Source organism: Ursus americanus, chromosome 23 (genome assembly GCF_024610735.1).
Source record: "Ursus americanus isolate L20-20 chromosome 23, mUrsAme1.1.p, whole genome shotgun sequence".
NCBI lineage: Eukaryota > Metazoa > Chordata > Mammalia > Carnivora > Ursidae > Ursus > Ursus americanus.
In genome coordinates, this window is record NC_142149.1 from 6,560,019 (window position 1) to 6,628,897 (window position 68,879).

The 68,879-nt window shown below is 51.0% G+C and overlaps 4 protein-coding genes across 8 annotated transcripts; 3 read left to right on the top strand and 1 right to left on the bottom strand.

The window, feature by feature from the left end:
- Window positions 1–3,678: 3,678 nt before the first annotated feature.
- LOC123803223 (CMRF35-like molecule 7) lies at window positions 3,679–10,275 on the bottom strand. 2 transcript variants are annotated; one of them, XM_045814535.2, is made up of 4 exons: window positions 9,941–10,275; window positions 8,214–8,543; window positions 6,576–6,702; window positions 3,679–4,119 (listed from the first exon to the last, which is right to left on the bottom strand). In XM_045814535.2, exons 1-4 carry the CDS (start codon window positions 9,978–9,980, stop codon window positions 3,966–3,968), a joined length of 651 nt encoding a protein of 216 aa, XP_045670491.1. In that variant the 5' UTR covers window positions 9,981–10,275; the 3' UTR covers window positions 3,679–3,965. The 2 variants fall into 2 exon arrangements, with proteins under 2 accessions (XP_045670491.1, XP_087710266.1); XM_087854140.1 differs by having other exon boundaries at window positions 3,971–4,052.
- A 7,405-nt stretch (window positions 10,276–17,680) lies between these two features.
- On the top strand, window positions 17,681–25,798 carry LOC123803012 (protein CD300H). Its single transcript, XM_045814125.2, has 4 exons — window positions 17,681–18,039; window positions 22,260–22,617; window positions 23,669–23,925; window positions 25,010–25,798. Exons 1-4 carry the CDS (start codon window positions 18,000–18,002, stop codon window positions 25,099–25,101), a joined length of 747 nt encoding a protein of 248 aa, XP_045670081.2. The 5' UTR covers window positions 17,681–17,999; the 3' UTR covers window positions 25,102–25,798.
- A 3,474-nt stretch (window positions 25,799–29,272) lies between these two features.
- LOC123803216 (CMRF35-like molecule 6) lies at window positions 29,273–33,860 on the top strand. Of its 3 annotated transcripts, XM_045814517.2 has the most exons (5): window positions 29,273–29,743; window positions 30,257–30,592; window positions 32,299–32,422; window positions 32,986–33,023; window positions 33,523–33,860. In XM_045814517.2, exons 1-5 carry the CDS (start codon window positions 29,683–29,685, stop codon window positions 33,582–33,584), a joined length of 621 nt encoding a protein of 206 aa, XP_045670473.1. In that variant the 5' UTR covers window positions 29,273–29,682; the 3' UTR covers window positions 33,585–33,860. The 3 variants fall into 3 exon arrangements, with proteins under 3 accessions (XP_045670473.1, XP_045670472.1, XP_087710265.1); XM_045814516.2 differs by lacking the exon at window positions 32,986–33,023; XM_087854139.1 differs by lacking the exon at window positions 32,986–33,023 and having other exon boundaries at window positions 30,473–30,592.
- A 550-nt stretch (window positions 33,861–34,410) lies between these two features.
- Window positions 34,411–50,945, top strand: LOC123803091 (CMRF35-like molecule 7). Of its 2 annotated transcripts, XM_087854141.1 has the most exons (5): window positions 34,411–37,346; window positions 37,505–41,606; window positions 47,327–47,656; window positions 49,439–49,523; window positions 50,179–50,945. In XM_087854141.1, exons 2-5 carry the CDS (start codon window positions 41,567–41,569, stop codon window positions 50,321–50,323), a joined length of 600 nt encoding a protein of 199 aa, XP_087710267.1. In that variant the 5' UTR covers window positions 34,411–37,346; window positions 37,505–41,566; the 3' UTR covers window positions 50,324–50,945. The 2 variants fall into 2 exon arrangements, with proteins under 2 accessions (XP_087710267.1, XP_087710268.1); XM_087854142.1 differs by lacking the exons at window positions 49,439–49,523; window positions 50,179–50,945 and adding an exon at window positions 48,423–49,295 and having other exon boundaries at window positions 34,416–37,346.
- The last annotated feature ends 17,934 nt before the right edge of the window (window positions 50,946–68,879 follow it).

Here is a 68,879-nt window from a genome sequence, read left to right on the forward strand (position 1 = left end):
TCATCTTTTAGGGCACGGAGTCAACAGAAAGTTCAAATGCGTTGTTCAAAGTAAGTTGGCAATATAGGGGGTTGGTGTCCAGACAAATCGCCGAGGGTGTCCCAGGGAGAGGCCTCTGAGCATGCGTGTCAGGGTCCGAGCAGGGTGAGGAAGCCCTCCCCACCGAGGCTTAGCTCACCCAAGAGGGGTGAGAAGGGCATCCACGCGGGAGGCGGGTCACCGCCCACGTAGGGTGAGTGCTGATGCATGCCCCTGGAAAGGACTCGGTTGGTTTCCAATGCTTGTCCATGGCTCCCTTCCGGAAGCGTGTAGGAAACACAATGCAGGGCAGGAGAGGAGCTCATGATGTAGTTTATTCTTTCTCACACTTATTTTGAAGTATTCTAGCTTCTTTACCTTTCCATATAAATTTTAGAGTCAGCTTGTCTTGATCTACCAAAACAATCCTGCTGGGATCTTGATAGGAATTGTCCTAAACTTACAGATCGATATTGGGAAAATGGACATCTTTCCTATGTTGATTCTTCCGGTCCGTAAACGTGGTGCCTCTCACAATTTATTTAAATATTCCTTGGCTTCAGTCCCCAGACTTTTGTAAATCTTAGTATCTAGACGGGGCACTTGTTCTGCTAGATTTCTAGCCGGGTGTTTCTTCGTCTTGTCGAGCGGCTGTGACTAGTGACGTGTGCTGTGTGTTTCAATTCAGTTTCTACATGCTCGTTGCTAGAATAGAAATAGGACTGTGTGTGTGTAGGTGTGTGTGTGTGTGTGTGTGTGTGTGTGTGCGTTGATCTTTTATCCTGTGACTTGTTAAACTCATTTTTTAGTTCTAGCAGTTGGTTTTTGTTTTGTTTTGTTTTGGGTTTTTTTTTGGTGGAATCCTTGGGATTTTCTACACAATTATGTCATCTGCACAAAGGGACAATTTTATTTCTTCCTTTCTAATCTGTGTGCTTTAATGGTGTTCTGGAAGCCCTAGGGAGCTGCCGGAAGGTCTTAAACACTCTCCATGCAAGACCTTCTGTTTTCTGGCATTTCTGCTTTTAAAAGAGAAACCGGAAGTGAAATTGTTCATGTTTAAATGTAGGCAACAAACTCCATTTAAAAAAATATTGTAAAACAAAATATTGTGACCCAAACAAAACAATATTCATAAGTTCATGCAATTCATGGACGCAGTCTGTGATCTGTGAGTCAGACAGAGAAATTGCAGAACATCGTCGTGTCTGCCTAGTATTTGCAACCTGGGGCCATCTGGTGCCCAGCAGGCTTGGGAACTGACCTTTCAAGGACACATATGGACTTGCAGGGATGCCATTTGGGCCAGCCCCAGGCTGGCTCTGGGGCAGATCCAAGTCTATTCCTGGGCCTTACGACTGGGCCTGGGGGCCTCAGCCCTTCCGGGCTCCATGTTCTTTAATGTGATGAAAAGTGCTAGATTAATATTTTTCCAGGGGCACCTGGGTGGCTCTGTCGGTTGGGCATCTGACTCTTGGTTTTGGGTCAGGTTGTGATCTCAGGGTCCTGGGATCAAGCCCCGCATGGGGCTCCCCACTCAGTGGGGCTTCTGCTTCTGCTCTCCCTCGGGCTCTGCCCCTCGGCTGTGCAAGTGAGGGCTCTCTCTCTCTCTCAAACAAATAAATATGTAAATCTTAAAAAAAATATTCTTCCATGTGGCAGTTCTAACATGGGACTGCAAATTTCTTGACACTCCTTTTACTCAGAGTTGGGGCTCTGTCCCCACCCTTTGAGTCTGGGTGGGCTGTGGCTGCAGACAGTAGCCCAGAGCAGAGCTCCCCAAACTTTTTTCCATAATTATCCTCCTAAGGAGTCTCTTTAGACATTTTCTTTTCCTAGAAGTGCACCCCCCCGTGCTATGAAATCTTAATACCAAAGATACACTGTATATGTCCATGTTCTATTGATCTGTCAATTAATTGATCCATCTACCAATCGATCATCTATGTTTTGTATACGAAAAGAGTAGCGTTCTTTCACCCTCCAAGAACCAATGCTCATCCCTGTCGGAAGACCCGGATAGAGCCTGGTGACAGTGACCCTGTGTGACTTCCGAGGCCAGGCCAGGAGGAACCCCGCAGCTCCGTCCTCAGGCTCTAGAAACGCTGGCTCTGGGGGTCTCCCGCTCAGAACCCAGCGGCCACATGGAGAGGCTACCTGTAGGGTCTCGGGTCAACAGTCAGGACTGAGCTCCATGTTGGGTCACCCTGGCTCATGTTCCACATGTGGGCAAAGAAGCTTCCAGACCACAGCCGCACCCGGCCATGTGAGTCACCCCACCACCATTATGTCTTCCCAACTGCGGCCCCAGACATGATGGAGCAGAGACAGGCCATCCCCGAGTCAGCCCGTCGGCATTCCTGACCGCGGATCTGTGACAGGCCACAAGGAACATCTAAGCATGGATAACTGGACCGTTGGGCCTCTATCGTTCTAGGGTCAGGCAAGACGGAAAAGAGAAGCGTGGGCTTCTGCCGTGGGCACTGTGGGCTGTGGGGGCTGCGGCCAAAGGCCCCCTGTGACTCAGCCCTGTGGTGGGCTCAGCGGGCCGAGAGCGCCCATGCGGTAACACGCTGGCTGCTGGGCCTTGAGGTCTCGCCCTTTCCTGATGTGCGACCCAGAACCGTGTGGGCTGTAGGTGTCAGCATGGGGCGGAGGTGTTCCCCCCCAGGAGCTACCCGCTGAGGCAGAACGCCCGCCACCTCAACACACCCGCTTTGGCGGTGCCCCGACCACATTCAAAGGACAGCTTGAGCCAAAAAAGAAACCAGCGTCTTTTCTAAGGCGCTCAGGAGAGGGACAGAGCGCCAGCGAAAGGTGGCTGGTGAATTTGCTTCAGAGAGGAAATGCTCCAGGACACAGAGCAGGTCACACAGGTCTGCTCAGTCTCCGAGACACTACAGACGACGACCTTGCTAAAAAGGAGCTCGGAAAACAGATACGGTTCCCCAAAAATGGTTCCAAAAATATGGAAACGAAAAGAGCAGAGCCCAGGAAGAATGTAAGTGGAAGAGAAAACAAACAAACAAACCCCAAAGAAGAAAACCTTTACTGAGGAAAAATATGTATACCTTTGAAAATTAAAAATGAAAAAGGCTTGTGTTGTTAGATTTTGGTGTGTGAGGGGGAGGAAGTTGAACATGAAGGGCCCAGCATTCTGGCTTGCCCTTGCTCTGCTGGGGGTGGGGGAGGGTGGGAGAGTTGGCAGGCCAAAGGTCAGGTCAAACCCAGGAGTGGGTGAGGGTGGGTCTGAGCTGGCCGGGGGACAGACAGCATCACAGGCATGAAGGGGACAGATCTGAGCCCCTCATTTGTCCCATCTGGATGGAGAAGTCCAGACTGTCCCTGGAGCCCTGCACCTGAAGAACCAGGCGAGCTAAGGGACAAGTGGAGGGACAGAAATGAACTCTTCTTGTGACCACTGGTGAATCCCCTGTCCTTGGAGACCACTGATGTAGCCACAGGGTCACGTGGATATTGACATTGTTTCAAAGCCCCTCCCCACCAAACACTCATGACTTACACAGGGAAAAAGAGTAACTTCAGGCAGGTGCCAGACACACTCTAATTCCAGCGCTGGGTTTAGAGTCACTTCTGACCCTCTAGGATGGACGGATCTTACTCTCACATATAAAACAATGAAAGAGTGTCCCAGTGAAATAATCTCAAAAGAGCCCAGGAAAGCCATAGATTTACTAGGAAACGTGCGGAGCAAACAGATGGGATGCGGGTCGGGGTGGTCCAACCTGTCTTCAGTCTTACGTTCAGGCGATTCTTCCTCCAGGAGACAGGGACGCAGCGGGAGCTGGAACATCTGGCCCATCAGGGTCTCTGACCATGTGCAACACTCGGAAGTCTTCTAGTTTAATTCTGGCTCTGTAGTTACTGGTAGGTCCGGAATTTTAAAACCCATCCTTGGCCAGAGTCCTGAATGCTGTGATAGTCCGTTATCCTCGGCAGAGCCACTCCAGGGTCACAAGGAAAAGAGGCACCAGGAGGATCCACACAGGTGAGATTACAGGTGCCCCTGAGGACTGAGGGTGGAAAGAGGACAAATCCTTTCCTTTCTCTGCTGCTACCGTGGAGGCCAGGGCTCCTGACCTGTGCAGAGCAGAGAAGGAGCCAGGGTTCATTCCTGAGGTCAGGACGAGGGGAATCCCTACCTAACAGCGACCAGATCTCTCTTGGAGCTGTAACCCCTGCCCATTCCTGCTCAGAGGTCAGAGGGTGCAGGGGTGTTGATGGCGGGGGAGCTGGGCCTCTCCTGCTCAGGCTGACTCTATCCTCCCCCTGGGTCCCCCTGACTACAGCTCAGCCACACCACAGTGCACACAGGACCACAGCAGGGACACCTGCACAAAGGTCAAGAGCACGAAGTGAAGGCTGCTAGCAGGGCCCTGTGCAGGGAACAGGGTGGCAGGATGAGCTCCCTCTTCAGGGGCAGCCCCAGCCCCTTCCTCCCTGACCTCACTCCTGAGCCCAGAGCTGCAGGAGAGGCAAGCCTTGCTCCCTGCCAGGGAAGCCCCTCTGAGGGCACAGCCGTGCTGCTCAGGGCTAAACCTTTAGGGGTCTCGCTGCAGCTTAGCCTGGGCTCCAGCCCCTCTGCCCCCTGATTTCATCCTGCTTTTTGGCCGCTCTCCCACAATTCCTCTCTACCTCACCTGCAGGCCAGCCAAGCTCAAGGGTTTGCCTTTGTCTCTTTTTCTCATTCTACTTGTGTCCTTCCTTGTGTCAGTTCTGCCCAAATTTCCATCTCTGATCTATTATTACCTCTTTGAAGCAGAGGATGATTGCCCCACCCCTGTCCACCTGGCTGTTTACCTTCAGGGTTCTCCTGGGAGGGTCTCTTTCAGCTCTGACCCCCACGTGGTAGCACATATGCGGTGGACCCTCTCATACACCCTGTATAGTGGACACGGGGTCCAGGTGGACGATGGCCCTTGCTTACACGTGTCCCCCTGGTGGTCCGTCTCAGTATCCACGTGTCTGGACCCCTCACCGTCGGCGTCATGCCCTCCTGCACAAGCAGGGCCAGGACCCTGCAGGCCAGCCTTGCCCTGTGCTTCCACCTGCGTTGAGCATGATGGGTCATGTGGATATCACAGGTGGCTTTCTGGAAGGAAAGGGAGGGCATGCTGCTTGGCCCTTCCTCAAAATATCCTTAAACTACTGTGCTCTTTCCACAAGATCCACTGCCTGCGCGGCTGCTGTTCTGTCTCTTGCCCTGCAAGCTTCCTCCCATGCTCCTGGTCTCCTAAAAGTCCTGCATCCTCTACTCCCCACTCAGCAACACAACCCGTCTCCAAACAGTCACCAGCAAGACAGAAGCTTGTCATAGACCAAGTGCCCTGCCTCATTCAGAGGCATGACCGAACAAACTGTCTAGTGGGGCCCGGCTCCAAGGAATAGGTTCCTGGAGAAGGGAAGGAAGTTGGCCTGGAGCTGGAAGGGAGCTGGTGGAGGGTGTTTCTGGGGGGCGGGACCCAGGGAGGGAATGCACCTTCACCCTGGCCTCTGATGGGGCAACCTGGGGCAGTGTGTTTGCCCTTTGATAAAAGAGCTAATTGGTTGTCTTTGTATGATTCTTGAAGGGGGGGGCTTCAGGTTGATGTCCCAGCCTCTCCTCCATGTTGGGAATGTGAGAAAGCAGGATTCCCACCTTCCCACTCCTTCCCAGCATTTCCTTAGCACTCAGGGAGGGCAGGGCTGGATCCATGGACCACGTAATGGCATGTGACCTTCTGTGGGCAGAGTAACACTCCCCCTCAGAGATGTCCTAACCCCCAGGCCTGTGAATGTGTTAGGGTACATGGCAAGGGGGAGTTCATGATGCAGATGGAGTTAAGATTGCCAACCAGCTGACCTTGAGATGGGGAGATTAGCCTGGGTTATCTGGGTGGACTTTACGTCATCACCAGTGTGTTTACAAGTGAAAGGACAGGGAGAGCCAGTGTCCCAGTAATGTGGTGTGAGGAGGACTCGGCCACCGCTGCTGGCTGTGAGGATGGAAGGGGCCACAAGCCAGTGGGTGCAGGGTCTCTAGAATCTGGAAAAGACAAGGAAGGGCTTCTCCCTTAGAGCCTCCAGAAGGAACCAGCCCTGTCGGCACCTTGACTTTCGCCCAGGGAGACTCATTTCAGACTTCTGACCTCCAGAACCATAAGATCATAAAACTGTTTCTGTCTTAAGCCACCAGGTTGGTAGTGATTCGCGTCAGAAGCCACAGGAAAATGAATACAGAGCACTTCCCTTCTGGCAAACTCGAGGCTGGAACCACTGACCCCGCTTTTGGCTTCTTGTGGGTCGGGAGGCAGGTGAGCAGGAGACCAGAGCCTTCTGTCCTGTAGCCCAGCTGAAGCCCTTTGTTAGGGAGTGGGGAGTAGGGAGCTCTTGAAGTGCTCAGAGGTATAAAGGAGGGGGCCCAGTGCAGACCTTGCTGATGCTCTCCTGCACAAGAGACCTCAGAGGGGCCAAGGGGGGTCCCTGACTGAGTGTCCTGAGGGGAGTGGTCACAGGGCAGGAGCGGGAAATTTCTGTTGGGGTCCGGCTTTGCTCACCTGCTGATGGGGTTGATCAGAGTCACGGGTTGGTTGCTGGTGATGCCCCGGGTAAGTGGAAACGAGGAATCCCAGCTGGCTGGTGTGGGTCCTGGCACAGGCTTGGGAGAGCCTGCTAGAACTGGTGCTAAACACACAGAGCACAGCAGGGCTGTGAGAGTGACGCAGTGGCTCCCATGGCCTTCTCCACTCCCCACCCCCAGGCTGAAGAAGCTTCTGTCTCAGCACAGTCGCTCAGGCTCATTGGTCCGCCCTTGCATCTTTCTGGTTTCTCATCCCAAACATGCAATTACCATTTGCAGAGAAACACCAGTTCCCCGTCTGGGAGGCACGTGGGGTGGGGGCTCGGGAGCAACTACGTTCAGCTCAATCTCAGTGTCCTGTGTGGCACAGCTAAGCACGTCAGAGCCACCTTCCCACCCCTGGAACTTTCCATCACCAGGCCAGCTCTTCTCTGAGTCTCAGCCTTGCCCGAAGCAGGCTGCGTGCCACCTGCCCTGATGCGCTATGACCCATGGGCTGGCTGGGCCAGGGTCCCCCGTGTCCTGAAGTCGCCCAGAGCCCGCAGCCCCTGCTGTCCCTTTGGGGCCTTCCTGCCTCCCCGGGGCCTTCCTTACTGCACCAGGCCTGCCAGCGAAGCCTTGTCTGGTTGGAGGGTCCACACTCCAGATCTCTGGCCCCAGTTCCTCCTGCACTCTTGCACACATCCACCCACCCTTGTTGTCTTTCTCAGTTGATCTCTGGAACATTCTACACCAGCATACCTGTCCACTGCACACATTCGCACAGCAGATTTGCATATGCTGAGTGTGAAGAGCCTTTCCCTGCTTATTAAACGGGGTAGTGAGTAGTAGAGATGTTACTTCTCTAGTGTCTGTGTGTCTCTGTGTCTGTGTGTCTGTACGTTGGAGAGAAGACTGAGGGGTCCTGAGGGAGACTGTGGGGCGGGGGCCACACCTGACTCCTTTTCCAGGCCTGTCTCCAGGGAGGCCCTCGTGTCTCTGGAGCAGCTGCAGTGCAGCCCAGAGTCTCCTCCAAGGCTCAGAGGCAGCGAGAGAGGGGGTCCCTGCGCTCTGGTGGAGTCTGCCTTTCCTTCTCCCAGAAATGGGTTCAGAGTCCCTCCCCTGCTCCTTTGTGCTTATGAGTGTATGTGTGAGTGTGGGAGGGGAAGAAGGAGGGGCAGGGAGACAGTCTCTTGTCCTGTAGCTGAGACCATCAGTGTCACAGCTTTCTAGCACCCACTCTTCCCTACATGACTGACAAGGCCCCACTTAGTCTGGGGTGCACTGACGATGGACGTGACCGGGAATAGAGGAGCTGCCTTCCCTGGACAAGCCTGTCCTCGTGGAGTCTCTGCTTCTCTGCTCCCCCTGGGGACAGCAGATGGAGACATGCAGAGATGTGGAGGCTCACTCTTTCTTCTAGTCTTTCCCAGACCTTGGTGCCCCCCATACTCACTTGCACACGCACACACATGCACAGACACACACACACACACACACACACACAAACACACACACGTGTCGTCTCAGGCATGTTAAGAGACTCCTCTCCATCCTTTGGGAAGACAGAGGAACAGTCCTGACCCCTTTGTGGGTGGTACCAGGGCCCCGGAGCGCAGGAGGGAGTCGTGCCTACCTGGGTCGACAATCACAGATAATTTGTACACCGGGTCAACGCCAGTTCTCTCAATTCCACACCAGTAGGTGTCTGTGTCATCTTGACGGAGTTCCTCCAAGATCATGGTGAATGTGCGTTGGTTGCTATCGTCCTGGATGGACGCTCGGTCCTTCTTCACCAGTTCGTCTGTCCCAGCGGTTTTTACAAGGATTCTGCAGGAAATCCAGTTCTTCCCGCGGCACCACCACTTCTTGTAGGATTCCCATCCTGGGGTATACTCACAGTACGCTGTCAGTGTCCCCCCCTCCGTGCCTCTCACCAGCCCCTCCTGGCAGATGGAGAAGTGGCCTAGAAAACAGAAACCCAACATTCATGTCATCCTCCTTGAGCCCGGGGCTGGGCTGGTCACTGCTGGGGTGTCTGCCACTGCCCTGAAGACCAGCCAGGAGCCTCTGGCCTCTGTCGAATCGCCACATCTGGCCTGTCCCTTCATCCCCTGCAGGATGGCTTTAGCTGTGCCCTCTCTTGGATGTCCCTCTGGGGCTCCTAACTGCCCAATACGGGGGCCTCTGCTCACTCACCACCCACTGACCATGACCCCTCCTGCCCTCTGCCCACTCCTGTCCCCGGCAGCACAGAGCCCACACGGCAGCCCCGGGTGTATTTCTGTATCCCAGAGCTGGTGAGATAGCGGGGTCCCCTCCCCACTCACCCCCGGCACTCTAACCCCCACACACCTAAAAACCCTCACTTCACCTTCCAAGTGGACACATGGCGTTGGACTAAGCCCACACACTCACACTCACACACACACACACACACACACACACACACACACACACTCACACACACACACACACACACACACTCACACAGGTGATTGCTTGTTATTTCACTACACACCTTGCTCTTCTGCATCTCCATACCTTTACACAAACTGTTCCCTCTGTCTGGAATGTTCTCTTTTCTCTGCTTGAAGGAATCAAGCCTTTCTATTCATTCCTCAAGCCTCGGCTCAAACAGTGTCTCTTCTATGGTGTCTACCATTCTGCAGCCAACTGGGTCGCTCCTGGTGCCACCAGAGCACTTTCTCCCTGTCTCCATTGTTGTTCTTATGACACTGGAGGATGGTCTGGTCTTTGGCTCGTCCAGAGCAGAGACTCGGGCAGCCCAAGCTGTGGGGTTGAGCAACTTTCCAGAGAACGTGTCACACCCAGGTTCTGCTGTCTGTCTTCCTCCCTCTCCCCTGAGCTCTTCAGAAGAGAGGGTCCCGGCTCTAGCTACACGTCGAGACCCATCGTGCAGGTTTGTAAATGATCCAGATGTCTGAACCCCACCTTGACGGAGTGGGTCTCAGCTGGAGCCTGAGCTTCTGAGCTCCTTCCAAGTTCCTCTGGGATTCGTGCATGTACATACGTGTGTATATATCTGTGTATTATGCGCCTGTCTAGCCTCTACCCATGCATCCACCCATGCATCCACCCTTCAACTGTCTATCCATCTGTCTGCCAGGATCGACAAGTAGTGCACTAGAAAACAAGCACTATTTGTGTTATTTATTTTCATTTTCTTTCCCCAACACCTAATTTAGTAGTTGTCAAGTAACAAAAGTTAAAAAAAATGTTTTTTAATGAATAAGTGTCTGGATTGAGTGAAAGGCTCTGCCATTTCCCCGGGGACAGACCCTGTGTGTGTCCCACCCCAGCCCTGCAGGTGCTCCGTCCTGAAGCCCCCACCCCACTCACCTTGGACGATGAGAAGGAGCAGAACCGGGAGCGGCCACATGTCCTGCTGCCTGGGTTGTCTCCCTGGTGCTCAGCTGATGCCCACAGCCCTCCAGGGACTGGAACTGAGCTCAGAGGCAACCTGCCTTTGCTTTCTTTAAATTAATGTTTATTTACTTTCTCTCATCTACTTCCCTTAATTTTTTTTCTTTTGTTACTTCCTAACTTCAAAATTAGGAGAAAAGCAGGGTCATTTTGGGAGTGTATGGTCTTAGTGACGAGACGTGCCCTCTCCTTGCACTGGCGCCTCACCGAAGCATCCCCTGGGTCTGTCCCTGATGACCTTGTCTCAGGGGGCTCCCTGCCCCACTCTGTAGCACCACCCCCCGTCTGTGAGCACTTACTTCCTGCCACCCCCATCCTCCAGCCCAGTTCTGTACTTTCATTGGGTACTGGCGCCTTGGTAGAGCTGTTTACCATGTTAGCAACTCAAATGTGCTCAAAATGCAATTTCTTGTCATCTACACGCCTAAAGTCAATCTGTCCCGACACCTGGTCCATGGGCCCAGGGCCTCCTCTCCACGTGCCTCCACCAGACCAGCCTTCCTAAGACAAAGCCCATGGGGTCTTCTTCCTGACACCTGCCACTCTCAGAAGCCCTTGCTGGAATGGGGGGATAGGAGGTGGAGCCGCCAAGGGTTTTGCCAGCAGTGGGTAAGGTGGTCCAGCTCCAGGGAGTGAAGAGGAGCAAGAGTTCCTGTCCCCTTCAAGGTCCTTCTAGCTGGACTAAGAATCAAATTGACATGAGACGGATTAACAGGAGAAAATCAATTTAATAGCATATGTTTGGGAAACAAACACAGACATGGCAGTCAGGCATAATAGGGTACACATGTCATCCTGAATTAAAAGAAGGGGGTAGGGGTTTGGAACTCAAAGGGAAGGAAAGTAATTCACGGGAAGATGAGAATCAGTAAGTTTGGTAGTCAAATGTTTGCTCTCCATGTAGTTGGGTTACTCAGATAAGATTGAGCCCTGGGTTCTGCAAAGATCCTGCAATCGAGATTCCTCTATGTAGTTAAGGGAGGGGTAAAAGTTTCTCTGGAGCCCAGAGGGTCTCGAGGGAGGGCCTTTAGCTCAGAATAATCTTCGTGTCCAAGTGGCCCATCTTGGGGGGGCCTGTCTTCAGCCCCTAGACCTCTGTTTGTGTACACTTGTGAGGGCTGAGCCTTCTCCTACGATTGGGGGTCTCAGTGAATCCTGGGGTTTCTGCCTGAGGCAAAGAATTTATGAAGGGGTTGGGGGGCAGGATCATTAAACTCCCCTCAAACTTTTCCCTCCCACCCTTTCTCTCTCAAGTTTTACTGAGGTGTAACTGGAATAAAAGAAACCATATCCTTTTAAAGTACACAGGTGAAACTTTTTTTCAAATTTTACATGCGGTACAATTTTGTGCTGTGTTCAGTTCTGTGTTCAAGGCACACATCGTTTCAGGGAACCACCAGCGCACATACAAAGCAATGCTATCACCACCCCCACCCCCCCAGAATGGTCTTTAGCTATGACTTCCGTTTCTCTAATGGCAGGCAGTCCAGCTGGTGAGGTTAGGACCTCAAGGGCTAACGTGGCTTCTGTGGACTGTGGTTCCCACGTGCGCTGCCTCAGCTTTCTGGAGCCTTCCTTGCAGGTGCTCCTCGGATGTGCCCCACGTGCGCTCTCCAGTGGCCAGTCTGCGTCTGGGACGGTCTTCCCCAAGCTCTCAAAGTGGGTGCTCTCTCCAGGGACTGATCAGGTGCGCACAGTAGGGGCGGGATCCTGGGAGGTCTCGGGTCCGTCTCTTCAGGGGCTTCCTCTTCTCCATCCCCCAACACCATTCCCAGCTTTCAGAGCCTCCACCCCCTGCCTTCCTGGTCCTTTGGTTCGGAAACTTGGCAAGTTGATGCTTTTCCCTCCCCGTCTGCTGCGTACTTCCTGTGACTGGGTTTGCTTCCAGGGCCAAGCAGAGGGAGGACAAAGAGAGAGAAGAGGCAGTGGTAGTTCCCCCCCCAGGTTCTGGGACCCTAGCTCTTCCGGGCAGCAAGGACGCTCTTCCTTCTGTCGGCCCCCAGCGGCTGCAGGTGGAATTGCAGCTTCTGGCCTGAGGCTTGAGGGGATCTGGTGGGAGAGAAAGAAAACACAAACATCAAGAAAAATCCTGGAATCTGACCCCCTCTACCCTAGGGCTTGTTTTCTCTGCTCAGCCTGAGCTCTTAGGGTCCCCGCTGAGCGTGCGGTTTCAGGCTGTGAGCCGCAGGGTTCATGCTCAGGCAGGAAGACAGAGGAGGAAACATAAGCAGAAAACTCCCAGCTGCACTGCTCCTGTACTTGGTCTGCTTTCCTTCCCCAGTCTCCTGCTAGGGCTCATTTTGCAGGATGCTCGGGTAGCTGCTCCACATAATGTGTCTGGGTTCTTAGGTGCAGTCGGGGGAGAGGTCCGTGCAGCGTGATGACGTCATCTCACCCGAACTGGAAGCTCAGATACAGGGACGGATGTGTTGTTAGAAGTAAGATGGTAATGTGGGGGTTGGTGTCCAGACAAAGTGTGGAGGGTGTCCCAGTGAGGGGCCTCTGGGCATGGGTGTCAGTGTCCGAGTAGAGTGAGGAAGCCCTCTCCAAGGAGACTCAGCCCAGGCTGGGGTGGCGGAACCCAAGAAGGGTGAGAAGGGCATCCACACAGGAGGCGGATTGGTGTAGGACTTCAAAGCCCATGAAGGGTGAGGCTGGGGGCAGGGAGGCATGGGAGGTTGGCATGGGTGTCAAGGAGGGGTCTGCGCCTTCCAGGAGAGTCTCTTCCAGGGAACGAGATACTGGTTCTTTGCACCAGAACTTAGAGTTCACCCTTCACTTCTCATACAGAAATGGCACACTCAGGGCTCCCCCTGTGGTGCCGACCACCTTCTGGCAGGTGCTCAGAAACAGAGAGCCTGGAAGACACAGCCTGGTGTCCTTCTCCTTACCCACACAAAGGAAAGGGCTTTTGTCACTTCCCAGGAGTGTGAGCTCCCACTGTGACGATAAAGCAGGTCCCACTGAGTCATTCCACAGTAGCCCCTGCCCCTGCCATTTATCATTGTCTTTATAAATCACATGAAACGTTCCCTGCCAGCCACTGCAGGGGGAAGACACCCTCACATCTCCTCTGAGCATCTCCTGATTCTGGACAAATGAGGCACAAGACACCATACAGGTCATTTAAGCACTTCCCTTCACACACAAGGAAGCAGGCCAGACAGAAGCCGCTTGTCCAGTGCCGCAGAGCCCCGGGCATGTGAGCCAGAATTGGAAACATGGTCTTCGATCCCAAGTCTGGCGCTGTTTCTGCCCACCCAGGATGTGCAAGGTTGGTTCTGTCTAATGAACAGTTATGTGTTGGTCTGCCCGCTTTAGGTTGGTTCCTCTTCCAAGACCAGCACGCAAATGTCCAACATAACAAATACGGCACAGACACCATGCTGGGCTAAGCTTTTCATCCTAGCACTCTTGGATCTGTTGAAATCCAGTTGAGGGCCCCCCTAAATCTCCTCCACCATTACTCTAGACTCTTGGAAAAACTTCTCAACTGGTGGGTCCTTGGCATCTTCCCTGATTAGGGCTTTGCCATATGAATTTTGCTGGGGGGGTGGTGGGACTACACAGACATTCAGGCCATGGCAGGTGAGTATAGACATCTTATAGTCTAAACCAGACTCTGATCTTCCTCCAAACACAGCCTTCCACATTTCTGTTCACTGCAATCTCATACCCCCAGCTGCTCAGCCCTGAACTTAGGAGTGGCTCCTGATTCCTCTCTTGCCATATCTAATCTGTTAAGATATCCCGTTACTCTTTCTTCAAAATATCAATGTCCAGATTCTAACCAGGCTCCACTTGCCCACTGCTCCTGAGTGTGGGTCACCACGGACGGCTGGTCATTCACAGACTAACTGGCATCCCAGTTGTTGCTATGGCCCGTCCTCACCTAGACGGTCTACTCCCCACTCAATGGGAGGGACAACAGTGATAGGAAAACACGAGCAGGTTCCTGTCTCTTCCATGCTCAAAACCCTCCATGGCCCATACATCACTCTGCATTTCTCTCTGGCCTCTCTTTGGTCCTCACGGGCCTCCAGGTCTGCTCCCGATTCCTGGCTCCTGACCCCAGCCTCTGAGTGACCCGTCTTCCTGGCCACCGTCTCCTCCAGCCACAGGACAATAGCTCTTACGGAGCTTTGAAGGGACCTGCACCCCAGCTGTCACTGCTGCCAGCTGGCCCACCTCGGTGGGGAGCTGGGACTCACGCTTTTGCCTTTTCCAGACTGCTGGCCTCTGAGTGGCCCTCGCACCGTGATGGTCACCACTGCAGGGGGATCTCTGAGCATGACCTATTGGCATGAGAAGGAATTCAAGACACTTTAACCAATACTGATGTGGAGAACCATGTCATCAGCCAAGGAAGACTGTGAAGACTTTGGGGAAAGAGGCGGTGGCAATCACAGGCCACGTGTCCATCTTTGACCATCTTTGGGACCCGACCTTCACAGGTACCGTGGAGAACCTCCCTGAGGGTAATGCAGGAAGTGAATGTGTGAGATTAAAGCGAGTCCTCTCCTACTGTCAAAGTGACTGTTGATTTTCCCTGGCAAGTCCCTCCTTTGTGCCATCACCAGGGCTCATCTCGCTCTAGGGCCCACTGTGCATCCTGTTTAAAGTTAGTTCCTGGAAAGGGGAACCTTCTTACACTGTTGGTGGGAATACAAGCTGGTGCAGCCACTCTGGAAAACAGTATGGAGGTTCCCCAAAAAGTTGAAACTAGAGCTACCCTATGACCCAGCAATGGCACTACTAGGTCTCTACCCCAAAGATACAAATGTAGTGATCCAAAGGGGCACCTGCACCCCAACATTTATAGCAGCAATGTCCACAATAGCCAAACTATGGAAAGAGCCCAGATGTCCATCGACAGATGAATGGATAAAGAAGAAGTGGTCTATATACACAATGGAATATTACTCAGCCATCAAAACATATGAAATCTTGCTATTTGTAACCACATGGATGGAACTAGAAGGTATTGTGCTAAGTGAAATAAGTCAGTCAGAGAACGACAATTATCACATGATCTCACTCTTATGTGGGATTTAAGAAACAAAATAGGGGATCATAGAGGAAGAGGGGGAAAAATAAAACAAGATAAAATCAGAGAGGGAGACAAACCATAAGAGACTCTTAATCATAGGAAACAAACTGAGGGTTGCTGGAGGGGAGTGGGGGGGATGGGGTAACTGGGTGATGGACATTAAGAAGGAAATGTGATGTAATGAGCACTGGGTGTTACATAAGACTGATGAATCAGTGAACTCTCCCTCTGAAACTAATAATACACTATATGTTAATTAATCGAATTTAAATAACAAAAATTAAAAAATAGAAAAGGTAATTCTAAGAGAAATTTAAAAGTTATAATTAGAATTTAGTTGCCATTTTGGGTTTAATATACTTTGTCATGACTTCTATTATATAATATTATGTTTATTAGCTCTCTATTAATATCTTGGAAGATAACAATCTAAGAGATTGTTAACACAAAAAAAATTAAAAATAAATAAAATTGGTTCCAGTCCAATTGCCACGTCCTCTGCCTATGGCCAAGCGTCTTGTCTGTGGCTAAAGAAATGAACCTCGGTTGGCTAAGCAGACCCCACGACCTCTTCCTGCCTTGACCTGAGACCCACAGGAAGCCATGAAGCCTGAATGCCCTGGAGTGAACTTCCACCTAAGCTAATAGAAACCTCCAGTCGCAGGTTTGCAATTCCTGCCACTTGTCCCTATGAGGGCATTATGCTACTCCATCCCATTGACGTCAGGGCTGGCCAATGAAGGAGGTGCCTAAGAGACATGAACCCCTCTAAACTGAAGCTCTGGGAGCCACTGTGTGGTTTCCCTCTTCCTGTTGCAGACAGAGGCTGCTCCTTCAGGCTGGGTCCCCAAGTGAAGGTGGCCCACTGCAGACATGTAACATGAGTGAGAGAGCAGCATCACTTAGAAAAAGCTGACCGATACAGCCCTGGGCACAACAGCCCTCTGTTTACCTGGAATGAAGGTGGAGAGAGGGCCTTTCTGGGAAAGTCTGTGGCTATGAATTGTCCCCTTCGCAGACTCAGAGACTACCTTCCAAGGGAAGAGTGTTTAACGGTGCTTCCTGCACCTGCCTCGCCCCAACGGGGCTCCTCCAGGGAGACTAAGGAGCAGGTGACCCTTTCCTTGTTCCCAGGGCTGTGAGCAGCTCTTGGGGGCTCTGTCCTTACAGGGCTGGTGGTGTAAGATGGGCAGTGGGCTCAGAGTGGCCTCTCACTGGCAGATGGCCGTCACAGGAAGGACAGATCTATCCCTAAGAAGCCTTCCTGAGCCGCCTAGGCCAATTGCCGATGGAACCATCTCTGGGCTCAAAGAGGGACACACACCCATGCCACACACACACTCACCTGCCCCCAACTGTACGCAGCTGGGGCGAGCTGGGAAGGAGGGGGTGAGTTTGAATCCTAGCCTGAGAGCAATCATGTAACTCGCCTAGGGTCACGCAGCTAATAAACAGCAAGGTGGAACTTTCTGGGGCACGTCACAGATCATATTTGAGGGGGAATGATTTTCCTTTAAGGTCATGTTGAAAAGAAAATCCTAATCCTCAGGCGAAATGTCACAAGGACTAGTGAGAAGACGGTACAAAAATGAATATGAATCTTTGTAGCTCTTCCCGTACCCAACCCCTAAGGGTTAACAAGGGAGCGATGGAGCCCAAGTAAATGGAAGCTAATGAAATGGAAAATCCTTCTGCTTCTAGCAAACTTCCTCCTTCCTAGCTCTGCCAGTTTCTGTGTCATCGTTGAGCACGTTGTGCAGGAAATGACCTTCCGCCATAAGAGGGGAAGGTACACGCACACACACGCACACGCACACACACACTCATGCACACACACACAAAACATCAGAATATACGAGGTCTCCCAGTAGAGCAAAAAACAAGCAGGCAAGTTATTTACTGAAACATCCAGCTAAGAACGCTTGACGATGGGATCCCAGAATTTTAGGCTTTTCTATTTACGTGAATCTGAGTTCTTGGATAAGATATCTCAAATTTGTACCTGACTTTATAAGTCCTCTCAGGCTGTTTTGTGTCATTTGGCACATTTCTGGCCAAGTGCACCTGAGTTACTGAAACTTCAGTAGCCACGAGAATCTTGGGCCCATTTAACCACATAGGTTAAAGGTGAGGATTGAGGGTGGCTTGGTGCCAAAGTGCTGGGCCCTGGTCAAGAGCACGTGACCAAGACAGGAACCCATTCAAGGCATCTGGGGGCTGGTGAGGCCAGACTGAGGGCTGGGGGTTGAAAAAGGCAGAGCCCACACCGAGAGGGGACCCAGCCTCACACTCTGCTCCAGCAAGAGCCAGAGACAGGGCCGGCGCATGGGGGTGCCCCTTCGTAGGCATGCCGGGCCCCCACTCAGAAGGGCTTGATTTAATGCTCCTTTGTCACTATCTTGAAATTATTGGGTTCTGGGACAAAGGCATTTCCATTTTGCCCTGGGCCCTGCAAATAGAGGGTCTTGTCCAGAGAAGGCTTGGTCATGCCTTTTCTTCGCAGGACTGCTCATGCCAGCCACATTAGCCACAGGGCATTTGCTATTCATAGATGGGGGGCCGGGGAGGGTCGGGGGGTTGCTTGGAAAATCTAGGTGGAAGTCAGTGTGACCGCCTGGCTGAATGGCACCAGGGTGTGTCAGCTGCGGGTGAAGTTATGGTAAGGGTGTCATCTCAGAGGGAACAGAAACAAGAACTGTGCATTCAAGTGTGCTTCTGACGACGAACTTCAGCAAGCCGTCTACTGACCACATGATGCCCTGAGCCCCTCGCTTCCCCCATTTTCTGAGCAGTGTGAGAAAAGAACCAAGAAGCTGAAGAAGGAAGCAGAGAAATGCCAAGAAAAGCAGAAGAGGAGACAGGGTCAGCGGGCCCTGGGCGAGAAGGCTCCAGCTGCAGCTGGAGAGACACCAGAGGGACGGGACCATGTGGTTGCCATCAGCTCTGCTGCTCTTCTGTGTCCCAGGTGAGCGGGGCTGGGCAGGTCAGGGTGACAGTGGTGTGGGGCAAGGCTGGCAATGGGGAAGGGAAGAGTTGAGGATACAAGCAAAGAGGGGAAGAGGTGAGCACGGAGAAGCCTCGACCCGGGGAAGAGGAGGAGTTATTAATGGTAAGATGAGAGCACACATGGAGCGCTAAAGAAATTGGCCACTTGAATCATCACTCCCACCATTCTGGAAATCAGGAATTCTGTCTTCTGCATCAGCCCTGGGGAGGAGAGCAGAAAACTAATACTAATTGGACTAACCACTGCACGACCCGACTTTCCCTGTAATCGAATCCAATTCTTATTGCAATCCTATGAAAACTAGAGACCAAGACACAGAGAGATGCAAATTATTTACTCTAGATCAGCTCATCGAAGGCAGCTTTCTTTCCAAGGTCATCACCTTTTTTTTTTTTTTTTTTAAATAATACGTTGGTCACTTAGTACATAAGCCCCCTTGTGAATAGGCATTTATGTATCCCAGGTGCTGACATAGGCCCCCATGGGGGGCCCTGTGTCTCTGACAGGTCTGGCCTGGCCCGGGGGCGGGGGGGGGGCTGCACTCTGAACCCCCCCGCCTCCCCCAAAGGTGACATGGCTGGAGACTTGTGGACATCCAACTCTGAGAGTTCCCATCAACACAGTTTCTCTCTTTTTTGTTTTGGACACTGGAAGGAAAATAACTTTATTACAAGTGGGGGGAAAAGTCAAGACAACTCACCAGTTTGCTCTGGTCCTATGCAAACACAAATGGAGCAATTAGAATACAAAGTAATCTGAGGTCAGAGCCAACTTTCAGAGCCCAAGCAGGAAAAAATCTGTATTACATTAATTCCCATTTCCCCTCCCTTCTAGCTGTATTAATCAAGGTGCACCAAAACCCTTAAAAATATCACTCCCAAAATAGGACACTAAAATTCAGAACATAAAGATACTCTGCATGATAAAGCTGACTGACCGATCTTAGACTTTTAAACCTTAACCAACTTTAAATAACAATGCTTTAGTTAAGTGACTAAATTAAAAAATAAATTTAAAAAATAAAGCACGTTTAAAACACCAAGTTTTGGTGACCAGGATAGGTAAAGTAATTTTATTATAAATTTGAGGATCTAAAAAGTAATTTGTTACATTTACAAAGATAAATCTGGCCCGTATCAAGCATGTCTGTCATGCACAGTGACACGGGGCTTCTCGGGCAGGAGAAGACACACACAGCCCCACTGCCCTTCAGGGATGGGACCAGCCAGACGAAAAAAAAATTATACTGACTCAGAACTAGGTCACACTGATGAGATCAGTTTGGTTTACACTCTGGCATTGGGACGGCGAAGGTTCGGGATAGAAGTCTCATTGAAGGTTGCCTCCAGCAATGCAAGCATCTCTTTTCCTATTTTTTTTTTTTTAAGATTTTTTATTTATTTATGTGACAGAGAGACAGCCAGCGAGAGAGGGAACACAAGCAGGGAGAGTGGGAGAGGAAGAAGCAGGCTCCTAGCCGAGGAGCCCGATGTGGGACTCGATCCCGGAATGCCGGGATCACGCCCTGAGCCAAAGGCAGACGCTTAACGACTGCGCTACCCAGGCGCCCCTCTTTTCCTACTTTTTATCTCAATGATACGGAGGAGACTTTCTGTAATTAAGGAGAGTTGTGATTCAATTGGTCTGTAAACCTGAGTCTGAAAATGCATAGGAGCTGGTTGACGTAAGAAGACCGACGCCAGGCAAAGGGAAAACACAGAGGCCGGGGTTCTAGACCGTGACAGTCCAGCCACAGAGGTGCTGAGGGCAAGTCATGACAAGCCCAGCAGGGGGGCCATTCACACAAGGGCCAGAAGAGACCTCAAGCTAAGCCAGCGTCCTGCTTCTAAAGGAGATAAATGTGTCTAGCCAGTTACTTGCCCTTGCACTCAGAGGATGGAACCCGAGGTCTCTTTTACTTTGTAATGATGTTTTTAAGATTACTAAAGGCAGCATCTTTGAAGTCAGAGCTGTAGGAAGCATCGGGGGCTTGTGGGGTCCGGAGCAATCACGGTCCGGGTCAGGAGAGGAGCGAGCAGCACCCAGAGGCCGCTGAGACAGAGGGGAGAGCACCCTGGTGCTTCAGGGGATGAGTTTACTCCCAGGGGCCATTAGGCAACAATGCCAGTTGACAATTTTGGCTCTCGCCACTGGGGGAAGGGCGCTGCTGGTAATTAGTGGGGGAGGGGCCAGGGGTTTTGCTGAACTTTCTACCGTGCACCTGGGAGTCGGGACTTTCTTTTCCAGAGCCTGGTGGGCAGGAAGCTTGCTGTGGGGGTAGAGGGTGGGGTGGGGGGACACGGTGCTGAATCAGGTTCAGGATCTGGGTGTAACAGAGCGTTCCTGACAATGTTTTCTCATCCAGCCCTGAGGAAGCAGCCCCACATGTTCAAGGCTGGGGCTTAAGCAACTGAAAGAGGAAGCAGAGTGGGAACCTTGCCCTGAAGGGTCCACCCACCCCCACTCAGGTGCCCCTATAGCCTAACCCCAGTTGGGAGCAATTGTATAGAGAAGATTCAGTGTTGTTGCCCCCATGGCCCCCAGCCCCAAGTCTGTGTCTGGAGGACCTCAGGCTGGGGCATTTTGCGCCCTTGAGCACAGATCCTCAACCTCCCCACTGCTGACGATGGGCCTGGATCATTCTGTGTCGAGGGGCTGTCTTGTGCCCTGTAGGACGCTTAGCAGCATCCCTGGCCTCTCCCCACTGGATGCCAGTAGCAGCTGACCACCCCTCAAGCTGTGACAACCAGAAATGTCTTCAAACATTGCCGAATGTCTCCTGGGGGGGGGGGCACTGTCACCCCCAGTTGAGGGCCACTGCTTTGCAGACTGTGGGTGGTTAGACAGACAGCCTTGTGATGGCGAATATCGGTCAGTGGGCCACTTGAGCTTGCTTTCTGGGAAACGCAGTGAGAAAATGCAAGGTATTTAGAATGAAGAAGCAAAAAATTTAATTTCTCTTCTAATTTTAGAATAAAAAACAGGAAAGCCTCATATTCTGTGGATGACAATGTATTGCCTGGATAGGTGGATGGAGGGAGGGAAGAATGGATGGATGGGTGGACAGATGGATAGACGGACAGACAGAAGGATGACAGGTAGGTAGAGGACATGCACAATTCTTTTTCAGAAGTTTGGCATTAGGTATCCCTTTGCCCTGGGTTACCACCCTTCCTTGCTAAGAGCAGGTCAGACAATAGCCATGCCTTGGAGTGATGAGGACCGTTCAGGTGTCTGGGGCTGGCATGGCTCTTCAGGCAGGAAGCACAGAGTTTAGGAGGCTGCGTCCTGATTATTTAAAACTGGGGCCTCCAGGGCGACTGGAGGAGGGAGGACAATGTCAAAGCCTTGGAGGTGGCGCAAGAGCTAGAGATGAGGCCCAGGGCATGCCAAGGTTGGTGGGTGGCTGCCGAGGGGTGGGGGAAGGAGCAGCGTGGAGCAGGGAGTCCCTGAAGATGTTAGGTGATGGCAAGTGTTGCCAAAGGATTCTGTCCTGGGAGGAAAATCCAAGTGCGTTTATCCTTAAATCATAGCCAAAATGAACCCCTTCCTGATGGCCTCTTTATACCCCCTGGCCACTCCCATCTCCCGTGTGACATAGACCTTGAGCAAGAGGTTCCACCCGAACAAGAGGGGTTATAAGCTTGGGGTCTACAGATGATCATTTGGGAAGGGGACCTGCCAGAAAGAAGCTGATGGCTTCTTCTAGCTCTCAATACTGCTCTTCGTCTGGACTTCCTTGGTTCCCATTCTTGTTTCCTGTTTCCTATTCCATCTGCCTGTTCATCCACGCATCCGTCCATCCATTTATCTGGAGTATACTCAGTGGCGTCATCAGTTCTTGGTGATGGACGAGCACAACAGCTGTTTTCTCTCATGACTGATATATCTGGGAACCCAGAACCTGTCTGGGGCCACCCCAAATCTCCCGCTCCCCCCACATTCTAAGTTGGCTGAGCACACACAGGCTGGGCATGGCCTCTAGAGTCTCAGAATCCCACACCAAGCATCTCCTTGGGTCTCCCCCCTTGTGTCTGCCAACAGCCCATACCTCCCTGGTTCCTACCCCTCCCCCCTCCAGCCTCAGGGTGACATCTGGGCTTCCAGGGGACCTGACCCCTCAAGGCCCCTCCAGCCCAGGCTCTTCAGGTGAAGAAAACATTGATGGTGTCTTTCAGGCTCTTTGTCTCTGAGTGGCCCCAGCACTGTGATGGGCACCGTGGGGGGATCCCTGGGCGTGCAGTGTCGGTACGAGGAGAAATACAAGACTTTTACCAAATACTGGTGCCGGCAACCATGCCTGCCACTTTGGAACCAGCTTGTGGCCACCGGACGGTCTGAGGAAGAGATGAGGAGTGGCCGCGTGTCCATCGTGGACCATTCTGGAGACCTCGCTTTCACTGTGACCTTGGAGAACCTCACTGCAGCTGATGCAGGAAAGTACAGGTGTGGGATCGCAACAATAATGCACGAAGAAGGACTCCACGGATTCCTGCCTGACCTCTTTTTCCAGGTTCAAGTGTTTGTGTCCCCCAGGTAAGACCCTGCTTTTCTCCACTGCCATGGAAGACGGGATCTGAGTTCATCCCTGCAGAGCACTGGAGGAAATCTCAACTCAGGAGAAAAGAACCAGGCCAGGTGTTTGGGCCTCAGAGACTCAGGGCCAAGTGGGCTGGGTGGGTGTGAGTGCGTGGGAAATGTGGGTGCATGGGAGTGTGCACGAGTGTGAAAGAGCATGCCTGTGCATGCGTGTGTGAGAGACTATGTGTGCAAGCCCATGAGAATGAGGGAGGGTGTGAGTGTGACATCCTGCCGCTAGCCCAGGTCCTGATAAGAGCTGCGGGCCTCTGGAATTCTGAGGCTGGTGTGGATATGGAGGGCCCTGGGACATGTGTCTCTATCAGGACCAGGGGCTTGTGCTGCCCTCCTGTCCTCACAAAGTTGTGTGTCCCTGTTTTCTGACTTCCCTGACTTGATCTCTGCAGTCTTCTGGCAGGGTGGACAAGGAAGGGGGGCTGCACGGCTGGGGGTGGGACCTGAGGCCTATCTCCTGTGCCAACATTCAAACATTTCTGTTTCCAGTGAGATGAGGGACGCTGAAGTGCTTAATGGGGAAGGCGATGCTTCTCTGGTCCTGGATTATGATATGTCCCCCTGCAGAGCAGATTGGGATGGTGTTGAATGGGGATATGCCACACTCTGCCAGGCCTGGGTCTGGCTAGGGGGAGATGGTGGTCACAGAAGCTCTGTGCAGCCCCTTCCCTGGGTTCCCTCTGCTTTGTGAAGTCTCAGAGGGTTTCTGGGAGCCAGAACCTCCTGGGTCCTCACATCTCCCTTTCTCTCCATTCCTCACCACCACAACCTCAGGTGTCTGCTGCGTCCTTATGCTCAAGGTCAAGACTTGAGCTGAAGGACAAGATCTGGGGTCCTGAGCAAGGGGCTGTTTGGCCTGGTACCAACGAGCTTTGATGCTGATACTGACTTTTGAGGCCACAGGACCTGGGCACAAAGGCAGATGCAGGAAAGACAGAACCGGGGCCTCCTGTCCCGGAGGAAACTCCTGCCCATCACTGCGTCCCTCCCACAGGTCCCCGCGCGGCAGCGTCCACTTCCTGCTCCTCATTCTCCTCAAGGTGCCCCTGTTTCTGATGATGCTCAGTGCCGTCCTCTGGGTCAACAGGCCTCAGTGGGCAGTTTGTGGGACACAGAGTCGGCCTGCTGAAGACAACCTGCAGCCCTCCTTGCCCGTCCATACCCTGTCCAGAGACACCGGCACTCAGACTAGAGAAGGAAGAACTTCGGACCCCAACCTTCTATCTCTTCTGACCTTGTTGCCAAAAACTGGTAAATAAAAAAAAAAAAGCTTGAAAAAACGCAATAAAATATCTCACACACACGTGTGCGTATACCATAGACGTGCATAGGGCTTGGCTGGGAGAAGAGGGAAAACATTCCCCAGGACTCCTAACGTCCCGGCAGACAGCGCCAAGCACAGCCTGGTTGGCCAGGGGAGCCCAAGGCGAGGGAGGGCCTGCTCTTTGGTGACCTTGCCCTCCTGAGAACCCCCAGTGCAGCCTCTCAACTCAACATTCCTTCCTTTCTCCATCCACTCACCAAACAGTCACCAGGAGCCTGCGTAGCACCGGGCTTGTGTCTAGGTGCTGGGGATACAGCGGTCAACAAAACTCGGGCTTTCTATTCTGAAGGTGATTTCAGAAACTAAAGAAATAAAGAATATTGGTTTATAAGAAGTGTCATGAAGAAGAATGGATGAGAGTTCAGAGGATGGGGTGACAGTGGACAGGGAGAGCTTCATTATTATTATTATTATTATCATTATTATTATTATTTTTATTACTATGTTCAGTTAGCCACTGTATTGTGCATCTTAGTTTTTGATGTAGTGATCAATGATTCATTAGTTACGGATCACGCCCCGTGCTCATCACAACACGCGCCGTCCTCAATACCCATCACCCGGCTGCTCCATTCCCAGCCTCCCCTCTGAAAGCCTCAGTTTGTTTCCCGGAGTCCATAGTCTCTCATGGTTCGTCTCCCCCTCTGGTTCTGCCCCCCGCCCTTCATTTTCCCTTCCTTCTTCTAATGTCCTCCCTGCTATTCCTTATGTTCCACAAATAACTGAAACCATAGGATAATTGTCTGTCTCTGCTTGACTACTGAGCATTTATCCCAAAGATGTAGATGTAAAACTTTTTTACTTTAATTCAATTAATTAACATCTAATGTATTACTAGTTTCAGAGGGAGAGTTCACTGATTCATGAGTCTTATGTAACACCCAGGGCTCATTACACCCCGTGCCCTCCTTAATGTCCATCACCCAGTTACTCCATCCCCCACCCCACTCCCCTCCAGCAACCCTCAGTTTGTTTCCTATGATTAAGAGTCTCTTATGCTTTGTACAATAGGCATTTCTAGTTCCCAAGTCCTGGATGAGAAGGAAGGTAACAACCAGAGGACACCTCCTGCAGTTCTTCAAGCCACCAAAAGATGGCGATAGTGACCACTTGCAGAACTTCTGGGCAGACTCTCTTCAAGGGATTGAAAATAATTCTGCTCTAAGGGGATTGCTTCTCAGCTGCTGAGTCCCTCCTGGCTGATTCATTGCTCTGATCCTGGCCACCCCCGGGGTTAGAACTAGACCCACTGCACCCTGATGACCTTTCCTCCCCAGGCTGAGTTCCACAGCCTGCCTCACTCCCCAAGCCCCATCCTGTTCATCAGCCTGAGCTGGTGGCTTAGGAATCCCTGTGTCTCCCTTGGGGCCAACTAGAAGGGGACCCAACATTCACAGGTGCAGAGCTCAAGGAGCAACCAGGGGTCTGGATTCCCGAGGGTAGCTCAGATTGGATTAGTCGGGGCCCTACCACCTGTGCCCGGGAAGGGGCTAGAACCAGGCAGAAAGACAGGGCACGTGTGACTCCAGCCCAGGGCTTCAGCTTTATTGAAGCAGCACCCACACAGCTCTTCTGGATTCTTTCCCCCCTGGAAGAGGGAGAGAGAGCCGGTGCCCCCTACTGAGCGTGGGCAGCTGGCTTGGATCTTGGTGTGGTGACAAAGGACAATGCAATGCTTCCTCTAATTGCCCAGGAGTGAGGGAAGCAGCTCTCTCAAGACTCACTATGACCAGTGCCAGCAAGGTCTGAGGAAAGGAGGCGGAGGGAATGAGAAGCAAGGAGACAGAGGTGCCAGGACCAAGAGAGATGGGCAGGAACGGGCAGGAGGTTGGGGTGGGAGGGTCTATCCTGCAGCGCAGGGAGAGAGGGCTGCCTTTTGCTTCTGGCCTGGCATCCCATGAACAGCCTCAAAAGTCGTCTCTAACATTATCTCCTAACTGAATTATCTGTACAATCAGGGCTGCACTGACATACATGTTTATCCTACTATTTCTACGTGTGTTTTCTTCCTACCAAACCACAAATAAATTGACATTTTAATTCAGGCATCATTTTTATAACCTAATTAATTAAGCCTTATGATCATTTCCATATTGAAAACTTGATTCATGAGCTTTACACATTTCAAATACACTATATATATATTTTTTTCTTTTTTTTTTTTTGTCCCCGGAGTGCCCACACTGTCCCTTCAGCCACAAGCTCTCAGCATCTCTCGAGCCCTGGTGCACACGGCCCAAGGGCCTCTGCTCCTCATCCCCTTCTACTCAGAGCCTCAACAGATTGGCTGAGGCCCACCCACCCCAGGGAGAGCAACCGACCTCACTGAGTCCATGGATTCCAATGCTCATCTCATCCAGAAACATCCTCCCAGACACACCCACACATAGTCTTCCATCTGAGCAGCCCGTGGCCAGGTAACCCATGACATTCTCCGTCACCCCGCGGACTCTAACCTGACGTCAAGTTTCTGTTGTTATCGCTCTGCCCACCTGCTGGGTCTCCCAACGTCCCAGCTCAACCAGGAGCTGCAGAAACTGAAGTGTTTTCAGAAGAGGGGAAGGGAGAGAGAGAAGGGGGAGATGGTGGTGGGCTGAGAAGCCTGAGGGAACAGTGAGTCTCTGTCAAGTTTCTCAGTTTGGGTTGCAATGGCCACCAGCTGCCGAACAAACCCTGTCATTCTTCTTCCTGGGTCTGAGGATGGTGCTTTGCGCTTTTGCTGGCTCTTGGCCACTGTCTCCCTGCCAGAGTCATGGTCTGAGGGAAAGGCCCTTGAGCAGTTGTGCCAGAGGAATCTGGGTTCGAATCCTGCCATCATCGCTTCCAATATGCTTCTGGTCGGTTTGCTGACTGAGCTGTTGGCAGGAAGCTAGGGGATGGGGGGAGATTATGTAAAGACATGAAAGTAAACCTCCCCCCAAAATCAAGCAAAGTTTCAGAGGGATGCTTTCATGTTTTGGTTTTTGGTTTTTACATTCCTTTTTTTTTTTTTTTAAGATTTTATTTATTTATTTGACAGAGAGAGACAGCTAGCTAGAGAGGGAACACAGCAGGGGGAGTGGGAGAGGAAGATGCAGGCTCATAGCGGAGGAGCCTGATGTGGGGCTGGATCCCGTAACGCCGGGATCGCGCCCTGAGCCGAAGGGAGACGCTTAACGACTGCGCCACCCAGGCGCCCCTGGGTTTTACATTCTTTGATTGGAGAGTCGCACAAGAGCAGGACATCGCACAAATCCGAAATCCACAGCTTACTGACGTTTTAGGAAGGGATATCCTTCCTGGCCTCCACTCAGATCACATCTCCTCGTCCTTCGACAGGGGTCCTGTGCATTGCATCAGGTGGGTCTGTGGCCCACAGGTATGGCGGAAGCAGCGGTATACAACTTGCAAGGATAACTCATAAATGTATTGTGTCTTGCTCTTTCTGGGACACACACTCGGAGGAAGCTGGGCGCCTTATCATGAAGACACTAACGTAGTTGTATTGGGCGAGGAGCTAAGGTCCATGTGAGGGCTCCATCTTGGAAGCAGCTCCTCCAGGCCAGGGCAGCCGTCCGATGAGTACAGCCTGGTCAACATCCTGACCACAACCTCGTGCAAGGACACCCTGAGCCACAACCACCCACAGGAGCCACTCTCCGATTCGTGACTCTAGGGACGTGTGAGAGAATAAATACTTATTGTTTCCAGACACGAAGTTTTGGGGGAATCTGTTATGCCGCCATCGACATCGAGTCTGTTGGACCACCCTTTCCTAGGGCCTATGTCTGCAGCCAATTGAGTCCTTATTCATTCAGTCAGTCGCTCATTTGCTCACAAGGAAACATTTACCATCTGTCATTTGTCACATGGTGCTGTTGGGCGCTGGGTCATCTGTGATGAATGAAACAGACCGAGAACGCTGCTATGATATGAGGTCTAGCCTAGTGGGGGAGATGGATAGAAACCACCAACATATAACATACAAGGTTTGATGAACTACGGAGGAAGCAAACAGGGGTTGGTGATGGAGACAACTGGCTGCCCCACAGGAAGAGTGATCTGGGAGGCCTTTCTGCGGGAGTGACATCCAAGGTGAAATCTAAAGAAGAAGAAGGACCATGGCAGAGAGATGAGGTGGGCAAAGCATCCAGGGAGAGGGACAAGCAGATGCGAAGGCCTTGGGCAGGGACGGGCACTGTGGCTGGAGCACGGGGACATTGGGGTGGGGGAGTAAAATGGAACCGCAGAACCCAGCAGTATCTGCGTCCACTCAGGCCACGTAAGCCAAGCAAGGAGAGTGGGTTTTCTGAAGGGTGTGGGACAATGGGTGTACTTCAGGAGGAAGAGAGGATATGGGCAGACGGAGAGTGCTAGAAGAAGTATTAGTGGGGAGTGGCAGAGAGAGGAATCCTGAGTGACAGGGTCTGGTTGCAGTAACTCTCGGAATATTGTTGCCTTTCACCTGGATAAGATAGTGTGGAGGAGGGGCGGATCTGGGGACAGAGTGTTTAGGGGACTTGAGAGACCTGGGTGTGCATGACATGAGGAGCTGGCCTAACCCAGGCAGGACGTCGGACCCTGCACCCTGACCTGCCTCCCAACCATTTCCAGCATAAATTCACCCCAATCCCATCATGTCATGAGAACAAGCCACTCTGAGACAGCACAGACCCACCTCCCCACTTCCTGGCAAGGACCGTCCCCCATCTGCACCTTGAAGAGGCCCCGGTCACCCCTGTGAACCCAAAAGGGACACTGGCAGCCAGTGCTTTGTCAGACCACCCTCTTGTTACACAACCGCCCCTCCTGCCCCTGCATGGAGAGAAGCCCAGTCTCAGCTTCACATGTCCCCAGCGTCCCCTAAGCTCCTTCAATCTCTGGACACTCTTGTCCGTTGTCAGTACTCTGCCCTGCGAGTCACAGTAGAGTGGACTTTCCAGAGAAGAAAGAGTCAAATGTGAGGAGCTCAAGGGGTGGGTGATGCCTGCTTCACGTCCATATCTGGACAACAGGGAAACACACAGGAGGGAAGCCTCGGGGATTTGTCCCTGGTTGGGAACGCAGAACCCAAATGGGACCTTTGAACACATGAGGTCACAGTGCCAAGTTGTGGGGCCAGAGAAGAGCAGGGTCCCATGGGGACTGTGGGTGCCTGGAGCTGCAGGCTGGGGGGTCCTAACACCCCTTGGTCACCTCTGATGCCTGAGAGGATGGGCTACTGGGGGCTCCACCCCAGACATGGTCCATCCTGACCACAAGGAAGTGACATGTCATGCGGGTGAGGAAGTCCCTCAGAGCAGGAAATGTTCAAGTGTGGCCACACTCTGTGGGATGAGTGTGGACAGTGAGAGGAGCAGCTGTGGACTGTGGAAGGGACAGCAATCTGAATGCAATCTTGGACCAGGAGCTGTCCTGACATTGGGATTGAGAGGATCCGGGTCACCAGGACGAGGGCTCTGCCTCGGACCGGGCTGCTTCTCTTCCCAGCTTCCTGCACCCCGACCGGCTTGAGTCACCGTGGAAGAAGATCGTGAGACCAAACACAGAAGATCGTGAGACCAAACACAGATCGTGAGACGAGGAAGCAAAGAGGCCTCGGAAAGCAGAAGTGGGCCGTGGAGACCGGACCCTCTGTGAGGAGGCTTGAAATTGCCCCCCTCAGGAGCCTGGCTTTGCAGGGGGGTGACGTCTGTGCTGTAGACATGACCCCGGGGAACGGGAGGCCGTGGCTTCCCGTAGCTCTGCTCCTTCTGCAGGTCCCAGGTGAGCGGGGCTGAGCCTGGGCTGGGAAGTCTGCCCTGAGTGGGAGGGAGGGAGACAGGGGACGGGGTGTGGGGCGGCCCAGGGGATGGAGGGAGGACGTGGGAGGGAGGAGGGAGAGGAGAGAAGATTCTAGGGTCGGCCAGCACTGCCTCAGCAGTGACCAGGAGGATTCAGTGTATAAAGCAGGTGAGTCGTGTCCACTATAGTGGACAGAGCTGCCCGGACGATGGGGGGAGGAGGTCCTACACACCTGTACTGCAGTGTCACAGTCAGAAACGAGGTCTCAGCACATTACACACACACACACACACACACACCATGGACACCCTCTCCTTGTGCCACTCTGTGAGGAGGGAACTACATCTCCTCCCTCTGGTCTCAGGAAAAGCCTGTCTCCTGCCAAGTTCTCCTCCAGACCCCAAGGGCCCTTGAGGGACTCAAGAGTCGCTTGACTCCGGGTCCCCTAGACCCAGGCCCATCTGATGAGGATCCACACTTGGCTGTGTTTTCCAGGCTGTTCGTCTCTGAGTGGCCCCAACTCCACAATGGGCACTGTGGGGGGATCCCTGAGTGTGCAGTGTCGGTACAAGGAGAAATTCAGAGAGACTGCCAAATACTGGTGCAAAACCCCATGTTTGAGGGATATTGTGGTGACCAAAGAGGCAGACAGAGAAGTGAGGACCGGTCGTGTGTCCATCAGGGACCATCGTGCAGACCTCACCTTCACAGTGACCTTGGAGAACCTCACAGAGGATGATGCAGGAACGTACCGGTGTGGGATGGATACATCAGGGCTCCCGGGATATATGATCGATCTCACCTTCCGCGTTGTGGTGTCTGTGAGCCCAGGTGAGCTGTGCACACCCCTCCCCCAGCGCCAGCGCTAGGCCTGCCTAAGACTGGGCTGATCACCCGACCCTGTCAGGAAAGTGCTGGGGCCTAGGAGAGAAGAGTGGGATGAGGATGGGGTGGGTGAAGATGTGCCTGTATGTGTGTGTGTGTGTGTGTGTGTGTGTGTGTGTGTGTGTGTGTGTGTGTCTGTGTGTGTGTGTGCATGTATTGTGTCTGGTATCTGTCCGTGTGTGTGTCTAGGTGTGTGTGCATTTGTGTGTGCGGGGTGGTGTGGTCTGCACACTCACACAAGCCCGTGCACCCTCGGGCTGTCCTGGGAGCCTCTCCGTGCCCCGTCCTGACACACTCTCACAACTAAAGCTCTCCCAGGGTGGGCAGTGGGACTGGCCCTGCGTCTGGGGTCGGCTGCCTTCCTGTCCTAACAAGGGTCCTGTCCACGCTGAAGGGGAACCGAGTCTCTTCCCGGACCTCTCTCATCCTCCCAATGGAGAACGGGACCCCTAGGGCATTCGCTCCTCCCCCTGACTGGCCGCCATGACCCCGGGGCTCTAACAGGACATCACTGTGTCATGGATGGTTCCTGAGGTGCCAGTGTCACAGCTGTGTTCCTGGGGGTCTGCAGCAGACTCGACAGGGGCCCAAGAAGGAGCTCCAGACCCTGATGTGGGGCTTCTGTGAGCATTCGGGGACCACCCTGCCCCTCCAGCTTGACACACCCCAACCTTGTCTGGCACCTTGTTCCCACAGGAGGAGACCCAGAGAAACCCCTGAAAGCTCCCCTCAGACAAAGGAGAAGAACAATGAGAAAAATGAGTTCTCAGCTCTTATGGTTCCAAATTTACTTCCTTGTGCTGCTAAGAATTCTTTACTAGAACCCTGTTTTTGTTTCCTAACAACCACAGGGAGGTCATCCATCTAAGTGGGTAGATTTGTATCTTGGGTTCTTATCCTGATGTTGTCCCTGGTTCCTCTGAGGTTGTTCTTATGGGTCTTCGATTCTCTCACCCGGACATTTCCCTGCCAGGCTCTTTGTGGGATCCTAGGTAACAGTGAGGAGCCGAGCATCCTGGGACACCACCGGCTGTGTGAGGGAAAGACCTCTGTCCAGCTGGCTTCAGGACAGTCCACTATCTGTGGGGTCCCCCGGGTGTGTGTCTGTCTCTCTAGATCTTTCTGTCTGTCTTTCTGTCCTGTGGCCACCCAGGGCCATAGGTCTGGCTGACTGTTCGGGGACCGAGTGCTTTGAGGTCCAGGGTCCCATCATTCAGTGTAGACTCTGCCGAGTGCCCTGTTTCATGACCCTCACTGCAGACATCAGCCCTGCTAAGGGCCCTGCACCCACCCCCAGCTCTGGCTCCCTCTCTACAGAGTAAACCTCACCCCAACCTCTTTCAGGGGAAACAAGGTGTGGGGTGGCTGAGCCCGGAGCCCTGGGCCCTTTGCACACACTCTCACATGCCCTGGGGAGCAAGACGACTCTCCCTCTGAAAGCGCCCCCCCTGGCCAGGGTGCACGTGGAGAGGGCCCAAGGGGAGGGCCAGAGTTCCAGGCAGGCCGCGGTGTGGCTGAGGGGGGATGTGGAGCCAGGACATCTGTCGTGATGGCCCAAGTGACCAGGACTATGTGAGTCAGAGCCACAGAGCTGACGGAGGGTGGGAGAGCCCGAGGGAGGACAGCAGGCCTGACATGTGCTTCTCCCTCAGCCCGCACGGCAGCCCCCAGCTCTCTGAGGCCTACCAGCATCCCAGGTCTTCACACGACCCTGCCGGCCCCCACGTGGAGCACCGTGACCCTGCAGGAGACCCCCAATCCCAGCCAACATCCTGGGTAAGGGGCTATCAGGGGAGACCTTTGACACCTGGGTGATTGCTCGGCAACACGGAGGGCTGAGGCACGAGGGTGTGACTGTCTCAGCCTAGGTCCCTCACTTTTTTACCAATGCCACCCCTGATGGTGCAAGTCCTACCAAGGTCCAGGTACTGTCTAGGGATACGGCTCTGGGCCACCAAGACACCATCCTGCTGACACTTTGACCCAGTGAAGGAGTCAACCCGTTCATCAGTAGACGTAATGCCAGTTCGTGATGAATGCTTGGGGGCAATAGGACAGACGGGTCGGGGAGAGCCTGTGTGGGAGAGCGACAGGGCAATGGTATTGCTGCTTAATACACAATGGTCTGGAGGCCTGGCCTGTGAGAGGACGTTTCCCTGGAGACCTGTAGGATTTGGGGAGCCCACACTCGGGTATCTGCAGAGGTCCGGCTCTGGGGACAGGGAAGAGTACCTACAAGTGTTCTGCAAAGGGGGGCTCAGGACCCAGCCCAGGGCAGGTACTCTGGGGGCCCCTGCACACTCTATCCCCTGCTTCCCCCTCTGTCATCCCCCGCCCAGGCCCTCACTGGAGACCAGGCTTCTAAGGGAGAGGAGAGGTAACTGTGGTCATCCATTCCCTCCACCATTAACCCCTGAATGTCAAGGCTAAGGTTTGGAGGCCCCACAGAGGCGCCAGAAGCTCCCTGGGACTGAAGCAAACATTCATGGGAAATACTGTCTATGGGAGAGCAGACATCAGACAAGTAACCCCGGCAGTCATGTCTAGTCCACAGACAGGGTAACCCCCAGTGGGGAGGGCTTAGGTAGAACCCTTTTCCCGGCCCAGGTCCTGCCTGCTCCCCAGCATCTCCCTCAGGACACTCCAATGGCGGGACCCTTTCCATGTCCACATCCTGTCTCAAGGGCAATTGTTAGCCTGAAGGTCACAGGAGGGGTCTGTTGGGTGGGGCTGCCCCGCCCACGGACCCACCTGGGACTGATGTCTGTGTGGACTATTGTGGCCTCAGGACATGGGTGCAGGGACAGAAGGAAACGGGGGGTACCAGGGTGTCTCCCTGAAGATGTGGTCACTGCCTGTCACCGTGTCCCCCACAGGTCCCTGCTCAGCAACATCTACTTCCTGCTCCTGGTCTTCCTGGAGGTGCCCGTGCTTCTGAGCATGCTCAGTGCTGTCCTCTGGGTGAACAGGCCTCAGGGGCCTTGGGTGGAGGTCGATTCAGCCGGATAATGAAAACCAGCAAGACCAATTTTCCACTGATGACCCGCCCGGGAACACAGCCCATCTGATGGATGGGAATGGCCTTCTGACCAATACATCCAGCCATTGTCCATATTTCTATTAGAATACTCTAAACTTTTTTGGTAACTTTTCCTGCAATGTATTATAGACACAAAGATTGTTTCCAATAAATGCATACCCCTTAAGCCCGGAATACTCTTCAACCCTTGGGTGCCCACGTCATAGCTTGAGTAATAAACATCGTTCATATTTCTGAAGTCCCAGGCTCCCCTCTGAGGAAACCAACTATGAATTTCACATTCATGTTTTCCTTGTTTTCCTCATGGGTTTGCCATATATATGCATATATTTTTTCAAACGATATACTTATATGTTTTAGCAGTCCCCACGTTTACTTTTATTTTTTCTAGCTTTATTTAGATATAACTGACATATAATATTAAGTGAGCCGAAGGGGTAGGGTATGTTGATTTAATGCACATATATTGCGAACTGATTATTACTGTGGGGTTAGCTAACATCCCACCATGTCTCATCACTACTGTTTCTTTTTTGTGGTGAGAACATGTAATATCTTCTCTCTTAGCAACTTTCAAGTGTTTAATAGGACATTATTAACTGTAGTCGCCATGCTATGCATAGGTCTCCAGAATGTATTCTTCTTATAATCGGAAGTCTGTATCCTTTGACCAATCCAATTAAAACATGGGCAGAGAGGGGTGCCTGGGTGGCTCAGTTGGTTAAGCACCCACCTCTTGATTTCAGCTCATGAGCTCAAGCCCCATGTCAGGCTCAGCATCGAGCTCCACACTGAGCTCGTGGAGCCTGCTTAAGATTCTCTCCCTCTTCCCCTCCACTCATGCTCTCTCAGTCTCTCTCTCTCAAAAAAAAAAATGGGCAGTGAACTGAATAGACATTTTTCCAAAGAAGACATATTAATGGCCACAGGTACATAAAAAAGTGCTCCACATCCCTTTGTCAGGCAAAGGCAAATCAGAACCACGATGAAACATCATCTCACACCTGTCAGAATGGCCATCACCAAAACGACAAGAGAGAGGAAGCATTGGTGAGAATGTGGAGGAATGGAAACCCGTGTGCACTGTTAGGGGAACTCTAAACTGGTCGAAGGAGCTGGTGAGTGGGTGCTCAGAAAGCACTTGTAAGTAGAAGAGCAGGGCACAGACCTGTATCCCCGCAATTACTCTTCCCCCTTGAGCTGGCCTGGCTGCATGGGGACACCAGCAGGGACACCCTGCCCCATCTGTGCAGAACAAGGTGGGCTCCAACCCCTTTGCACATCCCACACTCCCATGAGCCCTTCTGCTCTGAGCTCTCCCCTATGATCACCTCTGGTCCACTTTGTGTGGCATTTGCCCCTTGCTCTCAGCCCAGACAGGGAACTCAACTAATTTCTCAATTTTGACACAAGATTATTCACGCAAGGATGGTCACATGGGGCAAACTTTCCTGAAGGATTGACATGAAGAAGAGAGTTTCCATCTCAGAGTCAGGGAAAGGAGAGATTGAGATTCAAACAGCCTTATGCTTTTAAAACCCATTGGCCCTGTTCCTGAGTCCTGCTCCCAGGTGACGGCTGTCCTAGCATCTCCACCTTCCTTCAGACCAGCTCTCGACAAAACACATAGACCCGATTAATAGTTCTACTCATCACAGTCTGTGTTGATGAAAACCTCCCATATGTTTTTTATTTTTAATTAATTTTTAAAGATTTATTTATTTATGAGAGAGAGAGCAGAGGGAGAGAGAGAGAATCTCAAGCGAACTCCCCACTAGTGCTGAGCCCAACGCGGGGCCCGATCCCAAGACCCTGAGATCATGACACGAGCCGAAACCAAGAGTAAGCCACTTAATTGACTGAGCCACTCAGGGACCCCCAACATATTTTTTAAAAAACGAGACCAATCACGTTATAGGAATTGTTATTTTGTTGTTGTTGTTACTGGGCTGTATGAGCTCTTTACATATTTGGGATATTTACCCCTTATCTGCTATATGAGTTGCCAATATTTCTGCCCATTCTGTGGGTTATCTTTTTATTTTATTGTTTCTATTGTGCACAAGTTTTTAATTTGATGCAGTCCTACTTATTAATTTTTGCTTTTGTTTCTTGTGCTTTTGGTGTCACGTCTAAAAAGTATTGCCAAGACCAATGTCAAGGAGCTTTTCCCCTGTTATCTCCTGTAAGTGTCACAGTTTTGGGTCTTAAATTTAAGTTTTAATCCATTTTAAGTTACTATTTGTGAGCTGTCCAGTTTCATTCTTCTGCAAACGGTTCTCCCGTTTTCCTATCACCATTTCTTGACGGGACTGTACTTTGCCCCATTGGCTATTCTTGGCTCCCTTGTCAAATATTATTAGTTGACTTTCTATGTGGGAGCTTATTCGTAGGCTTTCAATTCTGCTCTATATGTTTTGTCTTTTTAAAGTTTTTTTTATTGAAGTCATCTCTACACCCAACATGGGGCTCGAACTCATAACCCCAAGATCAAGAGTCACACGCTCTTCCAACTGAGCCAGCCAGGCACCCCTCAATTCTGATCTGTATGTTCTTATGCCAGTAACATACTGTTTCGATTACTCTTTGTAATATGATTTGCGTCACGATAGGACTGAGCCCTCTTCCTCCTCTCAGCCCTTTTGCATGGGCCCCCAACCGCAGGACTTCCAGGAAGACCTCTTCCCTCCACAGCCTGGCCTGGACACCAGGCCAGATACCGTTTGCTTCCCAAAGCTGTTCTTCAAGAATTGTAGCTACTGGGTTATTAATCAGCATGCTAATTAAATTATGTCAGGTTAAGGCTGGAATTTACCTTATTACTGATGAGGAAACCCAGGCCATCAGCCTTCCCTCTCTCAGCCTCTGCCCTGCCCTTATTTTATGCGACTCTTCATCTGGCATCTGAGGTTTTGCCCCGGACGCTAAAACAGATGTGGAGTGCTAGCCCGATCCCAGCATTGGGTCCTCAGAGCTTCACACACTTTTTCTCACTTAATTCGCGTAACAACTCTTCTGTTATTCCCATCAAAACCCAGTTTACAGATAGACAAACTGAGCCTCAGAAAAGTTCAGTGAGTTGTCCATGGTCACACAGCTTGTAAGTGGTGCTCGGGGTTAGAGCCCAGGTCCGTCTGATCCTGCAGCCTGCACTGTCATCTCCGGGTATGCCAAGCTTGCTCACGTGACACCTGCATGGGAAGGAGGTTCCCTGCCACTGGGACCCGTTGCTGTGGTAGAGAAACATTTCTGGAGTTGACACCCAGACTATTGTACCCCTTGGACCCAAAGCCCAGTAGGCCAGATGCCCCCTGCTCTGGCCCCGCTGCAGACACGTATCCTGCCCCTCCTTACTCCACACAGCCCAGGTTCCTCTTTCCTAAGCAGCGGTGACTCGTGTGCCCTGTGCACCAGCCCTTCCAAGAAATGACACTCAATTTGTTGACTAATTAAAAGCAGGAAACCCTCTATAAAAGGAAGTGAGTGGGTCAGAAACTCAAAGGCAGTCCAGATAAACAACGTGCAAGCTTGGGCTCAGGCCGAGCTGCGAGAGTGCAGCTGGGATCCGGGGGTGCTCTTCAGTGGTCGGCAGAGGGGCAAGGAGCCTGGGAGGCAGGACCATGCGGCTGTGGCTAGTTCTTCTCCTGCTCAGCCTCCCAGGTGAGTGCGGTGGGGGCTCCGGGGACTTGGTACCCCTGGGACAGGGCAGCGGACTGAGAGTTATCCCAGGCAGAGGGGAGGTGTCGTATCGGGGGAAATGAGAGGTGGTTTTGCGAATTTATTCAGCAAAAGCACACTGGGTTCTTACTTTGTGCCAGGCATTCAGCAGGCCCTGAAGACTTGAAGGGAAAAAAGAAACAAGACTGGCCATTAGAAATGGGACCCCAGACAGCTCAGTGGGTGAGCAACCGATGGCAAGGCTCGAGGGAGGAGTGCTCAGAGGCCCAAGCAGGTTTGGCTAAAGGAGCTACAGAAAGCCATGCAGACACCAACCATGTGATGAGCCTTGAAGAGAAGGATCAGCCCTTCAAGCAGAGAAGGGAGAAGAGCGTTCCAGGGAGAGAGGACTGCTTGACCAAGACACGGAGGCTTGAGAGGGGATGGTGCATTCGTGCACAGGGGTGATCAGTGTGCAGGGGGCTTTGGGGTGACTGGTGGGCCGTGAGGTTGGAAAGGCACTAGAAAAGATTAAGAAGGCCCTTCGACACCATGCCCAGGACCTGAGGCTTTCAAAGAGAAAATTGCTCAGGAACCGGGAGGGAGGTGGGAGGGGGTCATGTATCTTCTCTGTGGGAAGCCACTGCACACACTGAGAGCAGACATTAGGGTCAGCCCAAAAGTTTGCACGACGTGTGCCGCATGTGTGGGCCGCACACAGCCTTCTCTATGAGCCAGGAGACAAGCCTTCTAGGAGAACAGACTGGTCTGCAGGGGTTCCCAAAAAAGGGCATAGCCAGGGAGTTGGGAGCCTGGAGTTCTAGTCCTGACAGCAGTGCATGCCATGGGCAAGCCCCCTTCTTTTTCTAACACCTGGATTTCTAGTGTGAATGGAAGGTCTTTGATGCTCTTCCTAGCTGTAATGTTGGGGGACTCTGCTATTCGGATCAGATGTAAATAGACAAGGGCTGTGGTCTTCCTCGAAATATCAAGGCCATTTCTGATTTTATCAGTGACGGAAGCCCTGTGATGATAAGTACAGATGGGCAGGGAGGGCGGCGGTTTCTCTGTGACTACTACGTTCCTTAGGCAGGACACCGAATAGCCCAGAATTCCCAAATGACAGCAGTTCAGAATGTCTGCCTCTCCCCCTGGACTCCAGGTTTGCATTTGAGTTCAGAGACCCCCATGTGCTCACTCTCTTAATCCCAACGTCCAGCACACCCAGAGGCCAAGGGGAAGGGTCAACCGCCTGGCCTCCCACGCACGATGTGCTCCCACAGTGGGGTCAGACGCACACACCCACAGGCACTCATGCCCCATTCACATCTGTGTGCTTACACACTCCTACAGAGTTAGACACACACTCACGTGCCATGTCCCTCACATGCACACACCCACACAAACAGTCTTCTCCCCCAGATGGAGGCTGAGACCCACAGTGGCTGCTCTGTGGCTTTGGGCAGGGTGGCTTGGCTGCAGAAACAGGACAGGGTGTCCGTCCTTCTCCAATTTTGCAAGTTCACGAGGGAAAGGGGTGAAGTAATCAGTGATGCAAGAAAAGCCACCCCACTAACAGACTGCTTTTAGATGTTCTGGGGTTACTTCTGCGAAATGAAAAGGAGAGAAGGTGGATGGAGTGAAGTCAGAATGACCCAACTTCCAGTAGGACGTTCTTGTCGGGGCCTTTACACGGTCCTGCCGCAGCCCTGACGGGGAGGTAGGGCACCGGCACCGATGGTGCTCAGTGAGTGTTTACAAGTGGGGGAACGGGGCACAGACCTGCACCCCAGAAATTACTCTTCCCCCTTGAGCTGGCACGGCTGCATGGGGACACCAGCAGGGATGCCCTACCCCATCTGTGCGAAACAAGATGGATTCAAACCCCTTTGCACGTCCCACACCCCATGAGCTCCTCTGCTCTGAGCTCTCCCTTTGGCTGCCTTGTTATGAACCCAGAAGGGGGCTATCAACCCAGACAGGGAGCTCAACTGTTCTCTTGACTTTGACACAAGATTATTCACGCAAGGGTGGTGCACATGGGGCAAACTTTCCCGAAGGATTGACATGAAGGAGAGCGTTTCCATCTCAGAGTCAGGGAAAGGAGAGATTGAGATTCAAACAGCCTTATGCTTTTAAAACCCATTGGCCCTGTTCCTGAGTCCTGCTCCCAGGTGACGGCTGTCCTAGCATCTCCACCTTCCTTCAGACCAGCTCTCGACAAAACACATAGACCCGATTAATAGTTCTACTCATCACAGTCTGTGTTGATGAAAACCTCCCATATGTTTTTTATTTTTAATTAATTTTTAAAGATTTATTTATTTATGAGAGAGAGAGCAGAGGGAGAGAGAGAGAATCTCAAGCGAACTCCCCACTAGTGCTGAGCCCAACGCGGGGCCCGATCCCAAGACCCTGAGATCATGACACGAGCCGAAACCAAGAGTAAGCCATTTAATTGACTGAGCCACTCAGGGACCCCCAACATATTTTTTAAAAAACGAGACCAATCACGTTATAGGAATTGTTATTTTGTTGTTGTTGTTACTGGGCTGTATGAGCTCTTTACATATTTGGGATATTTACCCCTTATCTGCTATATGAGTTGCCAATATTTCTGCCCATTCTGTGGGTTATCTTTTTATTTTATTGTTTCTATTGTGCACAAGTTTTTAATTTGATGCAGTCCTACTTATTAATTTTTGCTTTTGTTTCTTGTGCTTTTGGTGTCACGTCTAAAAAGTATTGCCAAGACCAATGTCAAGGAGCTTTTCCCCTGTTATCTCCTGTAAGTGTCACAGTTTTGGGTCTTAAATTTAAGTTTTAATCCATTTTAAGTTACTATTTGTGAGCTGTCCAGTTTCATTCTTCTGCAAACGGTTCTCCCGTTTTCCTATCACCATTTCTTGACGGGACTGTACTTTGCCCCATTGGCTATTCTTGGCTCCCTTGTCAAATATTATTAGTTGACTTTCTATGTGGGAGCTTATTCGTAGGCTTTCAATTCTGCTCTATATGTTTTGTCTTTTTAAAGTTTTTTTTATTGAAGTCATCTCTACACCCAACATGGGGCTCGAACTCATAACCCCAAGATCAAGAGTCACACGCTCTTCCAACTGAGCCAGCCAGGCACCCCTCAATTCTGATCTGTATGTTCTTATGCCAGTAACATACTGTTTCGATTACTCTTTGTAATATGATTTGCGTCACGATAGGACTGAGCCCTCTTCCTCCTCTCAGCCCTTTTGCATGGGCCCCCAACCGCAGGACTTCCAGGAAGACCTCTTCCCTCCACAGCCTGGCCTGGACACCAGGCCAGATACCGTTTGCTTCCCAAAGCTGTTCTTCAAGAATTGTAGCTACTGGGTTATTAATCAGCATGCTAATTAAATTATGTCAGGTTAAGGCTGGAATTTACCTTATTACTGATGAGGAAACCCAGGCCATCAGCCTTCCCTCTCTCAGCCTCTGCCCTGCCCTTATTTTATGCGACTCTTCATCTGGCATCTGAGGTTTTGCCCCGGACGCTAAAACAGATGTGGAGTGCTAGCCCGATCCCAGCATTGGGTCCTCAGAGCTTCACACACTTTTTCTCACTTAATTCGCGTAACAACTCTTCTGTTATTCCCATCAAAACCCAGTTTACAGATAGACAAACTGAGCCTCAGAAAAGTTCAGTGAGTTGTCCATGGTCACACAGCTTGTAAGTGGTGCTCGGGGTTAGAGCCCAGGTCCGTCTGATCCTGCAGCCTGCACTGTCATCTCCGGGTATGCCAAGCTTGCTCACGTGACACCTGCATGGGAAGGAGGTTCCCTGCCACTGGGACCCGTTGCTGTGGTAGAGAAACATTTCTGGAGTTGACACCCAGACTATTGTACCCCTTGGACCCAAAGCCCAGTAGGCCAGATGCCCCCTGCTCTGGCCCCGCTGCAGACACGTATCCTGCCCCTCCTTACTCCACACAGCCCAGGTTCCTCTTTCCTAAGCAGCGGTGACTCGTGTGCCCTGTGCACCAGCCCTTCCAAGAAATGACACTCAATTTGTTGACTAATTAAAAGCAGGAAACCCTCTATAAAAGGAAGTGAGTGGGTCAGAAACTCAAAGGCAGTCCAGATAAACAACGTGCAAGCTTGGGCTCAGGCCGAGCTGCGAGAGTGCAGCTGGGATCCGGGGGTGCTCTTCAGTGGTCGGCAGAGGGGCAAGGAGCCTGGGAGGCAGGACCATGCGGCTGTGGCTAGTTCTTCTCCTGCTCAGCCTCCCAGGTGAGTGCGGTGGGGGCTCCGGGGACTTGGTACCCCTGGGACAGGGCAGCGGACTGAGAGTTATCCCAGGCAGAGGGGAGGTGTCGTATCGGGGGAAATGAGAGGTGGTTTTGCGAATTTATTCAGCAAAAGCACACTGGGTTCTTACTTTGTGCCAGGCATTCAGCAGGCCCTGAAGACTTGAAGGGAAAAAAGAAACAAGACTGGCCATTAGAAATGGGACCCCAGACAGCTCAGTGGGTGAGCAACCGATGGCAAGGCTCGAGGGAGGAGTGCTCAGAGGCCCAAGCAGGTTTGGCTAAAGGAGCTACAGAAAGCCATGCAGACACCAACCATGTGATGAGCCTTGAAGAGAAGGATCAGCCCTTCAAGCAGAGAAGGGAGAAGAGCGTTCCAGGGAGAGAGGACTGCTTGACCAAGACACGGAGGCTTGAGAGGGGATGGTGCATTCGTGCACAGGGGTGATCAGTGTGCAGGGGGCTTTGGGGTGACTGGTGGGCCGTGAGGTTGGAAAGGCACTAGAAAAGATTAAGAAGGCCCTTCGACACCATGCCCAGGACCTGAGGCTTTCAAAGAGAAAATTGCTCAGGAACCGGGAGGGAGGTGGGAGGGGGTCATGTATCTTCTCTGTGGGAAGCCACTGCACACACTGAGAGCAGACATTAGGGTCAGCCCAAAAGTTTGCACGACGTGTGCCGCATGTGTGGGCCGTACACAGCCTTCTCTATGGGCCAGGAGACAAGCCTTCTAGGAGAACAGACTGGTCTGCAGGGGTTCCCAAAAAAGGGCATAGCCAGGGAGTTGGGAGCCTGGAGTTCTAGTCCTGACAGCAGTGCATGCCATGGGCAAGCCCCCTTCTTTTTCTAACACCTGGATTTCTAGTGTGAATGGAAGGTCTTTGATGCTCTTCCTAGCTGTAATGTTGGGGGACTCTGCTATTCGGATCAGATGTAAATAGACAAGGGCTGTGGTCTTCCTCGAAATATCAAGGCCATTTCTGATTTTATCAGTGACGGAAGCCCTGTGATGATAAGTACAGATGGGCAGGGAGGGCGGCGGTTTCTCTGTGACTACTACGTTCCTTAGGCAGGACACCGAATAGCCCAGAATTCCCAAATGACAGCAGTTCAGAATGTCTGCCTCTCCCCCTGGACTCCAGGTTTGCATTTGAGTTCAGAGACCCCCATGTGCTCACTCTCTTAATCCCAACGTCCAGCACACCCGGAGGCCAAGGGGAAGGGTCAACCGCCTGGCCTCCCACGCACGATGTGCTCCCACAGTGGGGTCAGACGCACACACCCATAGGCACTCATGCCCCATTCACATCTGTGTGCTTACACACTCCTACAGAGTTAGACACACACTCACGTGCCGTGTCCCTCACATGCACACACCCACACAAACAGTCTTCTCCCCCAGATGGAGGCTGAGACCCACAGTGGCTGCTCTGTGGCTTTGGGCAGGGTGGCTTGGCTGCAGAAACAGGACAGGGTGTCCGTCCTTCTCCAATTTTGCAAGTTCACGAGGGAAAGGGGTGAAGTAATCAGTGATGCAAGAAAAGCCACCCCACTAACAGACTGCTTTTAGATGTTCTGGGGTTACTTCTGCGAAATGAAAAGGAGAGAAGGTGGATGGAGTGAAGTCAGAATGACCCAACTTCCAGTAGGACGTTCTTGTCGGGGCCTTTACACGGTCCTGCCGCAGCCCTGACGGGGAGGTAGGGCACCGGCACCGATGGTGCTCAGTGAGTGTTTACAAGTGGGGGAACGGGGCACAGACCTGCACCCCAGAAATTACTCTTCCCCCTTGAGCTGGCACGGCTGCATGGGGACACCAGCAGGGATGCCCTACCCCATCTGTGCGAAACAAGATGGATTCAAACCCCTTTGCACGTCCCACACCCCATGAGCTCCTCTGCTCTGAGCTCTCCCTTTGGCTGCCTTGTTATGAACCCAGAAGGGGGCTATCAACCCAGACAGGGAGCTCAACTGTTCTCTTGACTTTGACACAAGATTATTCACGCAAGGGTGGTGCACATGGGGCAAACTTTCCCGAAGGATTGACATGAAGGAGAGCGTTTCCATCTCAGAGTCAGGGAAAGGAGAGATTGAGATTCAAACAGCCTTATGCTTTTAAAACCCATTGGCCCTGTTCCTGAGTCCTGCTCCCAGCCGACTGCTGTCCTAACATCACCTTCCTTCAGACCAGCTCTCGACAAAACACATAGACCCGATTAATAGTTCTACTCATCACAGTCTGTGTTTGTGAGAACTTCCCACGTTTTTTTTTTTTTTAAACAAGCCCAATCACATTATGAATGCTTTACTGCCAGATTAAATTAGCACAGCTGGGATTGGTAAAACTTCTATTTCAAAGGAGCAACATCTCTAATCCTGTTTATGATTGTCGGCAAATACCACCCAACTGACCCCCAGCGTTGGGTCATAGCTGTGCTGTGTATTGTTGTCTTAACAAAGAAAACCACCCCTTCTGCCAACTCTTGTATTTGATTTTAACTGCCATCGGTTACTGTCTCTTAGCAATCTTTTTCCTAATTGAGTCCTTTCGATTATTAAAATTTTTTCTTTTTATCGGTTAATGGTATTGTAAACATTTACACATAATAGAAATGTAGATTTAGAAAGGGAAACTCCCCCCCCCCAAGCCCCAGGTTCAGCACTGACCACTGTTAAGAGCTTGCAACACCTATTGTCCAATTTTTTTCTATGCAGGCACCACAGAAAAACCACAGAAATGGAATCCAAACACTCAGGCAAATTTTAAAAACCCAGTAGTAACGTATCTGGGACGTCCTCCCTATTAGTACTAGTGGTTTGTCTTCTTTTAACGACATGTGGGAGGACGGTGATTGACTAGCCCACTCCCCCAGGAACGGTGTCGGAATTTGCTTCCAGAGTCTACTGTGTTTTACGTTATTAGCACTGTAATTAGCAGCCTTAAACTTCAGTGCCCCCTGGTGTGGAAATTAGAGTTCACGCCAGAATCAAAACGATTATGTCCCAGATCATGACAGCCAGCATCTTTGCAAAAACAACCGTAAACTTTATTGGTACCTTCCAGGATCCAGAGACCGTGCAAGACACGGGGACTGGGGATGGGGAAGAGAGAGAACATAAACCCAAAGTCTCTGGCATTCAGGAAAGAGTGTCCTAGTAAGGGAGACAGAGAGACTGGTAATGGTGACAAAATACCAGTGTAACACTCAGCTTCCTATAAGGGCATGGAGAAATGGGAGGGAGCAGTTCTGGTTGGAAAGGGAATAAGGTGATCAGTAGGCTGGCTGGGCTCAGAGAAGGGTCTCCAGGTAGAAGGTGGGACGTGAGCAGTGACTTAGCTCCTGGGAGGGCACATCGGGGTCAGAGGAAGAGAAAAGTGGGTGTGGGTTATAGGGTCCAAAGGAAGGCAGGGAGGAGCAGGACATGGTGCTGGACAGAGAACTTGGATCTAGAAGGAAAAAAAAAAAGTTGAATGCCCAACGAAAGCATTTTAAATCATTCTGAGGCAGTGGGGAGCGGCTGCAGCTGAGGACCAGGTGGGAACAATTTCAGCACGTAACTCCAGCAGTGACACAGAGACATTGGAGAAGGGACTGCAACAGGAGCTGGAGAAGCTTCTCTGACTGCCACGGCCCTGATCCAGGCACCGGATGAGCTCCTGACCTGGTGACAGGCTCTCACTGATGGGGCAACCCCCAAAAGAGTATCTGCGTTTGACACATACCCACGTCTTACAACAACCTGCAAAGTAGAGAGGAGCATAGCCATTTTGCAAATAGACCCAGGGAGGCGAGGTAGCTTCCCCAAGATTTCCCAAGTAGTGTGTGGTACATGCGCCTCCTTGTGTCCAAATTCGCTCTCTGCTGCGCCATGCTGTCATCACGAATCGTGACAGTAGGGAGGAAAGAAGGAAATCCTTTTGAGAAGCATTTTTGAGGTAGAGTGGACTAAATGGCCAACCAATCAGTTGTAGAGAAGGGAAGGACGGGATCAGTGGAGTTGCCAAGTTCGCTGTCAGCACGCTAGAGCGCTGTTGGTTTGGGGAGAGTAGAGTCAGTGCCGCTGATGGAATACTAAGTCTATTTCCAACGGCTACTGTAACAAATGGCCACAAGCTCAGTGGCTTGAAATGATAAAATTTATTATCTTACAGTTCTGAAAGTCAGAAGTCCAAAATGGTCTTTACTGGCCAAAAGCAAAGCGTTGGCAACGTTGCATTCCCTCTGGAGGTTCTAGGGAAGAATCCGCTTTCTCACCTTGTTCAGCTTCCAGAGGCTGCCCAACTCCTTGGCTCCTGGTCCCTGTATCGACCTTCAAAGCCAACAGCATAGCATCTTCCAATCTCCCTCTGACTCTGACACTAACTCTTTTTCGTCTTATACGAACCCTTCTGATGACATCAGACCCAACGAAATAATCCAGGATTATTACCCCACCTCGCACGTTCTTGGGATTACGACGTCAACATCTTTGGGAGGCATACACCTACTGAGCGCAAACGCAAACCTCAAGTGAACTAAGAGAACATCAGGGAGAAGGTACAGGGTGTGAGGTGGTGCACCTTCCGGCGCAACAGACCTGAGTCCCGTGGCCCCGTGGAGACGCCCCCCAGCCCCTGGCCGGACCCTGAGGCTCTGGGGCTAAGACAGTCAGGAGAGGCTTCCACTGGGTTTCTCTGCTTCTCCCTGCTTGTTCGCCTCCATGTGATCAAGGCACAAGAGGCCATTGCCAAGGACAAAGAGTGTCTGTCCAGCCACATGCATTCAGCTTGATGGAGTCGATCCCCAGAGCAGCACGATGCCCTTTCCACTTGTGCTTGTCCCTGACCCATCCCACTCCCCGCACACCTTTGCTAGTCTGCCACATGAGCCCTCCAAGGGAGAGGAGAAGTACTGAAGCAGGCCAAGTGCAGGGTGGATTTAGTCCTGTGACTCTGGACTTTGGGGTAGAGACGTACGGTGTGTATCTGGAAACGGTAGGCTGGAGCTAGGGAAAGAATGTGGGTCACAAACATGGATTTGGGGAATCATCAGCATGTTGACAATAACCAAAATCATAGGAAGGGAGAATCCCTGCATGGGGTTGAAATAAGGTGGGACAAAATGAGGCCTGGAGAGGGACCCCTGGGCTCCCCCCACGACGCTCTGGGGCCAGTTCACACTGGCTTGGAAGAACCGACTCTTCTCAGCTGTGTGTCCGGTGGCATTACACTGACTGCCTGAGATCGACCAGGGTGGCAGTATTTACACGACAGAAACTGGAAAATGCTACAAATGGAGATTTTCTTCCCCAGAGGGCTAGTTGTGAAGTATTTATCAACATACCACTTTTGCACCAAGATTTAAAGAGGGAGGAAGAGAAATCAGTGGAGGCCTCAGAGATGAGCAGTCTGAGAAGGAGGAGAGCGGATGAGGACCAAGTTTCGAAGCCAAGACAGACAGTGTCAGAAAGTCAGGAGGGTCACGACTGCGGGCAGGACCAGGGAAGCGAGGACCGAAGAGGCTGGACATTATCACTGCGGGAGGTAACGGGGAAGCTGGACAAAGGGGGCGGATCTTTGGGGTCAGCCAGGGGGTGGCTGCAAAGGCCCGGACACTGGCTCAGTCCCTGGACACCAACCCGGGGCCACTTGAGCCCATGGGGCTCCCAGGCCAGGCCTGGCTCCAGGTGGCAGAAGTTGTATCTTGGGGTTCTGTTTTCCAGGCTGTTTCTCCATCCAAGGCCCAGAGTCTGTGAGGGGCCTAGCGGGTGGCTCCGTGACCGTGTGGTGTCGTTATACACCAAGATGGGAGGCTTACGAGAAGTGGTGGTGTCGCGGAGCAGAGTGGAACTCATGCCAGATCCTCGTTCAAACCAATGGATCGGAGCAAGAAGTGAAGGGAGACCGTGTGTCCATCAGGGACAACCAGAGACACGGCTTACTCACGGTGACCATGGAGGAGGTCAGGCGAGATGACACAGACACTTACTGGTGTGGGATTAGCAGAAATGGACCTGACCTTGGGGCGTCTGTCAAAGTGACCATTGACCCAGGTAAGAACTTTCTCGTTTACACAATGAGGCCCTCATGCTCAAGACAGAAAGAGTGAGGGCTTCCGCTTCCCCCTTCCCAAGGGTAGATGGGAAATGGTTGAGTACCTGAGAACAGTGTCCCCATCACCGTCCCTGAGGTCACATGAGGTATTGGACTGATGCACATGGGGCTGGCAGGTCTTAGGGTGGGGGTGGGGACGTGGACCCCGCCTTCACTGCCCATGTCCCAGGCCAGCTTAACTGGGGACCCACAACCCTGGCAGCCCCACAGTCTCTCATCAGAGGCATGGATGGACCTTGGATGCTTTAGGTCCCAGGGCATGGCTCTGGGAAGTGATCACTGGTAGTCACACTCCAGACCCGTCACTACACAGAGAGGGGCAGGGGGGATTCCTGGGGAAGCTCTGAGGGACCCAGCACTGAACTCCAGGAACTTGGCCAACCCAGAGTAGCTCTGGGCATTCGACAGTGCCTCTCCTCTCTGGGCCCCCAGCCGCCCTGCCCTCTGCTTTCCGTGGCTGCAGAAGAATGAGCAAGGAGTTAGAGGGACCCCAGAAGGGGCTCGAATAACAGTGGATGCTGTAAGGAGAAAGGAAGGCCGACGTCAGGGCCCCTCTGGCTGTCCTGGGGTCTCCTCGGGCCTAGGACTCAACTCAAAAATAGGTCGTGGACACTCAGTGCCAAGCTGGTGTCAAGAATCCATGACCAAGCAGACGACCACAAACTGTCTTCATAGTTTCTCATAAAGGTGTTTAATTTTTCACAGCCATTGCTCACGGTTCAACCAGAGTGTGCCCTCTTACTCACCAGCCCTCCAGAGTCCTCCTTCTCCTCCTTACCTCCCCAATAATGGGGGCCCCGTTTCCAGAACCACGTGTCCGTGAGCCCAGCTCAGGCACTGCTTGAGGACTGGGGATGTCCTCCCCCCACACCCGGCTAAAGTCCCACCTAGAGGGGTAAGCAGAGAGAAGTAGAAAGACGGAGCTCTCTCCCCAGAAGCAACTGCCTTGCGTGCTTCTGGTTCCCTTTTATTTCTTCTTGCCACACCTGAGTCTATGGAAAGGCACTGAGAAGTGGTTCAGAAAACCCAGCGGAGGGCCCCTGGCTGGCTCAGTCAGTTAAGGGTCTGCCTCTTGGTTTCGGCTCCGGTCACGATCTCAGGGTCATAAGATCGAGCCCTGCGTGGGGCTCTGTGCTCAGCGGAGAGTCTGCTTGAAATTCTCTCTCTCCCTCTGCCCTTCTAGCCCCCTCTAAAATAAATAAACAAAATCTTAAAAACAAAAAAGGAAAGAAAGAAAGAAAGAAAGAAAGAAAGAAAGAAAGAAAGAGAAAGAAAGAAAGAAAGAAAGAAAGAAAGAAAGAAAGAAAGAAAGAAAGAAAGAGGGGCGCCTGGGTGGCACAACGGTTAAGCGTCTGCCTTCGGCTCAGGGCGTGATCCCGGCGTTACGGGATCGAGCCCCACGTCAGGCTCTTCTGCTGGGAGCCTGCTTCTTCCTCTCCCACTCTCCCTGCTTGTGTTCCCTCTCTCGCTGGCTGTCTCTCTCTCTGTCGAATAAATAAATAAAATCTTTAGAAAGAAAGAAAGAAAGAAAGAAAGAAAGAAAGAAAGAAAGAAAGAAAGAAAGAAAGGAAAAGAAAACTCAGCAGAAAGGGAGAAGCCTGGGGACTGTACCCAGAGACGCAGTTTCCCAGTCCAAGGGCAGGGGGACTCCTGGGGTACTGGGAGCTGCCCATGAGCCCTGTCTGTCCCCATAACCTGTGGCCGACTCTGCCTGTGTCTAGTGGACAGGGTTCTGAGCACCCCGGCGAGCCTGCTTTCTACAACTACCAGCGGCCGTGCCGGGGCGTCGTCCAACTCCTACACCAGGTAAGTGGCTGCCGTCCTCACCCTGCCCCGGCCTGGGGCCTCTCCGACTCTGCTTCTGCGCCCTCACAGGATGCCAGAGCTGTCCCAGCCAGGGTCAAGGCCCAAAGCTACCCCCCCCACTAACCCACTCCTGCCCATGTCACCCCTCACCTCCCCTCTCCCCATTCCGCCCTCCCCAGGAAGCCCATCTGCAGAATCTTTCTCTATATTCAGTTGTCAACAAAAAAGCCCCGATGACCCGGAGCGTGCCCAGGGGAGATAAGACAGAATCCCCACGGTGCGAGGCCCCGGGTGCCGGGGAGCAGGAGCGCGGCTCAGCTGCCAGAGCTGGCATTTTCGGCAGCGGCAAAGGCACACAGCCTGTCGTGGGTCACCCTAAGGGGCAGAGCCGAGACGCACTTTGGAGAAGGGGAGCCGCAGGACGTGCGCTGAGAAAGGAAGGTGGGCCCAGAGCAAAGCAAAACCAAGGAGGTGAAGTTCCTTCCGAAGGGCCGTCACGGTCGAGCCGGAGAGGTTCACGGTGGTCTTCGGAATGGGGCTGCCGGGCCCAGGGTCACAGGCCTTGCGGGGCTGACCAATGCTCCACCTTGTCCGGCCGCTGGGAGTGATGGAGCCTGGGGGCCTAGGGCTCTGACGTCTCCGTCCCCTCTTGCAGGGACCACTACATTCTCCTGGTGTTCCTGAAGGTGCCCGTCCTGCTCGTGTTGGTCGGTGCCGTCCTCTGCTTGAAGGGGTCTCAGCAGAGACCATCCATCTATATGAACTTGCCCTCTGTTCGCAGCAGACACACAGCCCCTTAGATGGACGAGCAGAACCTTCCGCCCCCGGACCCCATTTCCAGAGGAGACACAGGCTGTGGCAGAAACGCCTCCGGGTCCTCGGGAGGCAGTGACTGAGGCTGGGGTGCTGAGGGGCTGGCCGGGCACCCTCCCGACTCTGCACAGCTCAGGGACGCAACTTGGGGCCCCTTTTGAGGCGTCATGGCCTCCTGGACTTGTTCCCACTCCTTTGGGTAGCAAATGCCCACCTTGCCCAATGTGGGACCAAAGCTCATGGTCGGAGCTGTCGGGATGGGACCCAAACCGTGTCCTCTCTGCTGGAAGAAGTCGGGGCACAGAGCCAGCGACCAAAGCACAGAGAGAAGCAATAGGGGTGCAGACAGAGACAGAGATGGAGCCCTGCCCACGCCCTGGTCTCCTTCACGCCCGAGACCAGCTCGGCCCCCTCCATGTCCGAGCTTCTGATATATAAGGTTTTTTTCTGAGCCAGTCAAGTTGGGCCTCAGAAACTCCCTCAAGGTTGGGGAGGGCCGTCAGGAAAACTGAGGGAAATGGATTTTGCCTTTCCTACATGATGATATTTTAATAATCTTAATAATTTGTTTAAATAATCTTAATAATTAAAAATGTCTGTGATAAACGATTTTTTTTCATTTGTCCATTTGGGTGGACTCAGTCCCTTTGCGCCGTATGGGCCGTGGGTCCTCCCCCCGAAGGGAGCGTCACCTCACGTGAGAAGGAAGAGCCCCATTTGAGACGCGTCCACCCACATGCAACACACACCAACACGCCCGTTTGCGATGTTTGTTTTCCCCTGCAGCTTTACTGAGCTCTAACTGACAAATAAAACTATATATTTAAGGTGTAAATGTGATTTTTTAAAGGGGCACAAAGTGATGATTTAACATATTTTTGCCTCGTGAAATGAGGACCCAACCTAGTTCATTAACACACCCATCACGTTATATACTTCTCTCTCTCTCTCTTTCTCTCTCTCTTTTTTTTTTTTTTTTTTTTTGATGTGGGAAGAACACTTCAGATCTACCCTCTTAGCAAATTTCAAGCATACAACACAGTATTATTAACCATGGTCCTCACACTACACGAACTATACTCAACCCAGAACCAGGTGTTCTCTGAGCAACATCACCCCATTTCCCCCCACGCCCCAGCCCTTGGTTCTATGTGGAGTGTTTCCCTCTGAACGTCCTGGGAGGATGTGCCCACCCTGTCCTTTGTCCTCATAGGTAGGCGCTGGTTCTCAGCCTCAGGAGGCCGTGGGAAGGTGCCTCACCAGGAATCCCTGTCCCTAACATGGTAGCCGGAACCTCCCCTCCCCACCCGGAAGCAAGAGTGCCCTCTCCTTACCCTTCAGCCAATGAGAAATTTCTCCCACTTTCACTTGGTGTAGGGCTCTGGTCAGTGGTGGGCCTGAAAATTCCACTGTGCTCAGAGAGCATAAACTTTGAGCCAGACTAAGAGCCTTTGAGTCACCCTGTTTGGGGACCAAGGTCCATAGTCCGCCAGCTCCAAAGGTCCCTCTCTGAGAATACTTCCCTGGATCCAGCCTCCCCCGGATGCGACCAGACTCTGGGGACAAGCAGCTCTTGGGGGGCAAAGCCAGAGCCCGGCAGCTTCACCAGCTGGCCCCAATGGGTGCAAGGCCTCTGGCAATTGTTGCCTCGGTACCTGCTTTTCCCGCGGGGCCTTCCTGTTGATATTCAATGACCCCTACGTCTTTGGAGATTCTGTGGTTAGGTTGTTACTCTCGTGACATCATCAAAGAGAATGCACTGGAGTAGGCATCTGTGGTCTGTCCTGAACACCACCCCCACCACACACACGCACACACACACACACACACACACACGCACACATGCACACACTTCTGGAAACTGCCCCTTGGGTTCCCACGAAAATGGTGAAGCAAAACTTGCCTCTTACACCCGCTGTCTGGGGTAGACAGAAAGGCAGACATTGTTAAGTTAGCCTCTGGGGCAGGATAGCATTTGCCAGCAAATGTGTTTCCACTAGGAGCCTGGTGCCAGGGCCCCCGTGCCCGTAAGCAGCTCCAGACTGGGACAGGGCTCACGTGCACACTCGAGTACACGTATAACCAGGAGGTGGTGGAGGCAGAGAAATGGAGAGAGCAGGAGCCGATTGCTCTTTGAAGAAGAAAGCACAACTTCTTCTTCCCCGTGAGTTCCTCCTCGTGGGTCCTTACTTCCTTTTTCTTTTTTTATGGGTTTTTTTTTTTTTCCACTTCTGAGCAGCTTTGCAGACACAGAAGAAGTCCATCAAGAGCGGGGAGAAGCTGGTCAGGGTCAGGAGAAGCAGCAGCAACCCCACCTGGGAAGGACACCACAGCGGGAAGGACCCTTACCACCACCTGGGACGTGGGGTACGTTCTTCTTCATGCTAACTATGTCCCGAATGGTGTTTTCTTAATAAATGAAGTTAAAGGAAGAAGTTTCCAGCACCTTCCAGCTCACTAGTCTGCCTTGTGCCACCTGCCTCAGGCTTTCCAGATCCCCATGGCTGGTCTGCTTATGTCCCCCCTGCTCCGCACCCGGGCTGTGTGGGAGTCAAGTCTGCACCCAGAATGGGGATCCAGGAATAGCCCTGGCTATTCTTCTGGGCTCCCCCTAAACCCATGCTGGGAAGGCTAATAGGGAAGAGGCCTGGGGTCTCATCCTCTTACTGGAATGGCACCATGTGTTGCCCGTACCATCTCCATCACAGCTCCTAATTTGCTGGTCACCTTACTTCAAACCTTTTCTGAGCTTAGGCCCCTGCCATCTCCTGCCAGACCCGGTCGGGTTCATGAATCACCCTTGAGTCTGTGCGGCCCCACGATTGGGGCCAACTCAGCATGGCCAGGACGGGAGGCATCCTGAGGGTGGAGGCTAGCCTCAGTCCCCAAGAGATGGGACCACTGTCCAGGGGGATGCTGTGAGGATGCCTTTTGGGGAAGTAGGGACAAGGCTGCTGTTGGCATTGAAAGCATGGGTTTGGGGCCAGGTCAGATCCTTACCCCTCCCTTATTCACCCGCCCATGCATTTCCTTCAACAAATGTGACTGAAGCATCTGTTAAGTCCGGGCACTCTTTTCAGGGCACACGGATTATTGTATGAATGAGGGGAGCCCTTTGCTGGCTCCTTCTATACACTTGGCTTGAAATGCAAGAGCCTGATCTCGTATCAACCGCTCTCCTTTTATCACTGAAGAGAAAGGTAGCAGCTGAGGAGGAAAATGATGGGTGCTCCTGCGGCAGCCACCGTTGGACATGATTTAGAAAGCACAGCTTGGGGGGCGCCTGGGTGGCACAGCGGTTAAACGTCTGCCTTCGGCTCAGGGCGTGATCCCGGCGTTATGGGATCGAGCCCCACATCGGGCTCCTCCGCTATGAGCCTGCATCTTCCTCTCCCACTCCCTCTGCTTGTGTTCCCTCTCTCGCTGGCTGTCTCTATCTCTGTCGAATAAATAAATAAAATCTTTAAAAAAAAAAAAAAAAGCACAGCTTGGGATTAAAACAGTAACGAGATACTGCTGCACACCTATTAGAATGGCCAAAATCCAAGGGTGGGGGGATGGGGTAACTGGGTGATGGACATGAATGAGGGCACGTGATGTAATGAGCACTGGGTACCATATAAAATGGATGAATCACTGACCTCTACCTCTGAAACCAATAGCACATTATATGTCAATTAATTGAATTTAAAATTTTTTTTAAAGATTTTATTTATTTATGTGACAGAGACAGCCAGCGAGAGAGGGAACACAGCAGGGGGAGTGGGAGAGGAAGAAGCAGGCTCCCAGCAGAGGAGCCCGATGTGGGGCTTGATCCCAGAACGCTGGGATCACGCCCTGAGCCGAAGGCAGACGCTTGACCACTGCGCCACCCAGGCGCCCTGTAATTGAATTTAAATTTTAAAAAATTAAAAAAAAAAAGAATGGCCAAAATCCAAAACACGGACAACACTAAATGCTGACAAGGACGTGGAGCAGCAGGAATTCTCGTTCATTGCTGATGGGAATGCAGATGGTACAGACACTTTTAAGACAGTTTGGAAGTTTCTCACAAAACTCAGCATCCTCTAACCATGTGACCCAGGAATCCTTGGTATTTACTCAAAGCAACCGAAAACTTATGTCCACACAAAAGCCTGCACACAGATGTTTATAGCAGCTTTATTCCTAATTGCCAAAACTTGGAAGCAACCCAGACATCCTTCAGTAGGTGAATGAATAAATCAACTGTGTTCCATCCAGACAGCGGAATATTATTCAACACTAGAAATAAATGAGCTATCAGGCCATAGAAAGACACGGAGGAACCATAAAGTTCTATTAGTAAATGAAAGAAGCCGATCTGAAATGTCTCCATACTGTATGATTCCAACTATACGACATTCTAGAAAAGGCAAAACTATGGAGACAGGAAAGAGACCGGCGGAGCACCAGGATTTTTAGGGCAGTGTAGCTACTCTGTGGGATACCATCATCGTGGACACACTTTTGTCTAAACTCATAGAATGTACAAAACCAAGAGCGAGTCCTAATGTAAACTGTGTTCTTGTGTGATAACGACGTGCCTGTGCTGGCTCATCGATCACATGTAGCGAAGGTACCATTCTGGAGGGGAAGGCTGATGGTTGGGAGGCTGGGCTGGGGCAGGCGCAGGTGGGAACTCAGTATTTCTGCTCAACTTTGCTGTGAATCTAAGGCTGGTCTGAAAAATAAAGTCTATTAGGGTGGAAAAAAAAGACCTTGCACTGGATACTGAAAACTTTGGGAAAAGTAAGTCCCAAATTCTAAAGCAACTGTGGAGGGAGCCCCTCCTTCCTCTGGCTGACGCTGAGCCTCCTCTGGGGTGGGACCTAGCCTCACTTGCCCCCAGGCTCTTGGGTCTCCCTGCTCCCGTGGGGAGCTGTGAGGGGTGATACAGACCACACCTGAATCCCAAAGCTTCTGCCCCTGGGCCCTTCAGCACATCATCTAGGATACCAGAAAAATTATCCCCGGGAGTGCATGGGTGGCTCAGTTGGTTGAGCGTCTGGCTCTTAATATCAGCTCAGGTCATGATCTCAGGGTCGTGAGATTGAGCCCCACATTGGGCTCCGTGCTGAGCATGGAGCCTGCTTGGGATTCTCTCTCTCTCTCCCTCTGCCTCTTCCCCACTTGCTCACTCACACACTCTCTCTCTCCCTCTCTCTAAAAAAAAAAAAGGAAGAAAAGAAAAAGAATAATTACCGCCCTCTTCAGCCAGTCACCCAGTATGCCTGCACACAATGCTTGCAATAGACAGAAATTCTTGTAACAAGGAAGTGAGAAGCTGGGGGAGGCTGCATGTACAATCAACCCGAAGCTTACTAACAGGTTTTAAGTAGTTACCAAGAAATGTCAACCAAGATAAGAGAGAAGAAGATATCTTTAGTTCAGCCACAGTGAGGAACAGACATCTGAAGACAAGGAAGTTGTGAGGGAGATTTTATAGGGCGATGGTTCACATTACGGCCTCTGAAATCGGACAGACCTGAATTCACATCCCAGCTCTGCCGCTTCCTTGCCTGCCACCTGGGACCATTTGCTTTCACCAACTATCTGTTTCCTTAGCCGTAAAATGGGCACGACCGCAGATCCTGTCTCAGAGAGTGACCACAAGGATTCAAGAAGACCCTGCTGGCGACGCGTGCACTCAGAGCCCTCGGTCCACTCTCAGAAGTGCTTGGTGAGGAGGCACCTGGGTGGCTCTGTCGGTTAAAGGTCTGACATTGGCTCAGGTCATGATCTCAGGGTCCTGGGATCAAGCCCCACATCGGACTCCCCGTTCAGAGGGGAGTCTGCTTCTCCCTCTGCCTCTGCCCCTGCTCATGCTCTCTCTCTCTCAGATAAATAAATAAAATATTGAAGAAGAGGAAGAAGAAGAAGAAGAAGAAGAAGAAGAAGAAGAAGAAGAAGAAGAAGAAGAAGAAGAAGAAGAAGAAGGAGGAAGAGGAGGGGGAGGGGGAGGGGGAGGAGGGGAGAGGGAGAGGGGGAGGAGGAGGAAGCGCTTGGTGAAGTCAGGGAGAAGCCAGGAGCACACAGGCTCTTTGAGAGCTCTTCCCAGGCAGAGGAGAGAGGAGATTGGAAGTTCTGGGCAGCAGGACAGCTCCCTTAGGACACTAGCTTCTCATAGAGGACACAGTTAAACACTGAACTACCTTAAGGCAGGCCAGAAAAGACCTGGGAAGGGGCTCGAAAGGAATTCGTCTAGACTGGCAGGTAAAACAGAAAGTACATTAAAAAAAAAAATCCTTCTGTGCTAAGTTAGTCCCCAAGACAAAGTTAAATTTACGAGAATTAGCTATGTGACTTAACACCTTGGTTTCATGGGAAAAACCACTTCCTTTTAGAGAGGAATTAATGGTTTGGACGATTCAGGAGACACAGCTAGGTGAGGACAAAGCGGAGGTCAAAGAAGTTTCTAGATCCCTCAGGTGGAAGTGCTCAGTGGTGCCAGCCCAGGGCGGGCCACCTGAGTTCACACTCAGAACTGGGAACTGAGAGTTTCATGTCATCTGCCTCTGCGTGTAGCAACAAGAATGGAGTAAGAAAGCTGGCCTCTGGGGCAAATTCAGACTGCCCCACCATCAGCCCAGAGTGGTGGCTCCTGCAGATGAGAAAGCCCACTGAGCCACTGCTCGCCCTCCTCCTGGGAAGCTGAACCTGGGCCCCTCACCCAGCCCCAGGGCCATCCCCTGGTCCTAGCCCCTCATCCCAGCCAGAGTGGGGTGGGGGTGGGCCAGGAGCCACATGCAGTCACCAGTCCGCCCAGGTCCCATCCCCCGTCTGGCGCATTCGGACTCTCTCTTCATTAATGATCTCATTTCTCTGTTCTGTGCACTGGTATCGCCCTACCAAGTGGGCCCAAAGCACTGCAGGGAACCCTGTGGGGGCCCCTGGATGACACAGACACCGAGGAAACCACCCCCACACCTGTGCCCTGGCGAGCCGATCAATAAGTCCTGTCCACGCTATGGGAAACAACTCAGCAATAAAAAGAAACAACCTATGAGATGCCCCAGAGCAGGGATGGATCACAGAACAGCTGAGCTAAGGGAGAGAAGCCAGGCACAAGAGACAAAGTCTGCATGATTGCCTCCGGGTAATATCCTAGAAGAGGCAAAAGGACAGCAATAATAGAGACAAAAAACAGACTGGTTGCCTGGGGCCAGGGCAAAGGGGAAAGGCGTGGGGGTTGAGCATTGCATGGGGTTTCTGCTGCAGGGATGCACATTTTTTGGAGAGGAGTGCCTGGGTGGCTCAGTCATTTGAGCCTCCAGCTCTTGGTTTCGGCTCAGGTCATGATCTCAGGGTTGTGAAATTGACCCTAGCCTCTGACTCCACACTCAGTGCAGAGTCGGCTTGAGATTCTCTCCCTCTCCCTCTGCCCCTTCCCCAATCCCCTCACCCCCACTCAAGCGTGCTCTTTCTCTCTCTCTCTCAAATAAATCAATAAATCTTAAAAAAAAAAAAAAGGAAAGTGTTTTGGAGCAAAATAGACATGGTGATCGCACAACACTGTGTATTAAATGCCACTTTAAAATGGTTTACTTTATGTTGTGTGAATTTCACCTGAAATTCACATTTTAGGTGAATTTCACACAAAACACCTGAGGAAAGAAAATTTGTAACTTTTTAAAGCAGCTCAGTGGTTGCCAGAGACTGGAGGTGGGGGTGTGGAGTAACTGCAAAAGGGCACAAGGGAACTTTCCAGAATGATGGGAGGTTTCCATATTATGAGTATGGTGGTGGTTTCACAGCTGGATCCATTTACTAAAACTTGTCCAACTGTATACTTACAAGTAGTGATTTTCATTGTATTATAAATTATACCTCAATGAAGCTTCTTTTTTAAGTTCTCAAGTGTATAGCCTGGCAGGGAAGAAAAGTTATTGGACCCATCTCGCTCAGAGCCAGGAACACCCCCACCAAGGGTGACAACCAAAAAATTGTCTCCCAACATTGTCAAATGTTCCCTGGGGACAAAATCCTCCGGAGGAGAAGCACTGGAGTAGGCACATAGTAGGTCTTCCATTCTGGCTTCCGTGCCTCATAACCTTCCTTGCATGGGTACCATCTGCTCATCTCTATGCCTACATTCGGGGGAACCTGTCCAGATCATAATGTCCCCTCCGGTCACAAATCTGCTATACAGCACAATCATATGTTTTTAATTTCAATTATTATAGATTTTTTCTATTTTAATTATTGTATTTCTTTCCTTTCAGATGTTCTCTGCCGTTGTGTTTCAAACCTGCCTGGTCAATGTTGAGTAGTCTCTGCTCCCTTCATCATATTCGCAATGCCTTCTTAGGTTTCTTTAAGACCATTCAACAGACTTTATATTCTTCATCAGATCATTTCAGCAGCCGAAGTCTTCGGAGATTTAAATCTACAGTTCGGTTCTACTGACTCTTATGGTGACTTGTTTTCTTCTATGCTTGGTAATATTCTAGGTGGAGTTTGCACTTGGCTAAATTTACTGTAGCCAGATGTGAATTGAGGATGCTTCCCAGAGGGAAGCTTCTGTTTGCTTCTGCTGGACATCATTTTAATTTAAGTTTTCTTGCTTTGGGTTTCCCTACATGTGTGGGAAGGGTAAATTTGAATCTCAGACCCGCTTACAATTCTCAAAGGATGCTTTTTATATTATCATGATTGTTAATTACCTTTTCTCCCTGAAGCTGTGATATAGAGAGGCTACTATTGTTATTATTATTTCTATTACTATTTTAAGCATTTCACTTTGTTCACAAGCAGGTAATTCCAACCTATCTTTTCCTGAAGACATGGACCCTTTAAGGATTCTGGTCTTAAGTGGTCTTGCACGTACAGCTCCTCCTGTTCAGTGGGATGAGTCTATTGTCCCCCAAACTCCAAGTTCATTCCAAAACTCTGGCCCCCCATAAGAGCATTTAGCTGGAAGGAGCCACAGCTTCCTCTCTGGTTTCTCCGGTAACTATTCATTTTGGGGTTTTAGTTGCTTTGTTTGACCTTTGGGGATGCCCTTGGGGTTGGATGGTGCAAGTTGCTTCCTACTCTTTGCATCATGGCCTCAGCATTGTCTTCATCCCATGGCTGGTTCTTCCCCAGAGAGTATGAAGCAAACAGTGATCACACCCAGACTCAGGACTTCTGAGAAAGAAAATCAGGAGCCCTGACCATAGATCTCCCCTGACACCTCATTGGCTGGTTCAGACGAAGGTGACCACCTTCAACCAATCACTCATTGGCATGGGGAAGTGGGGATAGCCAGACAAGATGGCGGCTCCACCTCGTGGGAGCAGAAATTGGGTAAGAGGGGCGCCTGGGTGGTGCAGTCGTTAAGCGTCTGCCTTTGGCTCAGGGCGTGATCCCGGTGTTCTGGGATCAAGCTCCACATCGGGCTCCTCTGCTGGGAGCCTGCTTCTTCCTCTCGCACTCCCCCTGTTTGTGTTCCCTCTCTCGCTGGCTGTCTCTCTCTGTCAAATAAATAAATAAATAAAATCTTAAAAAAAAAATTGAGTAAGAGGCCACCCAGATGTCTGCTGCAGAAACCTTCCTAGAACCCACTCTACTCTGGCTCATCTCTTGTCTTCCTGTATCCCTGCACCTCAGTTTATGTGAATAGGACAAACTTCCTGATCCCACACCCACCTGTCAAGGCTCAGGCTGGGTTGCAGCTTTGGGAATGTGACCCTTTCCTCCTCTCCTGGGTTTGCCAGATCAATCCCCTCGGGGCAAGGACAACTCCCTTTTTGCAAACCGAAGGCTCCTGGAGGGTACAAGCTCCTCCCAGCTCCAGTCTTGCACTAGCCACCCTCCCTTTCCAGGTTCTAGGGTTAAACCCAGGCAATCGTGGCCCTGGTAACAACAACAGAAAGCATTAATGCTTTATTCGGCTGCCAATTTCTCTCCTAAATTTTTCCAGATTTCTCAGGGAACAACAGCCCTTCAAGTACGAATGGGCTTTGGCTCAGCTTTCCTCCCTGATCCCAGGGAAGGTGTGTCCTCAGGACATCCTCAGGGGACATCAGCCAAGGAAAGATGGGGCATTGGTGTGGACCTGGGAGCGGGAAGAATCAGAAATTCTACAACGTACAGACCAGAGTTTCCAGTTAAGAGTTCCCCGGATGTGGTGGTAGAGTCTAGACTGATCCTTTATTAGACACACCTAATGGAGCTTCAGAGACATCACTGCTCATCAGCTGGGGACCATTTTTCTGTACAGAGTCGCCAGAGACAACACAAGATGTTATCAATATACGACTCTCAAGGTTATGCAGGGAGTGGAGGAATTCGGATGTGTCTTCCGGTGTCTCATTTGGAGATGTGTGCCTGCGATTTGCTGCCCACACCAAACAGCCCTGGGGAAAACAAAACAAAACGCAGATTATATTACCAGGCTAATAGAGAACTGACAGCCTCTCCCCATGTTGGTGCCACAGACACTACCCCAGAATCCTATGCGTCTCCACCGCCCAGCATATGGCATCAATGTTCCAAAAATAAGATGAACGCCAATGAAACCAACATGGGAAGGGAAAAAGAATCCAACACGAATTGTACCCTAACAGTCAAACAGAAAAGATGGGCAGAAATGTCATCTTCAAAAAATTGTTTTTCAGGGCACAAAGAAAGAAAATGACAGCCTTGGAAAGGAAAGGCAGCTGGCCAGAGGCAAGACAGAGCTGTGACAGGGAGTCAGGAGTGGTAGTGCAAGAACTTTGCACGCCTTCTGCTTATTGTGTTATCAAGACAAAGCTCATGGTCAAGTTTCCGAAACTCAACCAGCTCTGGAAGTTTCTGTCATCATTACCTTTTCTAATATGAGAAATTGAGACACAGCTGAAGGTGTGGGAGGAGAAGGTAGATGAAAGGGGATCTGGGCTGGGAGCTGGGTAATGAGCACCCGGACCAATATGGCAGCCACAAGCCACAGGTGGCTACTGAGCATGCGAAGATGTGGCTGGTCTACACTGAGATATACCATAAGTGTCAAATATACACTAGCTGTTGAAGATGTATTATGAAAAAAAATGTTTAGTATCTCCAATATCATCGAGCGCTAATATTTTGAGGGTACTAGGTGAAATCAAATGTACTATTAAAATTAATTTCACCTTTTTATTTATTTTACTTTTATTTTATTTTATTTTATTTATTTTTTTAAATTTATTTATTCGACAGAGATAGAGACAGCCAGCGAGAGAGGGAACACAAGCAGGGGGAGTGGGAGAGGAAGAAGCAGGCTCCCATCGGAGGAACCTGATGTGGGGCTCGATCCCATAACGCTGGGATCACGCCCTGAGCCGAAGGCAGACGCTTAACCGCTGTGCCACCCAGGCGCCCCTAATTTCACCTTTTTAAAAAGTCTTCTTGATGTGGCTACTAGGAAATTTTAAATTACACATGTGGTTCCCATTAGATCTACTGGACAATGCTGGGGTAACGTCCACATGACGTTGGGATTTACTGCCAGGAGAAGTAGGAGCCAGAGAGGGGGGATTCTGAGCCTACTCCCAGAGCGGCTTGGGGAAGTATCTGGGGAAGGGGGCTTCTTAAGACGGCGGGAAGAGGGGACATGAGGCTAGAGGAACAGGTTTGGGTCAGAGAGCTAAGGTCATCCGCTAAGATCAAGAACTGAGAATAAAATCGGGATGGGTACTGTAAGATTTGCTAGTCTTTCCTTTCCTGGGTAACTCTCTTGAATCCTTTTAGACTCAGAAGGAAACTATGTAAGACTAAAAATAATTTTAAAAAGAAGAAGCAAAAAACTCTGCCTTGATTGCACATTAACTGATAAGGCTGGGTTCGTCAAGCACCCTGTGAAAGCCTAGGGGGTTGATCATATCAGGACAGACACACCCAATTCTGGATAATGGGAGTGAAAGAGCGCTATCGAGGGTTCAGGACTTGTGGATCCTGGTCCTTGCGCTGGTGTGACCTTCTCCTCTGATCTCCCTGCTTCTGTCCTCCCGATGTCCTGTGTGTGGTGAGGGCATAGACGTAATGGCTTCTGACAGTCTTTTCATCTTAAATTTCTAGAACGCTTGATCCCTCTTTCTGCATGTTGGGCACCAAAAAATGTTTGTTATTGGTGGTGATGAGCAGAAGGAGGAAGAGGAGGGGCGCCTGGGTGGCACAGTCGTTAAGCGTCTGCCTTCGGCTCAGGGCGTGATCCCGGCGTTCCGGACCGAGCCCCACATCAGGCTCTTCCACTGTGAGCCTGCTTCTTCCTCTCCCACTCCCCCTGCTTGTGTTCCCTCTCTCGCTGGCTGTCTCTGTCTAATAAATAAATAAATAAATCTTTAAAAAAAAAATGGAGAAAGAGGAAAGCTGTAATGTAGGGACTTTGTGCGTTCTGCACGTCCAGCCCAGTTAGCAAGTAGGTGTTAAATAAGGGAAGGAGGAAATGACAGAAAAGGGGGTGCCTCTATGTATGGGGGGCTCTGACTCTGAGAAGGACAAGGTAAATTTTTTTTAAGATTTTATTTATTTATTTGAGAGAGAGAGAGAGCACAGCAGAATGGCAGGGCAGAGGGAGAGGGAGAAGCAGACTCCCCGAGGAGCAGGGAGCCCGATGATGCTTAACCCTCTGAGCCACCCAGGCATCCAAAGTAATTTATTTTTGAAGTTTTTATTTGAATTCTAAATAAATAAAGTAAATTCCAGTTAGTTAGCATACAGTGTAATATTAGCTTCACATGTACTCTACAGTGATTCGACACTTCCGTACACCACCTGGTGCTCATCACAGGTGTGCTCCTTCATCCCCAACACCTGTTTCACCCATCCCCCCACCCCCTCCCCTATGGTAACTGGCAGTGTGTTCTCTATCCTTAAGAATCTGTTTCATAGGGGCGCCTGGGTGGCACAGCGGTTAAGCGTCTGCCTTCGGCTCAGGGCGTGATCCCGGCATTATGGGATCGAGCCCCACATCAGGCTCCTCGGCTATGAGGCTGCTTCTTCCTCTCCCACTCCCCCTGCTTGTGTTCTCTCTCTCGCTGGCTGTCTCTATCTGTGTTAAATAAATAAATAAAATCTTTAAAAAAAAAATCTGTTTCATGGTGAGAAGGACAAGATAATTTAATTAAAACTCAGCATTGGGGGGACTGGGACGGGAAGTTTAGAAGGACACATAGAATGTTTCCCAAGCCCAAAGGATGAGGGTCATGATTTGACTTTACCTTAATAAGCCAAATGAATCCTCTAAACCAGAGGTTCTCAACCAGGGATGATTTTGACCCCCAGGGGACATCTGGTGAATGTCTGGGACTATTTTGGTTGTCACAATTGGTGTGTGTTTAGGAAGGGTGCTATTAACATCTACTCGGTCAAGGCCAGAGATTCTGCGAAACGTCCTACAATGCACGGGAGAGTTCCCACAGCAAGGAATGACCTCATCCAAAATGTCAATAGTTAAAACCAAGCATTGAGTTACCATAGGAGCAAACAACTCTACTCCTAGATATATACCCAAGAGAACTGAAAATATATGGCCACACGGAAATGTGTACATGAATGATCATAGCAGCATTAGTCACAATAGTCAAAAAGTGGAAACAATCCAAATGTCCCTCAATTGATAAATGGATAAGCAAAATGTGGTCTACCTGTTACCATGGGCTATGACTCAGCCGTAAAAAGAAAGAAGTACTGACCCCTGCTGTGGCACGAATGAACCTTGAAAACATTATACTGCACGAAAGAGGTCAGACGCCACAGGCCACCTGTTGTAGGATTCCGTGTACATGAAGTGTCCAGAACAGGGCGATCTACAGAGACAGAAAGCAAATTAGTGACTGCTCACGGGCACAGGGGTGGGTCTTTCTGGAATAACAAGAATGTTCCACAATTGAACAGCGGGGGTGGTCATGCCATTTCTGAATATGCTGAGAACCACGGTGTGAACTTTCTCGTATGTGAATTAGATCTTTAAAAACAATCACTCAAAAATAAACTGAATAATGCCAAGTTTGAGAGACTGTTCTAGACGAAATGTGAAGTCAACATCAGATTACTTGGTAATGGAACACAGAGGGAGATGGAGACCAGGGCGCCTGGGTGGCTCAGTCGGTTGAGCAGACGTCTGCCTTCGGCTCAGGTCATGATCCTGGGACCCTGGGATCTAGCCCTGTGTCAGGCTCCCGGCTCAGCAGGGAGTCTGCTTGAGATTCTCTTTCTCCCTCTGCCCCTCCCCCCACCTGTGCACTCTCTCTCTTTCAAATACATAAATAAAATCTTTGAAAGAAAGAAAGAAAGAAAGAAAGAAAGAAAGAAAGAAAGAAAGAAAGAAAGAAAGGTAAAGAAAGGGACCAAGTAGGCCCTTGGAGGCCAGCCTGGCAGTGGAAGGCAAGGGCTCAGTGCAGAGACACCTGTTTTTGTCTAGGCTTACGAGCTGCCTTTTGCCCACTCAGGCGACCTGCCGGTGAGCCGACACCAGAAAACTGAAGGGCATGCTGTGACACCGGTCGAGACGTTCAGATCCCCGGGAGGGAATGTTCCCCAAATAAATCTCGTGGATTGAGACTCATAAAACGGAGTGTCTCCACTTGCCTGGAGCCTGCATTCTAGATTTGCAAGGATGAGGACCAGACTTGGGTAAATTCACCAACGTAATGTTTCATGGAAAGGACTCCACATAATCTCTCATTTCTTAACATCATTTCCTGACTCTGTTAGCCTCCAAAGCTCTTGGGGGGTTGGTCCAACTGGATGAAACGAAGGGCCCTGTGTCCCACTTCATAATCTGCAAGGGGACGGGCACCTCTGTCTGTCTGCTGGGCTCCAAGTCCTCATGCTGCTCGTGCACTTTCTCCTTTCCTCTCACCCCAGCAGCACCCCCGCGTGTCCAATCACTGTGTGGAGCCAAAAGTTCACAAGAAGAAAGAAACGCCCCCAAGAGGGAAGTCAGAAAGAATCAGTGGGCAGATGATGAGGGGAGGAAAGGGAAGTGACGTCATAGGTCGCCATTCACGTGGAGTACCATGAACACACATCCCGTTGACAGCTGGCCTGCCCCTCTCAACACCCTTCTTCCCACTTGGGATGGTGGGCAGGCTAGTCTCAAGCCCACTGCACTGCTGAAGGAGTTCAGCTCAAAGAAGATGCCTTTAGAGCCTGGACTTTAGAGCCTGGTCCTGAATCCAGGCTCTGTACCAACAGTGCAGACTAGGGCACATCCCTTCACTTCTCCAGACCTCAGTCTTCGCATCTGTGAAATGGACAATGCAAGACCTCCTCCACCCCTTCCAGCCTGACTTCTCTGACTCTGAGCCACAACCGGATACCTGTTTCCAGACACCGTGTCCAGGCCTCTCCAATAACTGACCAGGCTGATTATGTTTATCATCTGTCCACCCCCGAGTAGGGAACAAGGTAGAAGAGGAAGGGACGTTATGTATCTCCTTCCCTGCTTTCTCTCTGGTGCAAAATATAGGCTGCCTTGATTCCTGCACATCCGTATTCAATAAATATTTGTCAAATAAATGAACGAGAGGATGAAAACAATGCAACCGTATATAAAAGAATGAGGTCGATTGATACGTGCTGCTAGTGAAAATAGTGATCTTTTCAGAAAGAAGTACTTTTAACATAATAGTGAGTTTTCTGGCCATGCAACAGATAGCTAACACAGTCACTTTGTGGAAGGAGATTAGTATGTTGGAGCCAGGGAGGAGAAAGAGGACTTTTCAGTATATGTTTTTTTCTTTTACGTTACCTTTCTTTTGCCTTTCCTTCTTTATTTTTATGTTTAGAGACATTATCAGGCTATCGGATTACAGGGACTTTTCTAAACTAATGATCTTTTCATGAAAAGCAAGGAGATATCATTTCTGTCAAATTGGCAAAGGTTTCAAATACTTTTTTTTAAGTGCATTCCCAATGTTGGCAATGGGATATGCTAAAGAATAGTTTCATGTGTAGCTGATAGGAGAATAAATAGTTTTATTATATGTTATATTATTATGAATATTTCTGGAAGGATATATTTTATATATATAAAATTCCTTATAGAAATAATAAATTATGAGCAAGCTCTGTGTGTTCAGGAATAGCAGTAGAAAGAAATTGCAAACAGCCAAAATGTACAACAGCAGGGAAGTGATTAAATCAATTATATTACCTTCCTAAAAGAAAATATTATACAAACCGCAGAAGAGATGATTCTAATCCATATTTAGTAAGGAAAAACATAAATACGTGGGCACCATGTTATTTTCCTCTTTATGTTTGTCTACAGTTTCTAACTTCTCTATGATGAATATACGTTTCTTGCTTAGTTAAAAACATTTTTTAAAAAATCATAAACTTCCAGTAGCTCCTGATTGGCTTACAAAATAAAATCTAGGCCGTCTTGGTACCCATAGCAGACGTTTTACGGCCTGGTCTCCCGTCCAGTCTCACTTCTCATCCCCCTTGCCTCTCGCTTTGTGATCCAGTCGACAGCAGCTCCGTCCCATGCCCTGACTCACCCCGTCCTCTTCACGTGCTGCCCACTTCCTTCCATGTCACCCGGTTCACTTACACTTTTCTCTCAAGACTCTATTCATCATTCAGGAGTCATCTTTGGGGAACCTGGGCGGCTCAGTGGGTTAAGTGTCCAACTCTTGATTCCGGCTCAAGTCATGATCTCAGGGTCTTGAGATCCAGCCCTGCGTCGGGCTCCGTGGTAAGTGGGAGTCTGCTTGAGATTCTCCCTCTTCCTCTGCCCCTCCCCCTGCACACGCACACACACACACACACTCTCTCTCTCTCTCAAATAAGTAAACAAATCTTAAAAAAAAAAAAAAAAGAGTCATCCTCCAGAAGCTACCCGATACCTCCTTGCTCTCCACCTTGGTGGGATGCACACCCATCCTCTCTGCTCCCTAAGACTCCGTGTGTATCTTTCCCATTGCAACGTATGCTATTTTGTCATAAGATTTCAACATTTAAGTATCAGTCTCCCCAACTAGTCTCTGAGCTCCTTCTGGATCATGTCTGCACACAGTCAAACTCCATACACCTGCGTTAGTGGATGAAATGAAAACACGAATGAATGATTTCCTCCTTAACTCCTCCTGGTACTGGTTTCATGACGGTGAGTGGCTGGTTAGTTGGGTCTGCCCAGTGTGGGTACCTCTGATTTAGATGCCCGAAGAGGCTGTTCACTCATAACTTGAGAAAATAAGAATGGGAATCAGTCGAGAAGACCCAAAACGACACTCTGTATGAATTGCATATAAGTTCACCAAAAAAAAGACAGTTTCTCATAAATGAACAGTTAAATAAGGAGGCGTAGTGAAGTACCAGCTGACATGGATGATTTATTAGGTGGTTGTCACCTCTGTCATCATGAAGCTCCCTCGCTCACTCGCTCTTGCTCTATCTCTCTCTCTCTCTCGCTCTCACTCTCGCTCTTACTCTTGCTCTTATTCTCTCTCTCTCTCTCTCTTCAGGGTTTTCCTGGGTGCCCAGCTCCGGTCTTAGTGAGGAAGATACAGTTTCAACTTCATTTGTGACATGAGTAGAAATGGCCTTTATTGTCCCAGAACTTTCTCTGGCACTTGTGGATAATTTTACGCAGACCCTTCTCCTGCCCCCATATCCTGTGATTAGCTGGCAGCTCATGAGGCCGATATTCTGGCAGGTTAAGGACACGTTTGACCGTGTGCTGACTGATATGTGGCACGCTCAGACCAATCCCACACTGTGAGGACAGCTCTGCTTCTGTGGACGTGCGAGCAACTGGGCCAGCAGACTTACTGCAGGTGTCTTTGATCTTGAGTTCAGTTCACTGAGTGTCAGGGGTCGCAGACTCTTGTCAACCCTAGCTAGCTCCCTGCTTCTTCTTTTAGCCCATCACGCCTCTGTTCACCCTCCTCCCCAGTTCGCCTGCTTGCACACATTGACTGATAGATGCCAACCTCATTCTTTACTTATTAGTTAGTGTGTCTGGTTGGTACTTGGCCACCATCCTTACCATTTGTCCTTTTTTAAAGATTTTATTTATTTATTTGAGAGAGAGAGAGAGAAAATGTGAGCACAGGGTGGGACAGAGGGAGAGAGAGAGAGAATCCCAAGCAGTCTCTGCAGTCTTCTTCCCTCTCCTGAGCACGGAGCCTGCCATGGATCTCGATCTCACGACCCTGAGATCATGAATGAGCTGAGACCAAGCGTTGGATGCTCAACCGACGGAGCTACCCAGGCACCCCCCCCCATCATTCGTTCTAATACGTTACTATAAAACCCTGGCTGTTTGCAGCTTGCATAAGGCAGCTGAGGCTGACCCAGTCACCCCATCACTCTGCAATCAACCAGTGTGCCTGCTGGGTTCTACTGGTAGAGAGAGACTAGTTACTCTCCCTCTTATAATTTATTAAAACAAAGGTCACAGTGTCTTATGGACTTGCTTAACAATTACTATAAAGAGGAAGGGAGGGAGGGAGGGAGGGAGGGAAGGAAGGAGGGAGGGAAGGAAGGAGGGAGGGAGGGAGGGAAGGAGGGAGGGAGGGAAGGAAGGAAGGAAGGAAGGAAGGAAGGAAGGAAGGAAGGAAGGAAGGA

Bases quoted from the DNA above. Each gene is read 5' to 3' on its own strand.
- LOC123803223 (XM_045814535.2), bottom strand. From the start codon at position 9,980: ATGTGGCCGCTCCCGGTTCTGCTCCTTCTCATCGTCCAAG. The intron at 8,544-9,940 runs GTGAGTGGGGTG...TCTGTTTTCTAG, and splicing joins GCTCCTTCTCATCGTCCAAG to GCCACTTCTCCATCTGCCAG. The intron at 6,703-8,213 runs GTAGGCACGACT...CTGTGTGTTTAG, and splicing joins ATCTGTGATTGTCGACCCAG to CACCAGTTCTAGCAGGCTCT.
- LOC123803012 (XM_045814125.2), top strand. From the start codon at position 18,000: ATGTGGTTGCCATCAGCTCTGCTGCTCTTCTGTGTCCCAG. The intron at 18,040-22,259 runs GTGAGCGGGGCT...GGTGTCTTTCAG, and splicing joins GCTGCTCTTCTGTGTCCCAG to GCTCTTTGTCTCTGAGTGGC. The intron at 22,618-23,668 runs GTAAGACCCTGC...TCCCTCCCACAG, and splicing joins CAAGTGTTTGTGTCCCCCAG to GTCCCCGCGCGGCAGCGTCC.
- LOC123803216 (XM_045814516.2), top strand. From the start codon at position 29,683: ATGACCCCGGGGAACGGGAGGCCGTGGCTTCCCGTAGCTCTGCTCCTT. The intron at 29,744-30,256 runs GTGAGCGGGGCT...TGTGTTTTCCAG, and splicing joins GCTCCTTCTGCAGGTCCCAG to GCTGTTCGTCTCTGAGTGGC. The intron at 30,593-32,298 runs GTGAGCTGTGCA...CTTCTCCCTCAG, and splicing joins TGTGGTGTCTGTGAGCCCAG to CCCGCACGGCAGCCCCCAGC.
- LOC123803091 (XM_087854141.1), top strand. From the start codon at position 41,567: ATGCGGCTGTGGCTAGTTCTTCTCCTGCTCAGCCTCCCAG. The intron at 47,657-49,438 runs GTAAGAACTTTC...GCCTGTGTCTAG, and splicing joins CAAAGTGACCATTGACCCAG to TGGACAGGGTTCTGAGCACC. The intron at 49,524-50,178 runs GTAAGTGGCTGC...CCCCTCTTGCAG, and splicing joins TCGTCCAACTCCTACACCAG to GGACCACTACATTCTCCTGG.